The sequence below is a fragment of the Sycon ciliatum genome, chromosome 6 (assembly GCF_964019385.1).
Source record: "Sycon ciliatum chromosome 6, ocSycCili1.1, whole genome shotgun sequence".
Taxonomy (NCBI): domain Eukaryota; kingdom Metazoa; phylum Porifera; class Calcarea; order Leucosolenida; family Sycettidae; genus Sycon; species Sycon ciliatum.
Window position 1 is genome coordinate 25903492 of NC_088648.1, and position 72089 is coordinate 25975580.

The 72089-nt window shown below is 47.1% G+C and overlaps 4 protein-coding genes and 1 long non-coding RNA gene across 8 annotated transcripts in view; 3 read left to right on the top strand and 2 right to left on the bottom strand.

Moving 5' to 3' along the window:
* LOC135819795 (uncharacterized) overlaps positions 1–14524 on the top strand; it is a 15396-nt gene extending 872 nt beyond the window's left edge. Inside the window, exons 1-4 of one of the 4 annotated variants that reach the window (XM_065333063.1) lie at positions 6796–7034; positions 10032–10370; positions 11338–11412; positions 13909–14524. In XM_065333063.1, coding sequence (XP_065189135.1) covers positions 10064–10370; positions 11338–11412; positions 13909–14216 — 690 coding nt within the window. In that variant the 5' untranslated portion in view covers positions 6796–7034; positions 10032–10063 and the 3' untranslated portion in view covers positions 14217–14524. Of the gene's footprint in view, positions 1–1423; positions 1763–2484; positions 2542–3747; positions 4237–6795; positions 7035–10031; positions 10371–11334; positions 11413–13908 lie in introns of those variants that run through there. The other 3 variants (XM_065333061.1, XM_065333064.1, XM_065333062.1) reach the window with 3 other exon arrangements.
* Positions 14525–37127: 22603 nt separating this feature from the next.
* LOC135818920 (uncharacterized) lies at positions 37128–38374 on the bottom strand. The gene has a single exon (XM_065332104.1). The coding sequence runs from the start codon at positions 38201–38203 to the stop codon at positions 37346–37348; it is 858 nt and encodes a 285-aa protein (XP_065188176.1). The 5' UTR covers positions 38204–38374; the 3' UTR covers positions 37128–37345.
* Positions 38375–40969: 2595 nt separating this feature from the next.
* On the top strand, positions 40970–45226 carry LOC135820164 (uncharacterized protein K02A2.6-like). The gene has a single exon (XM_065333477.1). The coding sequence runs from the start codon at positions 40970–40972 to the stop codon at positions 45224–45226; it is 4257 nt and encodes a 1418-aa protein (XP_065189549.1).
* Positions 45227–53426: 8200 nt separating this feature from the next.
* Positions 53427–58001, bottom strand: LOC135819797 (uncharacterized). The gene is made up of 2 exons (XR_010553980.1): positions 57595–58001; positions 53427–54110 (listed from the first exon to the last, which is right to left on the bottom strand). It is a non-coding gene; the product is annotated as an uncharacterized LOC135819797 (long non-coding RNA).
* Positions 58002–68468: 10467 nt separating this feature from the next.
* Positions 68469–72089, top strand: part of LOC135819798 (uncharacterized) — an 8934-nt gene continuing 5313 nt past the window's right edge. Inside the window, exons 1-3 of the mRNA XM_065333066.1 lie at positions 68469–68874; positions 71507–71626; positions 71999–72089. The exon at positions 71999–72089 is cut by the window's right edge and continues 86 nt beyond it. Coding sequence (XP_065189138.1) covers positions 68598–68874; positions 71507–71626; positions 71999–72089 — 488 coding nt within the window. The 5' untranslated portion in view covers positions 68469–68597. The remainder of the gene's footprint in view (positions 68875–71506; positions 71627–71998) is intronic.

The window sequence follows — 72089 nt, forward strand, 5'->3', positions numbered from 1 at the left end:
TCCGTGCGACTTCGACGTCATTTTGAGAAAAGCAGACGCCTGTGAGTGCTGATAGGTGGCACCAGTGTTATGGAAAAGTATTATTGCAAGATCCGAATGTTACTGGAAGCCAGGTGTTGCTGTACAGTTCTCTTCCATGGAGGGCGCATGTGCAATTTACTTCCATGTACTGTCGTGGACATGGAAATCCAGTCGCACGTCTAGCGGCCCCAGGGCGCTGGCCAAGCAGCCGTGGGTAAACAGGACGAACGCGTACACACAATTATGCGCTGCAGTACGCTGGTCGCATTGGATGAACATGACTAGACTGTGCACTGCACGTCTGTGATTCTGTACGCGCTGAGGGCGCCGAGCCCCGGTCAATCGACTGGATTTCCATGTCTGCTACAGCACTAGGCACTGCATGCGCAGCGCTGCTCAATGAAATCCAGTCGCGTCACTCGCGTTTGCGCCTTGCACCTTTCTTCCCAGCCCGGTGTTCGCTGGTCTTGGGCTGCGCAACGCCCGGTGCATACTTGAGTTGGGTGACTGGATTCAATTGAGCAGCGCTGTACTTTGCCATGCATCAACATGTCGCAGGGACCAACAACGTACAAAACTTGTGAATCGTGGATCACAGTCGCTGATCATGCGCGTGCGCCGGTGCCCTTCAAGGGGGAGTCGTCCCCGGGAAAAATTTCAAAAAATGCAGCAAAATCCTGCATTTCGAGCCGAAAAAAGGGGGGGGGTTCCGGGCACCCAGGAACCCATACGGGGCACGCGCCTACTGATTGTCCCTAGTATTACCTGCCGCCCCTGCGCATGGCGTCGCAGAAAGTGATGTTGTTGATTGTGCCTGACGCACATGATGCTGACTAAACATAACTGCATGCATCCTGGCACAAAGAGATGAACACAAAAATAATAGTTACTGGAAAGATGATTTCCATGATAGAACTGTAGCGTATTAATTTTGATTGTATGTATTGGGTTTCGCGTAAAGGATCCCCTGGATAGGCTTGGGCAGAACGGGAGGGAATGGGGGGGGGGGGGGTCTTGGAGTTACCTACACAATGTGTACATAATATTGCCCCTCCCCTTGGGAAGGAGACGGAAAGGGGGAGGAGGGGGGGGGGGGAAGGGCTACATTGATACTATCTGCACACTGTTTACGTGTCAAATACTTGGGCAGAGAGTAGGGAGGGGGGGGGGGGGGTATAAATGTCTTGTTCACCAAACATCTTTCTCAGAGATGCATACCTACTTCCTTGCCAACCCCGACGACATTTCCTTGACATTCAAGGTGTGGCCGTGATAGACAGCCACTGCCGTTCGCCAAATGCGAGAGCTCCGAAAATATTCTTTCTTCCCACTGTTCGAATGAGTCATGTCATCATGGATTAATGGCTTGTTGTTTTTTATGTTCTGTTTGCATTTGCTACAGTTTAGTGAAGACTACTCTAAACGTGATTCAAGATGCCATCCGCTTGGGAAAGCAAAGTTTTCAAGGGACTTACCTCCACAATGATCAGAACGTTCACAGCGGATGATTTGCGAAGGGAGTGTGCGTCGCAAAGCCTGATCACTCAGAGCCAAAAGACGAAGTTCGCAGTTCTCATAGGTCCGGCTATGCAAAACGAGGCATTGTTGGACGCCGTACGATCGGGAGACGACAAATCGTTCCATCTCTTCTTGGAGTGCATTCGCGAAGTTGAGCCCGAGGCCAACGTAAGTGCGATCCTGGAGAAACTGGACCAGATTGACAAGTACCAAACAGCAGCAGGTGAGGTCACTTGGTTGTGCAACGAATTACACCTGTACAATGTTCTACTGTGTGAGCATTCACTTGTCACCGCGGTCCGTATAATATTACCTTTTACGACCTAAAAACGGAACTAGGAAAGGGGCGGTCGACTTACAATCGGGGTTCAACTGCCGTTAAACCGGGAAATTGAGGTTCCAAGTAGGGGGCTTCGACTTTTAACAGGGATCGACTTACAAACAGGAAAAACGGTATGCTCTGCGCTTGGGTCGCACAGTGCTGGGGCGGCCAGTTTTCAAATTTCCTTTTTACTAAATTCCCCAAGTTCAAAAGGAAAAACGAATACTGTTCTTTGGTGCAAACATAGCTCCATCCAGCTACGAACGTCTTCTTCCTTTGTCATGTCTACCAGTCAGAGGCACCAAAGAATATTAGCTCCTTATGTCTCCTTTCCTGAACGGATCGAGCTCAAGAGCTCAAACAAACCAACAAACAGCCTTCTTGTCGAGATTTGAATTTTACTCCTAGCCTGCCTGCTCTGAGCCTGACCCGCGACCTGATTTCTGCGATTGACGTTTTTCTAGTCGGCCGTGCGCTTCATAAATTTTTGTATGACGTAAAATATGCGTGAACACGCTGTGCACTGCGTTCGCTGTTATCCCTACTTTTTTGACCAATAGACCAACGCTGGAAATGCACTTGTTAACATAATCATGCTCTGGCCTCTTTTTCTGTATTTGCAGAATCTGCCACTCCCGTGTCCAAAACAACAGATCCTGGCAAACAAGATCAGGCAACACGTAAGAATTTAGATTTGATAGAACCATAATGCAATAACGACACTTGAAGATGGCATTCTGGAGTCAGAATCATGAGGCCACCAATGTCCATATGCAGCGAGTAAAAATGGAAAATGGCCACCAAGTGGGTCCCGCGCTACCACTTTTTGGCGCTGTGATATCAATCTTGGGAAAGTCACAGTAAAAGTAATGAAGCTTTGGGACGGGTACAGCCACCTTGTGCCAAAGCATTTTTTTTGCCGTACTGTAAATCTACTAATTTTCGGCCCATTCAAATTTAGGCCTCCCAGGGCTAAATAAAACCCATTTTGGCCACATCAAATTTTCGACCTGTACTACTTCCACCTGTATTCACTGTCACGCTGAACCTTGGAAAACAAAATTTCGGCCGCAGCAAATTTTCGGCCAAACATGACCAGGCCGAAAATAGCCGAAAATAAATATGCGCCGAATATTTTGTTGACTTACAGTAGCTTGATATCCATGATGAAATGATACGACAGGCCATACCACAGCTCCTTTACGAAAGGCGTGAAAGCTAATTCAGCTTGTGGCAGACATTTTGTTTTTACAACTTCTCATAGGATGGTCTAACACAGTGCTCCCGATGTTTGTTTTCTAGAGGTCTGTGTTAAATCATCTGATGATAGGATTTGTGAATGTTCGTACTGCGAACGGGGAAGTCAAAATGGAATACTGATACAATCCACCCTACTGCAACAAGGAATTATCATAAGGATCTGACTTACTTCTTATCCAATCGTGCTGTCCTAGAAAAAACGTAATGTCTGTAAAATGTCTGTAAATGCATGTCTAATCAGGGTACGTTCCACTGTGGTGAGTGGTTATCTTGGTTTGGATGATCCTGGGTTTACTTTATGTAGGATTTATAATTCTATAATATTATGATTGTGGATCTCCGAGAACGCATTCAAATCAATGCGACTATACATGTATCACTATTTTCATCTCATCATGGACTGGGATGGAGAGCCAAGGATAAATTTATAGTAAAGAAAAATAGGACCGAGAAACTACAAGTTACGCTAGAATGTCCACTAACACCACCAGTTACTAAACAATCAGCTCATGCGATAACATTGCACGACACTGACTGACGGTACTGACGTCTCATCATAATTTTAAATATTTTCTCATCGAGTGCTGTTGTCTTTCTCTCCTTTGCTTTTCTACATTCACGTATAGGGAAAGCAGTAGCAGAGGACCCGTTTCAGTCCACTGCGTACTGCCAGTTTATTCAGCCATGGCTCTGCACTCTGCCTGCAAGGGACTTCCGTATACGGCTGCACAGAAAATTGGGCTGCTAAACATAGGCCAGGTCGACCTTCTTGAAAGCATTGAAACCAAAGATGATGACCACCCGCACAATTCCAGGCTGCTGAAGATGATCAGGTCTGAGCTGATGGGCGGTTTCGTCAAGCTGTACAACGCTGTTAAGACATTTTCCAAAGCGGACGACATGCTACAGAAGATGGAGGATTTGATTCCTCGCGAGCTCCGATAGATTTAGCCCACAGTACTTAGTCTGATGATGAGCGCATCTGTATCTTTATGATTCGTACCGGTATACACTATTTTAGTATTTTTTTGTGTGCATGGACTTTAATAGCAGTTTTCTCTCTCTCCGTCTCTCTCTCTCTCTCTATCTCTCTATCTATCTATCTATCTATCTAACTCGGAGGGAGTTGTGGTTGCTCGTGAGAGTGCTCAATACACCAAGGTGCAGAGCCTAGTACACACACTTGAGAGAGACGAAAAGCGTTTCTTCTGTAACTCTGAGTTTCACGGTTTTAACCGATCATCAGACAGCAACTTGACTACAATTTTCAGAAGAAAAGATTGATATAGGCTGCAAGCTATCTATCTATCTATCTATCTATCTATCTATCTATCTATCTATCTATCTATCTATCTATCTATCTATCTCTCTCTATCTCTCTCTCTCTCTCTCTCTCTCTCTCTCTCTCTCTCTGTCTCTCTCTCTCTTTCTCTCTCTCTCTTTCTCTCTCTCTCTCTCTCTCTCTCTCTCTCTCTCTCTCCGTCTCTCTTTCTCCGTCTCTCTCTCTCTCTCTCTCTCTCTCTCTCTCCGTCTCTCTCTCTCTCTCCTTCTCTCTCTCTCTCTCTCTCTCTCTCTCTCTCTCTCTCTCTCTCTCTCTCTCTCTCTTTCTCTCTCCTCATCCCTCTCTCCCTCTGTATATGTTTGAAGAGAATAGATGTGATCAGCATAATATGCATTGTGACAACACTAAACGACATGTACATTGTATGAAACGAAAGAAGAAAAACTAGCGATATGCATCATGAGTGCATGAGTGACTGTGTGGAATTTGCTATAGCATTAAATAAACTCAGCCTAATGACTTCATGCCATAGGGAAACATATTAGTACACGAAAAAATGAAGTCAGTCGTAAATCTGATGAGCCCTTACGTACCATTGCTTCTCAAATCAGTACATGGTGATAATGATTGTGACGAAGCACTACGATGTCAATTGGTACAGTGTATTGGCGGAGATTTCTAGTAATGGTCCGAAAGGCCTCATCAGATTTACAACTGGCTTCGTCCCTTCGTGTGCTAATATGACATTGTTACTGAAGTATAATATTGCATGTACATGTATTGCAATGTGGATGCGAATCATCGCTTTACTCTGTTTGGGTGTTAGCCAACCACGGCAATAAAGATAAGGAGGGGTTTTATTAAAGAGGGAACCTTATGATCACCTATACATTGCCACAGAAGTAGCGACGAACTCCACCATTTAAAAATTTTTTTTTTAGTTAAGTTGAACTGTCCACCTCTCCACACTGCGCGCTTGGCCCACATTCACCACACCACACCATAGCGAGGAAGTATTAGTTTGTTCTTGGGTACTGAGATGTTCCATATCCTCCAGGCAGCTCTTTCGCTCATTGAGGGCTCCTCGGCGGGCGTCGATATCACTAGATAACGGAATCAACAGGAGATAAAGGAATGAGGAGGCGCGATTGCGCACATTCTGCATAGAAAAGTGGCATACCCAAGGAAGTCGACAGAGGACAGGATGAAGGATCCGGTTGTTCTTCTTCTACTTCATGTGCAGAATGAACGTAACAGTAGTGGTGCTAGATAGTGGTACCAAGAGTATAATTATAAAGTATTAGTGAATAAATTGAAATGTATAACCCATACTGTGGCCCCGTGACTGACAGTCTGTGGGCAGTACTGGTTTGATGTGTTGGACAGGTACATGTACATGTACATGTACATGACTAGATGTACATGTAGGCCATCATGTACAATGTACTACTACCGTAATACTATAGTAATACTTTGAGAACGGGGTTATTCGCAACACCAATACTGGCAATAGCGTGAAGCCTGACCGTGAAGTCAGAACCAAAGCAAAAAAGACTAGAGGTTTTGCAGAGCGAACGTTCGCGCGAATTTTCGTTTGACGTCACCTGGTCACGAAAAGCGAAACAACGTTACTTCGTACGAACGTTCGCAGCTACATGTACATGTACACGTGGCTTTGAACGCGAACGTAACGCAGGAAACGCGAACACGAGTACTAAAAAACAGTTCACACTTGGAGCGAGTCGTGATCTTGTACTGGCTCAAGAGAGTTCTCGATGCACAGCCTTCTTCACAGAAAGAGGAGAGCGAAGCGGTGGCCGTGGCGCAGAGTTTCATGAAGATGAATCACCAGAGAACGAACGCACACATCTTCGGCCTGCGCTTTTTTGTGTGAAGTACCGGTTAATTTCCCTACAAGGGACACCATGACGTAGAGATCAAGTGGGGGTCGGGAGTCAATCAAGGTATTTCCCCTTCTCGCCAAATTTTGGTTTCTACTGCTGAGGCAGAGTTCTGCATGCAGGATGGGATCAAAGACTAGCGTCAGCTAGGGCTAGGCCGATCGAGACTACACTGAGTCTGAGTCTACAGACTCAGTACAGACCAGTACACATGGTAGATGACTGTAGTCTTTACTTGTTGTGTCAGCTACATCATACATGTACTTGAGCTTGACTGTTCAGTGTTCTGCACTACGACTGTCGAGTGTCGACTGCAGCCACAGGCGTACAGGTTAGCGCTATGATAAGATGACCATGATGACTATGATCACGAATCGATGACAAAATCATTGTAGAACCACTATGAGAATGTCTTTGTCAAGTTTGTGACGGTCAGGACTGTCAGAAAGGCGAATCTAGCTGCAGATGTACACTGTACTACACTCAGTACACCTGGTACACGCATGTAACTGTGTAACTGTTTGTGGAACGGACTACATGTACTTTGATCTGCGTGCAGTGCTTCGTTGTGCTGAAGTCTTTCCGGATCTTCACTGCAGTGGCTCGAGTCTCTCGGTTCGTGCGTGTCCGCTTGCCCAAGCAGACCATACGCCTGCTGGAAAATCTGATTATTAGATGCTCCCTGTGGCTGCGATTGCTCGCTGCTTGACCCTCACCCCAACACATCACGGTAAGAACAATTCAGGGATCCCAGAGCAATGTTTCTTCTTATCTTTCCTGAACGAACTTTGCGCGCGATTTTCATTCAGCGATCGCAGTCTGCAAGCCTAGGATGCCTAGGATGTGAACAGGAGACTACGATGATACTAGTAATATAATTATTATCTCCACTAGGTCAGCATGGGGGCCTGCACCATCGCAGGAGATGGACAATGCATTTTCCGTGCACCATCGCACCCGGTGCTGGATGCACCTTTCCTGTGTCCTGCTAGCACTGGAAGGGAGCATAAGAAAAGGATACTTGAAGGACACCAGGCTGTGCTGACCTCCCCTACTCCCTAGATGCTCACGTCAAAAGCCGGTGAAACGGGGTGTGAACCGTGAGCGGCAATGGGCTACGTAGATCACCCCCGCCCCCCCCCCCCACCCCAAAGTGTAGGGCGCGCATGTACTAGTAAACGAACGCTGGAAAGTGATACAGTCATGTACAGTGGTAGTTACTAGAATATCAGTCATAGCGTGAGTTCACTCACACTTCACTGGAAAAGAGGGGCATGGAAAAAATTGTTTTGGATAATGTGCTCCGATGCAATTATTATTTTGCTCTTATCATGCGACAAAAGCGACATGGACACTGACTCGTTCTCAAAGCCATGAGTTGGCAAGGCCATCCGTGTGACTTCGACGTCATTTTGAGAAAAGCAGACGCCTGTGAGTGCTGATAGGTGGCACCAGTGTTATGGAAAAGTATTATTGCAAGATCCGAATGTTACTGGAAGCCAGGTGTTGCTGTGCAGTTCTTTTCCATGGAGGGCGCATGTGCAATTTACTTCCATGTACTGTCGTGGACATGGAAATCCGGTCGCACGTCCAGGGCGCTGGCCAAGCAGCTGTGGGTAAGCAGGACGAACGTGTACACACATTTATGCGCTGCAGCACGCTGGTTGCATTGGATCAGCATGACTAGACTGTGCACTGCAAGTCTGCATGCAACGTTCTGTACGCGCCGAGGGCGCCGGGCCCCGGTCAATCGACTGGATTTCCCGCTACAGTACTAGGCACTGCGCATTGCTCAATGAAATCCAGTCGCGTCACTCACGTTTGCGCCTTGCACCTTTCTTCCCAGCCCGGTGTTCGCTGGTCTTGGGGTGCGCAACGCCCGGCGCGTACTTGAGTGGCGCGACTGGATTTCATTGAGCAGCGCTGTACTTTGCCATGCATCAACATGTCGCAGGGACCAAAAACACATACAAAACTTGTGAATCGTGGATCACAGTCGCTGATCAGGCGCGTGCGCCGGTGCCCTTCAAGGGGGGGGGGGGGCGTCCCTGGGAAAATTTCAAAAAATGAAGCAAAATCCTGCATTTTTGAGCGGAAAAAAGGGGGGGTTCCGGGCACCCACTGACCCAGGAACCCATACGGGGCACGCGCCTGCTGATTGTCCCTAGTATTACCTGGCACCCCTGCGCATGGCGTCGGAGAAAGTGATGTTGTTGATTGTGCGTGACGCACATGATGCTGACTAAACATAACTGCATGCATCCGGGCACAAAGAGATGAACACAAAAATAATAGAGTGGCGCTACACTCTGCGTAAGGCCATTCACAGAGCACAATGCGCGCTACCTTCTGCTGCTTCTCCCCCGTGATGTGCTAGTTGTGCCTTTTCTCTCTCTCTGCCCCCCCCCCCCCCCCGCCTTCTGCATACTAGGTGACATAATTCGCATCTTTTTTGGCGCTACTCTCTGCGTATATACTGCTCTGGTGTGGCTTCCACGGTATTCATTGTTATTACCTGACGATGGCCAAGTGCCAAGTGCCGAAACGTTGTAAAAAATAACGGAACTGGTTCGGATGTGATGTGCAGCGCTATGGGAATGGGTGTGTCCACCCGAATTCTTTTCACAGATGAAGCTGCAGGAAGCCTCAGCCCTTCTTCAAACAAAAATAATAGTTACTGGAAAGATGATTTCCACGATAGAACTGTAGCGTATTAATTTTGATTGTATGGATTGGGTTTCGCGTAAAGGATCCCCTGGATAGGCTTGGGCAGAACGGGAGGGGATTGGGGGGGGGGGGGGGGTCTTGGAGTTACCTACACAATGTTTACATCATGTTGCCCCCCCCCCCCCCTTGGGCAGGAGAGGGAAGGGGGAAGGGGGGCTACATTGATGTTACCTGCACACTGTTTGCGTGTCAAATACTTGGGCAGAGAGTAGGGGGGGGGGGGGGGGGCGGGGGGTATACATGCAGAGAGTAGGGGGGGGGTATACATGCAGGGAGTAGGGGGGGGGGTATACATGCAGGGAGTAGGGGGGGGGGGTATACATGCAGAGAGTAGGGGGGGGGGGGGTATACATGCAGAGGGGGGGGGGGGGGAGGGAGTATGCATGCAGGGAGTAATTTACTTTCGGTTTTGCATATCAATTTTGCTTTGCAGAATCGAATTATATATATGAATAGCAATTCGAAAATGTCGCATAGCAATTGTTTTTAACACTTGACAACATTGACCTTCTGCAGAGCTGACCAGAGTGCCAGCTCAGACCACAAGTACATTGTAACACCTTAGTTGCAAACCTAATCTGGTGCCAGGATGCATAGCTCAACACTTTCGAAGCTCTGTGCATCAATTTCATCCCTAAGAGACACACCCGGCATGTACACTGTGCATCATAGAGTACAGTGAAAAACATGCATCGCAGTTTTCTGCGACATATTTCTGAAGTTGCTGCGCACCTCAGAGGAATTGCGTAGCAAACTGCGATGCGATACTGGTTAAATTATTCCCTGACATGTCTTGTTCACCAAACATCTTTCTCAGGGATGCATTCCTACTTCCTTGCCAAACCCGACGACCATTCATGGCGTGGCCGTGATAGACGGCCACTGCCGTTCGCCAAATGCAAGAGCTTCAAAAATATTCTTCCGTCCCGCTGTTCGAATGAGTCATGTCATCATGGATTAATTGCCTGCTGTTTTTATGTTCTGTTTCAATTTGCTACAGCTTAGTGAAGACTACTCTAAACGTGATTCAAGATGCCATCCGCTTGGGAAAGCAAAGTTTTCAAGGGACTTACCTCCACAATGATCAGCACGCTCACAGCGGATGATTTACGAAGGGAGTGTGCGTCGCAAAGCCTGATCACTCAGAGCCAAAAGACGAAGTTCGCAGCTCTCATGGGTCCGGCTTTGCAAAACGAGGCCCTGTTGGACGCCGTACAATCGGGAGACGACAGATCGTTCCATCTATTCTTGGAGTGCGTTCGCAAAGTTGGGCCCGAGGCCAACGTAAGAGCGATCCTGGAGAAACTGGACCAGATTGACAAGTACCGAACAGCAGCGGGTGAGGTCACTTGGCTTTGCAACGAATTACACCTGTACAATGTTCTACTGTGTGAGCATTCACTTGTCACCGCGCTTCGTATAATATTACCTTTTACGACCTAAAAACGGAACTAGGAAAGGGATGGTCGACTTACAAACGGGGTTCATCTGCCGTTAAACCGGGAAATTGAGGTTCCAAGTAGGGGGCTTCGACTTATAACAGGGATCGACTTAAAAACGGGAAAAACGGTATGCTCTGCGCTTGGGTCGCACAGTGCTTGGGCGGACAGTTTTCAAACTTCCTTTTTACTAAATCTACACGCTATACATGTACTGAAATTAATATAGAAAGAAAAAAGGGTTTGCCGGGGGGGGGGGGGGAGGTGGGAGAGGGGGCTTGTATACTAAATCGGCGGACGAAACTGTTTCGTTCTTTGTGGATGCATCAGCACAGTACAGAGAAAATGAGGCTGAACTGGATAGAACTGAAAAGGTCAATGTGTTCAATTTTTCAAAGCCAGATTTTAACCAGGCCCGAACCTACCTTGGCAAATTACTCGAACTAACAAGTCATTGAGCTCTGCGTTATGCAAACAGTGAATGCACTACCCCACGTGTCTACCACTGTGTGTGCGTGTGTGTGTGTGTGAGCACGTACGCGTGTGTAAACCTGTGTCTCATGACATCAGTTGTCATTGTGGCCGGGAGTTTCGCAGTCACCAGAACCTCACTCGCCGATCGAAGTTCTGTTCTCCGTGACTGAAACACTGTCAGTCCTTTCAGGACCTATCGTCATCTGCGGATGGGCATTATTGTGTTGTGTTTTAGTGTGTGTGAGAGACGGCAAAAACCTAGGGTGCATTTTTTAGATGAAGTAGACTGTGCATGACGTTAGGTATTTGTTGCCATACTAGGCAATTTGGGTATGCCCCGCTGCCTTGTTCTAGCAGGAATGTGTGCTTCTTTTTTTTCATATACTGCAGCAGCAGCACCCCAGGCCGCTGAGCCAGATGCATCTCCGATCAGTAAGCCCCCAGCAGCTCCGAGGAAGCCGTGTCCTGGTACGTTAACTTTACTTGTCCACCTCATATTCTTTACCTACAGTACTCCAGTAAACCCTGTGACTAACAACCACCCCTTGGGGCCAGAGAAAGCGGTCTTGAGTGACAGGTGGTCCTTATTTAGAGGTTTGCACCGCACAACCATAATATCAATGTGAGACCGTCCGTTCCTGGCGAAGTGGTCTGTAGTAGCAGGCTGGTCGCTAGCCACGGTGGTCTGTAGTTACAGGTTTTACTGTATTGGGCGATTCAGAACGGAGCGCCGAAGAAAGACCAGCCTAAAGGTTCACCAAGCACAGCATACCAATGTACACAAGGTGACTCGACTGGGCATAGACTTGAAATAGGAATGGTCTAGGCTAGGAGGCCCCCCCCCCCCCCCTCTCCCAGTTCTTCGGCGACCGACAGTACTGTTTGCTCTGAGAACCAGCACTGTGTTAAGGCATTACGTCATCATTCGGGGTGCTTGCATGCAGTGACGGGCCTCACTGCTAAGTCACTGCACTCATAGCATACTATACATGATGATTTTACATTCGCATGACGTCATAGGGAATGACGTCGATGCTGTGCTCAAATCTGCTTCTTACGTTTTGTTTGTGATCAGCTTTGGTCGTGCTTTCTCTGGTATGTTAACGTGGCCCATTATCATCATTATGGTGCACACTGGGGACAACATCAGTCATGGATTTATAGTCACGCCGAAGAGAGAGGGGGGGGGGGGGGCTTGAGTGTAGTGCTCCAGATACAGTAAAACTACAGACCACCGTGACTAGCGACCAGCCTGGTACTACAGACCACTTCGCCGGGCACGGACGGTTTCACATTGATATTATGGTTGTGCGGTGCAAACCTCTAACTAAGGACCATCTGTCACTAAAGACCGCTTTCTCTGGCCCCAAGGGATGGTTGTTAGTCACAGGTTTTACGATAGTAAGTTGCATGTACCGTTTGTTCCCCCCCCCCCCCCCCCCCCCTATTTGCGAACGCTGTAAGCATTGCTCGGTCTCAGGACTCGTACTAAAATAATTTGGTAAAATTCAATGGTCTCTTTGATGCAACAATCCGAACCTTTCCTCCAGCGCCACAATTCCGGGCATGACACGTCTCCGGACTGAACAATCACTCATGCCTCGAACTTTGGTGCATTTGAAAAGATTTTCTCTCCTCAAAAATGTAAAAATTTGGTATGTGCTGAGTTGCCACGCCTGCCGACATGTCAGTAGCATACTGATTTTTGAGGCATGTCTAGACCTGCCGACAATTGACCTTCTCCTGCCGACAACAGCCATGAAAGTGTTCAAGTTTGACCTTATGCTTGGTTTAGAAGTCACGATCCAGATTTTGGCTTTTACTGCGCATCACGAGTGTTTCCATAGCTCTCTCCTAAGGCGCTAAGCGAAATTATCATCCGTCTCGGGACAAATCGGTACACTCAGCCCGAGTCTCACGCAAGACCGTGATATGTTTTCTTCTTATCAGTGCCGCGCGCGCGTGTGTGTGTGTGTGTGTGTGTGTTTGTGTGTATGTGCGTGTGTGTGTGTGTGTGTGTGTGTGTGTGTGTGCGTGTGTGTGTGTCCCATATGGTGCAGTGGTATGTGCAGCGATTTCCAATCGATAGGTTGCGGGTTCAATTCCCGACGATTATGGTCACACACGTCTTTCTTCTCTTTCTCAGACTCTTCCTGACTTTTCTTTCATTCTCCTGGGTGGTTACCAACAGCCAGTGCATGCCGGAGTATGTGGTGTGATGTGTGTGCGGGGGAAAAAAAAATGAAAAGACCAAAAATAGGGATTCACTGGCCAGAAAAATCACTTCAAATAGCTGTATGGTGTAGACCAGGCTGAATAGTGACAGTCAATTCTTCAGCCTTGCAAGCTGTTGAATGGTGCAATCCCAGCACAAGTTGCTAGGGCTTCTGCCGTAGCATTGCTATCATCGCCTCCGGCGATGGGCGTCAAAGGTCAAGGTGTGTGTGTGTGTGTGTGTGTGTGTGTGTGTGTGTGTGTGTGTGTGTGTGTGTGTGTGTGTGTGTGTGTGTGTGTGTGTGTGTGTGTGTGTGTGTGTGTGTATTGGGCTACTGTGAAGTGAGGGGGGGGGGAACAAAGCCCCCGGATGATTCATTTCATTGTTCATCCTACTGATATTTCACTATAATGATGTGGCAACACTGTATGTGTGCTGGCACACAGTAATGCGTGAATGGCTATGTTGGATGAACTCGCAGAATTTTTAAAGACAGTATTGCATCAAAATTGTTATGAATTATCGTGTCCGTTCCCGAGGGAACTCACAATGGCCACTAACGTCCAGTAAATCCAGGGCAATTTATTTATTTATTTCATTCCAAGCTATACATGGCTGGGTTAGCCAATGACCACTTTGCGTGGAGATTGCAGGGTGTTTATCGCCAACCACGGTTAACAAGGAAAAGAGCACAACTGTATATTAATTAACTCAAAACGAAACTTTGATTTCTTTTGAATCCCATCCAGACCCGTTCGAATCAGACACGTATATTACCACGCTCCATCCATGGATTAAGAAGCTGGACGCAACTGGACTTGCAGGGAAAGTGCAGGGACTGGGAATGTTGACAGGGGATCAGGTGACTGAGCTCGACAGGATCAAGAAGAATGATGGAGGACCAGCTCATAATGCTAGGTTGCTGGAGATCATTCATGGCGAGGAAATCCACGGATTTGTGAAGCTGTACAAAGCAGTCCTGACCGTCACAAAGAACATTGACAAGCTAGACCAGATGAAGTCACTCATTCCCGATGAATATTTGTCTGAGAAATAGAGGTCATAATGTTATAGTTTTTCACCCAGAATATTAAATTTAAAGACGAGTTAGTCATAACTCGTAACATTTTGTCTTTCTTCTTTTCAGAATAGACACTTATCATATTTTTTAGTACATTTTTTTATTACAGTACCGCACCCGTCTTGGTATTAGACTGTTGACTAGCACAGAATGTACAAACCCACAGAACAATCAACGGGGCCCTGAGCATGACTGGACACTACAGGCTGCTGTACGGCTGACCAGTTGTAATATCCTTCTTTGCATGTGTATGCGGCTACAGAACCGCGCCGTCGGAAGCAGTTTTCGATTGGTCCGGTAGTATCATGGCCTTTTATACGTTGTGTATGATATGCTGGCCCTGGGTGCACATGCCCTCCAAAGTAGTAAACAAGACTTGTGTTGGTAGCCAAAAGGTGGGTCCGGTGATAACCTGACCAACCGGACCGATTCTGGCCTGCGCTTCGTTCTGCAGGGTTTTGAGCAATCTTCGGAGTTGCCACAACTGGCTTGACGCAAAGGCTGTTATTCTGTAAGCCCGTGGCCTGTTGAAGTGCGAGAAATGTTTTTATATCAGGCGTCCTTGTCAGTGAGGCAGGGTGGCCCAAGCCGTTCCTTCTTTAGGTTGTGCTTTTGACGGAATGGTTGCACTCCAATAGAGTGGGTTTGCATGATTGTCATTTGACTAAATACAGTACAGCTATGACTCGGATGGAGAGCCAAGAATGATTAGTGTTTTATTGGAAAGAAAAGGGCCGAGGCAGTACAGGTCATGTGCACTAGATTGTCCACGAACACCTCCAGTTACTGTACAATCAGCTCATGCGATTACACCTCCAGTTACTGGACAATCAGCTCATGCGATTACACCTCCAGTTACTGGACAATCAGCTCATGCGATTACACCTCCAGTTACTGGACAATCAGCTCATGCGATAACATTGCACTACGGTCGCGCTAGAGCTGATTGTCAGTAAGTTTAGTTGTACTTGAAGTAGAATGTCATGCGATAACATTGCACTACGGTCGTGCTAGAGCTGATTGCCAGTAAGTTTAGTTGTACTTGAAGTAGAATGTCAGCACTGTTGGGCAGTGGCGTGCAATGTTATCGCATCATCCATGAGCTGATTGTCCAGTGACTGGTTCTGTGGTGTTAGTGGACAGAGTTGTATAGGGTAACTTGTAGTTCCTTGGTCCTTTTTTCCTACAGTGTAATCAGATCCTGGAGAAAGTGATCATGGCGTGTGGACTGGGGAACCAACATGGACGACATCATGTGACCCATCGATGCTGGGACTTCAGTGATGTTGGGGAGGGGAGGGGAGGAAGTGCACAGTGAGTAGTATGTGTCGGGCCGGTTTTGGCCCGGGTCATCCCCAGCCCAAATGGGGTACTATTGACCGGGCGCCCGGTTTTTTACCCAAAAAAGGGGTACTATCAATAGTACCCCATTTGGGCTGGGGATGACCCCGGGCCAAAACCGGCCCGATACATACTACTACAGTGCATACATGTATGTACCACTACCCCTTAGGGCCCGGTCACACATGCACTCGAAAGTGACGTATACGCTGAAGCGAGGTCGCAGGAGCGAAAAATGGCATGGCAACGGCGAAAAGCGGAACTTCCGCTTCAGCGGAAACTCCAATCCGCTTCCTCCAAAATTTTCGAGTGGTAGGATGTAAGGTCCTCCGACACAGCACACACACACACAGCAAGGTCAAGTCTTTATATATAGTTATGATCCATTAATCTTACGCGTTTCTGCCTGTAAGGCTTCGTCAGAGACAAGGATGAAATGATATGAATAAAGACTAGTAGTTATATAGGGCTTGATTCTATGTGCCAGATGGGTGCTTGGGCGGTAAATGCGCTATCAAGCAAGTTTAAAGGCGCAATAACTTGAGTTGCAGACAAGTGTAACAAATGTCAAAAAAGTTGTACAAGTTGAACTAATGTACTAAACCGTAAGACTGGGGGTCAAAATATGCGGTCATAGTACCAGAATGTTTGTACAGAGTCAAGATCATGCAGAATCAAAAGAGAGCGGGAAAAAATGGGCGGGAAAGTTTAGGTGGGAACCAGAAATTTCTGGTTCCCACCTAAACGCAGAGCGCTGTGCTCTGCCAGTGTCAGTGATTTGTACAATAGAATGTAAGCTTAGTACTACATGTAGTAGAGGAATCTAAATTGTACAAGATTAATAGAACAATTGCTTAGTTCTCCTGAAAAAGATTTTCCCGTCTTTCATAAAGGATTGTTTAATGAGAGCTTTGTAATCATTAGTAATGAAATGTGGATGGTACTGAGTAGTAAATAAAATAGTATCAGATTTAGGCTTGGGAGTTTTGCTTTCTATAGCATGATTCATTACAGTAGGCAAAACATCAGTGAATGAGCTAGCCAGAAATTGCGGAGGATAACCTCTTCTGCGTAAACGTTTCCAGAACAAAGATCTTACATGTTGAATGTCAGCAAGTCTTGAGTTTGTTCTGTTGTAACGCAGCAGCTCAGCCTTGATGAAAGCACGCAGATTAGCTCTTGGGTGATCGGAGATAAATGGTATGTAAAGGTATGCGTTGCGAGGTTTCTGGAATGTACGAAACTCAAACACACAGTGATCATTGTTAGATGTTTTGAAAATGTCCAGATCCAGGAAGATGCAAGAGTCCGAGGGCAATGTCCAATTTAATTTGATACTTGGAAGCTCACTGTAGAGAGACGCTTGCAAAGCTGCTAAATTAGCAGATTCTTCGATCACTAAGATAAGATCATCAATGAATCTATTGAATAAATGCATGGATGACTTGAATGTGGTAATAGACTTCATTTCATGTACGAAAAGGAAAGCGTTGGCCACATTTACGGCCATTGGGGTACCCATGGCCATTCCGAACTCTTGGTGGTATAGAATGTTATCAAAAATGAAGTAGTTGTTTTCTAGAACAAACTTTAACAGATCTAACAAGAGATTTCGAAGTGGGTGGTTGACTAACAGGGAATCGACTGCAGCTATAGTGTCATGCCAGTTCATGTTAGTGTAAAGTGATTCCACATCTGCCGTGAGAATACGGACATTGTTTGGAAAGCTAGAGGTTTTTAAACGATTTGTAAGCATTGTTGTATCTTTAAGAATTGTTGTGTCTGCTAGGGAGAGCAAAACTATTCGTAAATGGTGGTCAACAAAACGGGAGGCAGGAGATGTGCAGTAATTAATACACGACACAATAGGCCGTCCCTTTAACCCACACGGACCTAGAGGCTTGTGTAGCTTAGGCAAAAGGTAAAACTTAGCGGGTTTAAACGGAAAAGCAGCAAACATACAAGAGCGGTCCTTAACATTGAGCAAGTCATCATGATCATTGCAAATGTCTAGAAGTTCGTCTTCCAGGAAATTAACTTCTGGTACAAAACGAGTAAAGGGTTCGTTTATACCTACTGGTACGTGGGTAACTAGACGGTAGAACTTAGTGTCATTCAGCTGACGGTGGCCTTCTGAAAGGTAATCAGACTTATTAAGAACAACAGTTCCCAGATTCTTATCTGCATCACAGATGATAATATCGTTATACTGGTTGAGTTGGATGATAGCATTACGTTCTGATGAGGAAACATTTGGCTTTCGTTTCAACCATCTGCTTTGTGAAACGTTGTTAAGGAGCTCAGTTTTAAATTCCGCTAATGCCGATTCAGACGCAGAGGATGCTTTGGGTGGCTGGATATTTGACGGCTGGTGGAATTTTGGGATGAATAGTTTAGATGAGAGTGGCTGTTCTGGTCGATTCATGAAGAAGTCGGACCAACGAATTCTTCTCTCAAAAATGGTGATGTCATTTAATAAAGTGTCAGTAGAAGGCAGTGATGAGGTAGGTCTAAACTTAGAACCGTAACCTAGTACTTGCTTCTCAACTGCAGTGAATGAGTGGTCAGAAAAGTTATGAAATCCAGAGTTGGTAACTAAAACGGCATGGTCAGAAAGTCTAAGGTGCCAAATATAGCGATATCTCAAGTCAGCTAATGTTTTCTGGCTCTTCGGCGGGCATTGGCGTTGCCTTTCCCCCCTGGCTTCGTCTTCCGAGCACCGTTCTTGTTTTTTGATTTCTTAACCTTCTTCACTGGATTCGTCTTTTTCTGTTTCACTTCCAGTTGTTTCACTTGTTTCACTTCCATTTTCACTTGTGTTCTCACTTCTTTCTTGATGAGGCTGCCAATTTCTTCTGTTGAAGGTGGTGCAGTTGACACATCAGTTGGAATAGCGGCAGCTGCACTGGCCTTCTTTTGCTTCTCAGCCAACAAAGCTTTTGCTGTACTCCCAGCTAGTCTGGATGCGAGTAATGTCCTGAATGCTTCTTTAACTGGCTCGACTGCTGGTCTAGTGTCGGCATTTTTGGACAAAGCTTTCAGTAGATCATCAAAGTCAGAGTAGGCAGTTTTCATAGTAGCTTCGGCTTTGGCTAGTTTCACATTGCAAGCGTTGATAGCAGTGTTGGTGAAGTGTTTACACTGGATGTTCATAGCTTCTGGGCACAGGTTCTTGTACTTATTCCTAACCCAAGTCGGAAATTCACAGGAAATGAGCTGTGCTTCTAATGAGGCTAATTTTGCAGATTGCTCACCGATAATCTTCTTGGATGTGAAGATACGTCCGACGCACCAGGAGTAGTATTTGGACGTGTCATTGTCGACAAGATTCGGTGGAGCAGAGGTGGCTGATGATGTAGCGGCGAACGAGGTAGCAGTGGCGGTTGGCGACGTCTGCATGGATCGTCGGCGCTTGGTGCTGGCTGGAGTGCTGAGGGAGGCCATGGTAGCGGTCAGAGTGGTAGGATGTAAGGTCCTCCGACACAGCACACACACACACAGCAAGGTCAAGTCTTTATATATAGTTATGATCCATTAATCTTACGCGTTTCTGCCTGTAAGGCTTCGTCAGAGACAAGGATGAAATGATATGAATAAAGACTAGTAGTTATATAGGGCTTGATTCTATGTGCCAGATGGGTGCTTGGGCGGTAAATGCGCTATCAAGCAAGTTTAAAGGCGCAATAACTTGAGTTGCAGACAAGTGTAACAAATGTCAAAAAAGTTGTACAAGTTGAACTAATGTACTAAACCGTAAGACTGGGGGTCAAAATATGCGGTCATAGTACCAGAATGTTTGTACAGAGTCAAGATCATGCAGAATCAAAAGAGAGCGGGAAAAAATGGGCGGGAAAGTTTAGGTGGGAACCAGAAATTTCTGGTTCCCACCTAAACGCAGAGCGCTGTGCTCTGCCAGTGTCAGTGATTTGTACAATAGAATGTAAGCTTAGTACTACATGTAGTAGAGGAATCTAAATTGTACAAGATTAATAGAACAATTGCTTAGTTCTCCTGAAAAAGATTTTCCCGTCTTTCATAAAGGATTGTTTAATGAGAGCTTTGTAATCATTAGTAATGAAATGTGGATGGTACTGAGTAGTAAATAAAATAGTATCAGATTTAGGCTTGGGAGTTTTGCTTTCTATAGCATGATTCATTACAGTAGGCAAAACATCAGTGAATGAGCTAGCCAGAAATTGCGGAGGATAACCTCTTCTGCGTAAACGTTTCCAGAACAAAGATCTTACATGTTGAATGTCAGCAAGTCTTGAGTTTGTTCTGTTGTAACGCAGCAGCTCAGCCTTGATGAAAGCACGCAGATTAGCTCTTGGGTGATCGGAGATAAATGGTATGTAAAGGTATGCGTTGCGAGGTTTCTGGAATGTACGAAACTCAAACACACAGTGATCATTGTTAGATGTTTTGAAAATGTCCAGATCCAGGAAGATGCAAGAGTCCGAGGGCAATGTCCAATTTAATTTGATACTTGGAAGCTCACTGTAGAGAGACGCTTGCAAAGCTGCTAAATTAGCAGATTCTTCGATCACTAAGATAAGATCATCAATGAATCTATTGAATAAATGCATGGATGACTTGAATGTGGTAATAGACTTCATTTCATGTACGAAAAGGAAAGCGTTGGCCACATTTACGGCCATTGGGGTACCCATGGCCATTCCGAACTCTTGGTGGTATAGAATGTTATCAAAAATGAAGTAGTTGTTTTCTAGAACAAACTTTAACAGATCTAACAAGAGATTTCGAAGTGGGTGGTTGACTAACAGGGAATCGACTGCAGCTATAGTGTCATGCCAGTTCATGTTAGTGTAAAGTGATTCCACATCTGCCGTGAGAATACGGACATTGTTTGGAAAGCTAGAGGTTTTTAAACGATTTGTAAGCATTGTTGTATCTTTAAGAATTGTTGTGTCTGCTAGGGAGAGCAAAACTATTCGTAAATGGTGGTCAACAAAACGGGAGGCAGGAGATGTGCAGTAATTAATACACGACACAATAGGCCGTCCCTTTAACCCACACGGACCTAGAGGCTTGTGTAGCTTAGGCAAAAGGTAAAACTTAGCGGGTTTAAACGGAAAAGCAGCAAACATACAAGAGCGGTCCTTAACATTGAGCAAGTCATCATGATCATTGCAAATGTCTAGAAGTTCGTCTTCCAGGAAATTAACTTCTGGTACAAAACGAGTAAAGGGTTCGTTTATACCTACTGGTACGTGGGTAACTAGACGGTAGAACTTAGTGTCATTCAGCTGACGGTGGCCTTCTGAAAGGTAATCAGACTTATTAAGAACAACAGTTCCCAGATTCTTATCTGCATCACAGATGATAATATCGTTATACTGGTTGAGTTGGATGATAGCATTACGTTCTGATGAGGAAACATTTGGCTTTCGTTTCAACCATCTGCTTTGTGAAACGTTGTTAAGGAGCTCAGTTTTAAATTCCGCTAATGCCGATTCAGACGCAGAGGATGCTTTGGGTGGCTGGATATTTGACGGCTGGTGGAATTTTGGGATGAATAGTTTAGATGAGAGTGGCTGTTCTGGTCGATTCATGAAGAAGTCGGACCAACGAATTCTTCTCTCAAAAATGGTGATGTCATTTAATAAAGTGTCAGTAGAAGGCAGTGATGAGGTAGGTCTAAACTTAGAACCGTAACCTAGTACTTGCTTCTCAACTGCAGTGAATGAGTGGTCAGAAAAGTTATGAAATCCAGAGTTGGTAACTAAAACGGCATGGTCAGAAAGTCTAAGGTGCCAAATATAGCGATATCTCAAGTCAGCTAATGTTTTCTGGCTCTTCGGCGGGCATTGGCGTTGCCTTTCCCCCCTGGCTTCGTCTTCCGAGCACCGTTCTTGTTTTTTGATTGAGTGGTAGGATGTAAGGTCCTCCGACACAGCACACACACACACAGCAAGGTCAAGTCTTTATATATAGTTATGATCCATTAATCTTACGCGTTTCTGCCTGTAAGGCTTCGTCAGAGACAAGGATGAAATGATATGAATAAAGACTAGTAGTTATATAGGGCTTGATTCTATGTGCCAGATGGGTGCTTGGGCGGTAAATGCGCTATCAAGCAAGTTTAAAGGCGCAATAACTTGAGTTGCAGACAAGTGTAACAAATGTCAAAAAAGTTGTACAAGTTGAACTAATGTACTAAACCGTAAGACTGGGGGTCAAAATATGCGGTCATAGTACCAGAATGTTTGTACAGAGTCAAGATCATGCAGAATCAAAAGAGAGCGGGAAAAAATGGGCGGGAAAGTTTAGGTGGGAACCAGAAATTTCTGGTTCCCACCTAAACGCAGAGCGCTGTGCTCTGCCAGTGTCAGTGATTTGTACAATAGAATGTAAGCTTAGTACTACATGTAGTAGAGGAATCTAAATTGTACAAGATTAATAGAACAATTGCTTAGTTCTCCTGAAAAAGATTTTCCCGTCTTTCATAAAGGATTGTTTAATGAGAGCTTTGTAATCATTAGTAATGAAATGCGGATGGTACTGAGTAGTAAATAAAATAGTATCAGATTTAGGCTTGGGAGTTTTGCTTTCTATAGCATGATTCATTACAGTAGGCAAAACATCAGTGAATGAGCTAGCCAGAAATTGCGGAGGATAACCTCTTCTGCGTAAACGTTTCCAGAACAAAGATCTTACATGTTGAATGTCAGCAAGTCTTGAGTTTGTTCTGTTGTAACGCAGCAGCTCAGCCTTGATGAAAGCACGCAGATTAGCTCTTGGGTGATCGGAGATAAATGGTATGTAAAGGTATGCGTTGCGAGGTTTCTGGAATGTACGAAACTCAAACACACAGTGATCATTGTTAGATGTTTTGAAAATGTCCAGATCCAGGAAGATGCAAGAGTCCGAGGGCAATGTCCAATTTAATTTGATACTTGGAAGCTCACTGTAGAGAGACGCTTGCAAAGCTGCTAAATTAGCAGATTCTTCGATCACTAAGATAAGATCATCAATGAATCTATTGAATAAATGCATGGATGACTTGAATGTGGTAATAGACTTCATTTCATGTACGAAAAGGAAAGCGTTGGCCACATTTACGGCCATTGGGGTACCCATGGCCATTCCGAACTCTTGGTGGTATAGAATGTTATCAAAAATGAAGTAGTTGTTTTCTAGAACAAACTTTAACAGATCTAACAAGAGATTTCGAAGTGGGTGGTTGACTAACAGGGAATCGACTGCAGCTATAGTGTCATGCCAGTTCATGTTAGTGTAAAGTGATTCCACATCTGCCGTGAGAATACGGACATTGTTTGGAAAGCTAGAGGTTTTTAAACGATTTGTAAGCATTGTTGTATCTTTAAGAATTGTTGTGTCTGCTAGGGAGAGCAAAACTATTCGTAAATGGTGGTCAACAAAACGGGAGGCAGGAGATGTGCAGTAATTAATACACGACACAATAGGCCGTCCCTTTAACCCACACGGACCTAGAGGCTTGTGTAGCTTAGGCAAAAGGTAAAACTTAGCGGGTTTAAACGGAAAAGCAGCAAACATACAAGAGCGGTCCTTAACATTGAGCAAGTCATCATGATCATTGCAAATGTCTAGAAGTTCGTCTTCCAGGAAATTAACTTCTGGTACAAAACGAGTAAAGGGTTCGTTTATACCTACTGGTACGTGGGTAACTAGACGGTAGAACTTAGTGTCATTCAGCTGACGGTGGCCTTCTGAAAGGTAATCAGACTTATTAAGAACAACAGTTCCCAGATTCTTATCTGCATCACAGATGATAATATCGTTATACTGGTTGAGTTGGATGATAGCATTACGTTCTGATGAGGAAACATTTGGCTTTCGTTTCAACCATCTGCTTTGTGAAACGTTGTTAAGGAGCTCAGTTTTAAATTCCGCTAATGCCGATTCAGACGCAGAGGATGCTTTGGGTGGCTGGATATTTGACGGCTGGTGGAATTTTGGGATGAATAGTTTAGATGAGAGTGGCTGTTTAGGTGGGAACCAGAAATTTCTGGTTCCCACCTAAACTTTCCCGCCCATTTTTTCCCGCTCTCTTTTGATTCTGCATGATCTTGACTCTGTACAAACATTCTGGTACTATGACCGCATATTTTGACCCCCAGTCTTACGGTTTAGTACATTAGTTCAACTTGTACAACTTTTTTGACATTTGTTACACTTGTCTGCAACTCAAGTTATTGCGCCTTTAAACTTGCTTGATAGCGCATTTACCGCCCAAGCACCCATCTGGCACATAGAATCAAGCCCTATATAACTACTAGTCTTTATTCATATCATTTCATCCTTGTCTCTGACGAAGCCTTACAGGCAGAAACGCGTAAGATTAATGGATCATAACTATATATAAAGACTTGACCTTGCTGTGTGTGTGTGTGCTGTGTCGGAGGACCTTACATCCTACCACTCTGACCGCTACCATGGCCTCCCTCAGCACTCCAGCCAGCACCAAGCGCCGACGATCCATGCAGACGTCGCCAACCGCCACTGCTACCTCGTTCGCCGCTACATCATCAGCCACCTCTGCTCCACCGAATCTTGTCGACAATGACACGTCCAAATACTACTCCTGGTGCGTCGGACGTATCTTCACATCCAAGAAGATTATCGGTGAGCAATCTGCAAAATTAGCCTCATTAGAAGCACAGCTCATTTCCTGTGAATTTCCGACTTGGGTTAGGAATAAGTACAAGAACCTGTGCCCAGAAGCTATGAACATCCAGTGTAAACACTTCACCAACACTGCTATCAACGCTTGCAATGTGAAACTAGCCAAAGCCGAAGCTACTATGAAAACTGCCTACTCTGACTTTGATGATCTACTGAAAGCTTTGTCCAAAAATGCCGACACTAGACCAGCAGTCGAGCCAGTTAAAGAAGCATTCAGGACATTACTCGCATCCAGACTAGCTGGGAGTACAGCAAAAGCTTTGTTGGCTGAGAAGCAAAAGAAGGCCAGTGCAGCTGCCGCTATTCCAACTGATGTGTCAACTGCACCACCTTCAACAGAAGAAATTGGCAGCCTCATCAAGAAAGAAGTGAGAACACAAGTGAAAATGGAAGTGAAACAAGTGAAACAACTGGAAGTGAAACAGAAAAAGACGAATCCAGTGAAGAAGGTTAAGAAATCAAAAAACAAGAACGGTGCTCGGAAGACGAAGCCAGGGGGGAAAGGCAACGCCAATGCCCGCCGAAGAGCCAGAAAACATTAGCTGACTTGAGATATCGCTATATTTGGCACCTTAGACTTTCTGACCATGCCGTTTTAGTTACCAACTCTGGATTTCATAACTTTTCTGACCACTCATTCACTGCAGTTGAGAAGCAAGTACTAGGTTACGGTTCTAAGTTTAGACCTACCTCATCACTGCCTTCTACTGACACTTTATTAAATGACATCACCATTTTTGAGAGAAGAATTCGTTGGTCCGACTTCTTCATGAATCGACCAGAACAGCCACTCTCATCTAAACTATTCATCCCAAAATTCCACCAGCCGTCAAATATCCAGCCACCCAAAGCATCCTCTGCGTCTGAATCGGCATTAGCGGAATTTAAAACTGAGCTCCTTAACAACGTTTCACAAAGCAGATGGTTGAAACGAAAGCCAAATGTTTCCTCATCAGAACGTAATGCTATCATCCAACTCAACCAGTATAACGATATTATCATCTGTGATGCAGATAAGAATCTGGGAACTGTTGTTCTTAATAAGTCTGATTACCTTTCAGAAGGCCACCGTCAGCTGAATGACACTAAGTTCTACCGTCTAGTTACCCACGTACCAGTAGGTATAAACGAACCCTTTACTCGTTTTGTACCAGAAGTTAATTTCCTGGAAGACGAACTTCTAGACATTTGCAATGATCATGATGACTTGCTCAATGTTAAGGACCGCTCTTGTATGTTTGCTGCTTTTCCGTTTAAACCCGCTAAGTTTTACCTTTTGCCTAAGCTACACAAGCCTCTAGGTCCGTGTGGGTTAAAGGGACGGCCTATTGTGTCGTGTATTAATTACTGCACATCTCCTGCCTCCCGTTTTGTTGACCACCATTTACGAATAGTTTTGCTCTCCCTAGCAGACACAACAATTCTTAAAGATACAACAATGCTTACAAATCGTTTAAAAACCTCTAGCTTTCCAAACAATGTCCGTATTCTCACGGCAGATGTGGAATCACTTTACACTAACATGAACTGGCATGACACTATAGCTGCAGTCGATTCCCTGTTAGTCAACCACCCACTTCGAAATCTCTTGTTAGATCTGTTAAAGTTTGTTCTAGAAAACAACTACTTCATTTTTGATAACATTCTATACCACCAAGAGTTCGGAATGGCCATGGGTACCCCAATGGCCGTAAATGTGGCCAACGCTTTCCTTTTCGTACATGAAATGAAGTCTATTACCACATTCAAGTCATCCATGCATTTATTCAATAGATTCATTGATGATCTTATCTTAGTGATCGAAGAATCTGCTAATTTAGCAGCTTTGCAAGCGTCTCTCTACAGTGAGCTTCCAAGTATCAAATTAAATTGGACATTGCCCTCGGACTCTTGCATCTTCCTGGATCTGGACATTTTCAAAACATCTAACAATGATCACTGTGTGTTTGAGTTTCGTACATTCCAGAAACCTCGCAACGCATACCTTTACATACCATTTATCTCCGATCACCCAAGAGCTAATCTGCGTGCTTTCATCAAGGCTGAGCTGCTGCGTTACAACAGAACAAACTCAAGACTTGCTGACATTCAACATGTAAGATCTTTGTTCTGGAAACGTTTACGCAGAAGAGGTTATCCTCCGCAATTTCTGGCTAGCTCATTCACTGATGTTTTGCCTACTGTAATGAATCATGCTATAGAAAGCAAAACTCCCAAGCCTAAATCTGATACTATTTTATTTACTACTCAGTACCATCCGCATTTCATTACTAATGATTACAAAGCTCTCATTAAACAATCCTTTATGAAAGACGGGAAAATCTTTTTCAGGAGAACTAAGCAATTGTTCTATTAATCTTGTACAATTTAGATTCCTCTACTACATGTAGTACTAAGCTTACATTCTATTGTACAAATCACTGACACTGGCAGAGCACAGCGCTCTGCGTTTAGGTGGGAACCAGAAATTTCTGGTTCCCACCTAAACTTTCCCGCCCATTTTTTCCCGCTCTCTTTTGATTCTGCATGATCTTGACTCTGTACAAACATTCTGGTACTATGACCGCATATTTTGACCCCCAGTCTTACGGTTTAGTACATTAGTTCAACTTGTACAACTTTTTTGACATTTGTTACACTTGTCTGCAACTCAAGTTATTGCGCCTTTAAACTTGCTTGATAGCGCATTTACCGCCCAAGCACCCATCTGGCACATAGAATCAAGCCCTATATAACTACTAGTCTTTATTCATATCATTTCATCCTTGTCTCTGACGAAGCCTTACAGGCAGAAACGCGTAAGATTAATGGATCATAACTATATATAAAGACTTGACCTTGCTGTGTGTGTGTGTGCTGTGTCGGAGGACCTTACATCCTACCACTCTTGAGCTGGAAATCATCGCCAGACGCTTGTTGATGCCAACGGGTAAGCTCTTCAACACCTGCGGTGGGTGGTTGGACTTTGTGCTTACGTAAAGCGGAGTGTCGTTTGGCTTACGGTATGGCTTGTACGTACCGGATTCCAGGCACATGGTTATATCCAGGTAGTTTACTGTGCGCAGGTTGCGTTGGCATCAACAAGCGTCTGGCGATGATTTCCAGCTCAAAGGAAGTCTTTGAGGAAGCCGTGCCTGAGTACGCCGACGCGCTAGCTGCCAGTGGCCACCCCAGAGTGCTTGTGTACGACGATGTGAACACCCAGTCAAGTCGCAAGAGGAAACGCGGGCGAGACATCATCTGGTTCAATCCTCCGTATAGCGCCAATGTCAGGACAAACATCGGAGGCCAGTTTCTCGCACTAGTAAGCAAGCATTTCCCCAAGAACGCCAAACTGCGAAAGCTCTTCAACAGAAACACCTTGAAAGTCGGCTATAGCTGCATGCCTAATATGGAAACGCGGATCAAAGGCCACAACAAGAAAATGATGCAACCAAAGCACGAGAGAGTCCCCTGCAACTGCCGAGTCGCCGCATCTTGTCCACTGAAAGGTGAATGCAAGTCGACCAATGTGGTGTATGAGGCCGACGTAACGTCGGACAGTGCCCTGAAGACATATACTGGAATGTCGGCACCGGATTTCAAGTCCAGGTATGGAAATCACATGACGTCGCTGCGCCACGAGCGATATGAAGCAAGTACGGAGCTGGCAAAGTATGTCTGGAGCCTAAAACGCCAGAACAAGGCCTATGAGATTGGCTGGTCCATCAAGGAACGTGCACGGGCTTACACCAATGTCACCAAGCGTTGCAACCTATGTATCGCAGAGAAATATCACATCAGCGTATCCGATCGCAGCACCTCCCTCAACAAGCGAACGGAGCTCGTATCAAAGTGCAGGCACTCTGCCAAGTTCCTGCTTGGTGGGTACGGAGTCACGTGACTTGCAGCTACATGACGCGCGACAGCCATTTGCAAACGTCTGCAGCCCTTCTAATTATGGGTGTGGAATCTTGCATATGGCCTCGCTTGACGTCGCGTCATCGTGGTCATTTCTTTTCATGTTCCTCGCCCATTCTAAGCACCTATAGCCATCACAGCGCGTGGAAATTTCCATCTTGCACCTGTTTTGTTGGTGCATTGAAGAGCAAGTATCTCCCCTCCTCCAACTTATTTTAAGCGCTTACCAAAGTGTGTGGCATCTTGCACCTGCATGATTGTGATTACAGGCAAGCCACATTATCATTATCATCCTTTCACACAGCCTTGCTTGCCTTCCTGCCATATCACATTTCTTTTCTCACTCACGGACCATGTGAGTTTGGCACATTTTCCATCCAGGACTTTTTGCACCCACCAGACCTCAAACCTTCACAGATTCTTCCTATGCTGCTGTATAAATACCATACTAGCTGTGCATCACCGTAATCAGTTGTCTGAAGATTGCTATATGGCATGAAACTTTAAGTTACGACAATCAAGACGCGTGGTTTTCCTGTGACTAGTGTAGTATCTAGTTACAGTGGTGGAGAGTTACTCTTAACTCGTTTCCATAATGTCCTTTTCCTTTCTACTTTTATTATTGGCTCAATACCCGAGTTTCAAATTCAAATTAGTAGTTGAAATTACAACTTCTTACGTAATGTTAGGTGCAAGAATCTAATTGCGGGATTCTCTTCGTTTTGCTGTACATGTACATGTATACAACGCGTATTGATGTGTTGTACATCTATCACGTGACCATACATGACAGCCATGTTGGTTCCAACAGTTACTCCACGCAACTCCTGCATCTACATGTACATGTACATGACATGTACGTGATGTCGGTAGCCCTTTCCCAAAGGTGTTCGCCCTTTTTGGCCTTTTTTTGGAAAAGCCCGTTTCTTTCGCCCTTTATTGCGTTTTTTTGTGAACATCACCCTTTTTGAGCTTTTTGAGCTGAAAAAGTGCTAAAATCCGTTTGCTCATGCATGCGATCACAGTTTCCGAGTGCTCGATGGGCCTTGGCAGTTGGCACGCCGCTTTTTGGGGGGCAACAAGTAAATTAGTTGGTGAAGCTTGTACCCGGTGAGCACAATGCTGTAAAAAGTGGGGGTTTTGAACTTGACTTCCTGTTTTGCCTTTCGTGGATCCATAAATGGAAGAGCGCGTATTCATTTCTCAGCTTGGGTTCATATCTGAACATGTATCATGGGTATTCATGGCTATGCTTCACTGAAAAAAAGAGCACTACATGTATTTCAGCATAATTATTTTGAGGGACGCGAAAAGCACTAAGTGCGAATTAAAAGAGCACCTTTGGGAAAGGGCTAGATGTCGGTCATGTTCGTTCCACTGCTCGGGGGGGGGGGGGGGGCGGTAATCAATTGCCATTCCCACTTGCTCAATGTTGTTGTTGTTGATGTGCACTTTATTAATTATTTTTAAAGTGGAGATCAAAACAGCCATCATGCACTTCGACGACACTACTCCCATACATGTCATGTACATGTACATGACATGTACGTGCCATGTGCCAGCCAGAAACTGAGGGCAAACCTTGGAAAAAATTGAAATGGCTGTTGATGCAGGACGGATTGGGATTTGGTGCAGTAAATGTGCATACAACATACAAAAAGAGAGAAACACAAAAAGAGTTGCACAATATTGCACTGATTAGTTATGGTCAATGTGGACAATTGGAATCAACGGCAGGGTGAACGAGTGATCTGAAACATCCTCTGGACCAGTCCGGTACGCCTTTTGAGCCACTCCAAGTGAAAGAGTCCTGGTCTTCTGTAATGCATCTCGCGTGTTCACAAGCCTTCCGATTCGTTCTTTAAAACTAAGAACGTGCAATTCGTTGTAGACGATCTATCCAAGTTGAGTTTTGCCAGCAGCAGCAGGACGCTCGGAACTGCGTCGACTGAGGTACTGCTTAAAGAAGTCCTTGTCGACCGTCTCACTCGTCCAGGGTTGATCAGCGGATTCACGAACAAGCCCGGTTTCACCAGCGTTGTCCTCCAGGACGGCCGATCTGAAGTCCTGTGAGCGGACATCCTTTTGGGAGCGGCGTCGGCGGCGGCGCCTGGCCTCTATTCCCCGATAGCCAAGGTAGATCCGGTGATCCTGGCTGGATCGATCGGTCACGAGACCACTGACGTGGCGATAGCCGAACCAGCCAGGCGGGACCCAGGTCACCACATCCTGGGAATGCGCCACCCGGATGCTGCGCGTGATCACCCTGGAGAAGTACTGTGCGAAGCAATCGGAGCCCACGCGCGGCGAGCCGAAGTTGATCATGATCGGATCCTCGTAGATTCCTTTCCCGTAGATATCAACTGTGGCCAGGGTGGCCAGACCCGCTCCCAGGGAATGGCCCGTGACGAAGAGCTTGGCGCCGGGATGAGCAGCTTTCAGTGTTCGCAGGTGAGACAGAACACGACCCTGCATGTTCTTGTAGCCGGCATACATACCGCTGTGCACTTTACCGGGTATTGGCCGGCTTCCTCCCAGGACTTTGGGCTTCACGAGGCCGATTCTGGCGTTCAGGATCCAGTTTCGTAAGAAGGCGGTGAAGTCGCCAGTGCTTTGCGTTCCTCGGAAGACCAGGACATTGGCGTTCAGGTCTTGCTCGTAACCCATATAGGCAAAGAGTTTATGCCTGGTCTCGTGCACCATAGCCGATGGCTGAAATCCGGCCAGGTGGTCATTGCACAGGGAGCAATTCCAGGTCTTGACCAGCTCGTTGTTATAAACGTAGGCAGAAGCACTGTACGCCATCAATCTCTTCGCCACTGTCAAGTTGTACGGGTAGTTGTTAGTCGGATTTTCGCCGCACCTCTCGCCGAAGAACCAAAACGCTTCGGCCAGGTAGGACCGGTCCACTAGGTGCACCACTGCAACGAACGCCACAAACAAGCGGAGCGGAGACGTTGCGTGAACCATGACGCCTCGTCCTACAATGCAGTCCGTAAGCAACAGGACTAGCGTTTGGGCCAAGAGTTGCTAGCTGTATCAGCTAGGAAAAACCCTGGTTCGAATCCTTGTGACGACAGTATATTTTGTGTGTATAATTTCACCTTTTCACCTCCCCGCAACTGACGCGTATATCCAAGTTTCTGCCACTTTTATAGCGTGGGGTGTTGCTGGCAGTGGTAGCTGCACTGCTCGAAAAGGCAGGCACGGACGATCTTGACAGTAGATACTCGTGCAAATAGGTCAGTCAGCCAACACGTAAGGACCCTCGTGGTTATCATAGGACAGGAGGAGGCAGCTGAACGGATCAACTTGTTCTTGCTGCACGTCCCAGTCTTGGTACAATCAACTTCGCGTATAACGACACTCGGTGGGGCATCAGAAATGTGTCCGTATTCGCGAAAGTGTCGTTATACCCGAAGTCCCATTATATGTATTACAGTGGGATGGGACTATGCTCTGGGCATGTACATTCTGTCGTTGTTCGCGAACTGTCGTTATATCCGCAGTCGAGTCGTTATTAGCGAAGTTGACTGTACCTCAGACTACTGTACGTGTACCTGCAGACCAACACTGCAACAGTACTGTCCAACTGCAGGAAACAGTCATACTGCTATGATACATAATAGTAAGAGTGCATAAGGGGGTATGAACAGCGCCGGTCGAGGCAGCTCGAAAGAGTGCTCCATGCCCAAAACGTGCAGAGTAATATACGCACGCCATAGGGGAAGATCTGTTCATCTGTGAATTCACCTTTCGCGCATCCTAGTGATCTTCAGACGTGTCTGATGCGTGAAACCAATTAGGCTCCTCCCAAATAACCGGATGGGCTTATAATTATGTGAACCGAATTTATTGGGTCCACTCGAACGGCAAAGAAATCAGCTAGAAATTGGGGCAGAGCATTGTCGACGGATCAAGCTTTAGTTTGTGGCCTCCCGCTTCGCTTCACTTGCAGCTAAGGTCGACGTCTTCATCAGAGCTTGAGGCAGACCCTTCAGCACTCAACACGCTGAACAAGACGCGCGTTCAAATTCAGGTCAAGAAACCTCGTTTTCAAGCGATCCATGCCTCCAGGTGGCAGGCGATGAAGGCAAGCTAGCATTTTTCAAGTACATTGTAACGACCTTCCAGCGGGGTAGGGTAAGCAGTTCCGCGCCTTCTTTCCTTGGCAAGCGCTTCGCTGATGTTGTTGCTGTTTTCAGACCTGCTACCTTCGCAGCAACATGCGCCACAAGTAGCGCATTATAGGAATTTGAGAACACTTTGTTCTTGCCATGGTCAACTTCAGCATTTTGTATTCAGGAGAGATACCAGGATCCATATACCCGAGCTTGCAGTTTTGATAAACGCCCAAGGAGCGATGTGGGACGGCACGAACTCCAGAAAAACGATATGCTCTCTGCGGCGGAATAGTGCGGAGCTCGATGAATTTGATTGGTGCGGAAGAGAGCTCCGACAAAGTCCGAGACCAATACAAGTAGACATTGCGCAGGAAGGGTCGCACCAATGTCCGAACACAGAAAACAGCAATGCATACTGCCCAATAACAATGGACCCACTGTGAATCAAATATTAAAGGATATTGTGGAAAAGTAGAGATTGGAAACAGAAAGAAAAGAAAACGGAAGGTTGATTGTAACGAACAGATATCAATCCAGTCACAGTGAGCTATGGAAACCCTACGTACATGTAGCTGCTCATTGCGGCATCGCACTATGTATGGCATAGTCAACCATGTACAAGTCACTAGTATCGGTACACTAGCAACTCAAGCGCATGCGCCTATGCAAGAGACAAGTCACTCATAAGGGCATGATGGACCTTTATGTGCGTCACAACGGTAAGGGGGCTATGAATAGAATACTCAGCTAGAAAAGTGAGATCATTATTTTGATCTCGATCCTGTTGAATGAGGGCTTCACACGTTGGTGACGCTGTATCCGTTTATTCATGATCCGGGATTCTCTTACTTGACGAGTAATGTGCGCATGCACCATACTGCGGAGACTGAAATCCGAACTCATGAATAATTATTTATTAGCATCGGGGGGGGGGGGGGGGCTAGCGGCCCTAGCCTCACACACTACTCTGCTCAGTTATGCGCGGGGCTGCGTTCGTAAAATTATAAAATTTAATGATTACGAGCGGTCGGATTTCTCTGGCCACAGCTGTAGTATCAACGAAGACTGACAAGAGTACGGTTGATCAGTAGAAATCTTGGCAACAGTGCGTTTCCGCGAGACCTCCGCACAGACCCTAGCGCCTGTCCACGGCACCACCATGCATGGTTCCAGTGTGATCGTGAGCGGTGTCCAAGACGTGAACGTGCACACCTCCCTGCAATCAGTGGTCCACAGAATAGTGACCATGTAACGTATCGGGAAGACGTAAAATATCAGTAGTTCTTAATACAGTACTGTAGTGTAGGGACCGGCGGATTCTGCTCGAAAAGGTGGAAGATTCTGCTCAAAAAGCAGTCAAATTGGCAGAACCATACAAACCTTATGGCGGGCGATTCCTCGAATTCTGTTCCATTTTTGTATCCACATACATACCAGACATGCATGAAACTTACCAGAAAAAGTACCGAATTCTGCCAATTTTCTGCCGGCAGAATCCGCCGGACCCTACTGTAGTGGTACTCGAAGGACTTTACTGACGACCACGCTCGCCTAGATATCGGTGGCAGTGGATTGTGGGTCAGCCGTCAATTATTGATGTACGGATACTAGTTAACCCACATGCGTTATCAAACCGTGCTGCACCTCTTTCCACTGTCTATCGATATCATGAGAATGAAAAGAAAAGGCGTTATGGAGAACGCGTGAGGAACGTCGAGCAGGCGTCATTTGTTCCGGCGGTGATGTCCGCATCCGGAGGCTTCAGTAGTGCGGCGGCGGTTCTGTACAAGCGTATTGCTAGCCTGCGCTCAGAAAAACAGTTCGAGCCTTACAGCCATGCCATGGCTTTCATTTGGTGCAGGATTTCGTTTGCTCTGCTGCGTTCTTGCATTGCTTGTTTATTATTATTCTTTTATTCCACGATGGCGTGACGCCAATAAGGATGATTGTTAAGTGCGTCAGAACTGATATTAGCCAGAAACAACTAGATGGAAATTAACCGGGAAGGCAAGAAGCAATGGATCATGAAAAACAAGCGGGGGTTGTTTCCGTGGCTCTCGTGTTAGGCATCGTGCTGCTGCTATTGAGGTATCCCACACTCTGGCAGTGTCGGAAGCCCACATCTCGCGAGATTAGTTGCCATTTCTTGCCTCCCTCCTTTGCATGCGTTTGTTGCTTATCGTATTCTTGCTTGGTTTATATTCAATTTGTCTTGTACGTTTCTTTAATGGTCTCGGGTGGGGTGGAGAGCCAAGAACCAATTTATACAAAAGATAATGAGCTGATTGTTTCGTAACTGGTGGTGTTAGTGGACAGTATAGCGTAACGTGTAGTTCCTTGGTCTTTCTCTTTTCTATACATCGAAGGATGTACCCAGAGTGCTGACAGTGCTCAACACCACAAAGGCAGAGCGTAATACACAACAGAACAACAAGGACAATCAAGGCTTGTTTGCTGCTACTTTAAGTTTCATGCTCACGCAATCACCAGGCAACATGAAGATCGAGTGCCGACCATGCCGGTATATATGCCAGGAGAGGGTGGTGCCCTGCCTAAAATGCCACCGCTAGCCCCCACAGCCTCACACAGCTTTTTATACCACCCTCTCCTGGCATATATACCGGCATGGTCGGCACCCGGTATTCGTGCTGCCTGATGATTGCGTGTAGCCCTTTCCCAAAGGTGCTCTTTTAATTCGCACTTAGTGCTTTTCGCGTCCCTCAAAATATGCTGAAAAAGTGTTCTTTTTTCAGTGAAAACAGGCAAAAAGTGCTCTTTTTTCAGTGAAGGATAGCCATGATACCTGTTCAGATATGAACCCAAGCTGAGAAATGAATACGCGCTCTTCCATTTATGGGTCCGCGAAAGGCAAAACAGGAAGTAAAGTTCAAAAAAAAACCTTTTTCCAGCATTCTGTACACTGGTACCGGGTACAAGCTTCACCAACTTGTTAAGTTGTTGCCCCCCCCCCGAAAATGCGGCGTGCCAAGGCCCATCAACATCGAGCACTCGGAAACTGTGACCGCATGCATGAGCAAACAGATTTTAGCACTTTTTTCAGCTAAAAAAGCTCAAAAATGGCGATAATCACCAAAACGCTATAAAGGGCGAAAGAAACGGGCTTTTCCAAAAAGGGCCAAAAAGTGCGAAAAAAGGGCGAGCACCTTTGGGAAAGGGCTAATTGCGTGAGCATGAAACTTAAAGTAGCAGCAAACAAGCCTTGATTGTCCTTGTTGTTCTGTTGTGTATACATTTTCTTTAAACCTTATTATTGGGAACACAGCCCTATGCTGTGTAATCAGTAGTAATGTGAGAAATATCCTCTTTGGACAAAATACGCTATTCACCAACCAGTGCCTTTCATTATCCGAGTGGAACCTTCACCCCGTTCTTGGCCCCTACACTTGTGCACCTGGTCACACCTACCCACCGTTCTTGGCCCCTACACTTGTGCAACTGGTCACACCTACCCACCATTCTTGGCGTCTAGTATTCTCTACAGTGGAACTGTGGACGTGATTCCACATTCACCCAGAACTTTGCTTATTTGTCTATTTGTTGTTTGTTTAGTCACCTCCACCATTACACTGCGCTTTTTAAATTTTAGCCGACTAGACCCTCCTGCACACAACCATCACCATTGCGAGGACACTTTCGTGGACGATATTGATAAACTCCTTCAGACAACTGTTTCGCTAATACATAGCTCATCAGTGAAGGTAGATGTTGAATGCTGTTTGTTTGTTATAATTATTTGAATTCGCATAACCTAACGAGCAGAGATGCTTTATAACAAGGTAGCAGATTATGAAGGGGAAGTATAAAACGGGGGGGGGGGGAACCCCTGGGTACATTGTACAATTATGAACAGTCATGGTTCCACCCACGGGAGTCGTCAAATACCGGTATTTGACGACTCCCTGGTCCCACCTTGGCTCCGTTCGTACTTGGCTGTGCTCAGTCAAGTTAACTCTGACTGGATTTCACACTTCATTTCGGTTTTCATATCACGCACGGTCAATGCCAACGATCAATGCATAAAATAAGAATTTTAAAACTGATTTCTTCTTCGACTGTGATCGCTTTGGTTCGGGACAGGGTGCATGCACATCTAGATCCGTATTGACCGAGACCGACGAGCAGACATTGCGGCAAGGGGAGCAGCGGACCTACCACCACCACCTGGAGGACTACTTGGCCTGTTTCAGGCCAGACATCCTGCGGCGGAGAGAGAAGCGAGCCTACTCCAGCCACCACCGCTTCCACCTAGAGGGGCTAGACGAGTCCCGTTTATACGACCACCGCTACCACCCAGACAACCTGGACAAGCTCCGGCACTACGACTACTGCTATCACCAAGACAACATGGACAACATGGACAAGTGCAGGCAGGAGAACCACTGCAATATTAGTATTATGCGATCATGACTCCGACTGACCAGCGATCGGATGAGTGCTACAAACCCCATCCACAATACTAAAAAAGCCCATTGTTGCCCTGCGTACCCTTGTTTATTGTATTGTGTCGACGTCACTGCCCCCCCCCCCACACCCCTCCTTTCCCGTTACAGTAAAACCTGTGACTAACGACCACCCCTTGGGGCGATAGAAAGCGGTCTTTAGTGGCAGGTGGTCCTTAGTTAGAGGTTAGCACCGCACAACCATAACATGAATGTGAGACCGTCCGTGCCTGGCGAAGTGATCTGTAGTACCAGGCTGGTCGCTAGTCACGGTGGTCTTTAGTGCAGGTTTTACTGTATATCTCTAGGAACTTGTACCATGCCCATGGCGTGTAAGTGTGTCTACAGAAACATCAGCACAGTGCCACGTCCAATGCAGTGACCGCGTGATTGCAATTTCTATTAGTAAAATTTCGCCTCTTGCACAGGAAAAATCCAGTAGGAATGGAAAGGGGTTAGTCATTGCAGCAGAAGTGCAAGAGATGAGTATGCATGGTTCAAATGATTCAGAATTTCGGTGCATCGGCCAGGAGCCGTTCCGGTTCCCCTTGCGGTCGCCGACCGTTGCTGCGGAGGGAGCGTGGTGTTACATCTATTTGCGGCGTCTGGCACTGATGCCGCGGTAGCCGAGATAGACCCGATGGTCCCAGGTGGTTTTGTCCTGGACTTCGCGACTCACGTGTTGGTAGCCCGTTATCTCGGGTGGCACGTGCGTGACGATGTCCTTGCTATGCACCACGCGAATACTGCGCGTGATTTTCTCCGAAAAGTACTTCGCAAAGCACTTGTCTCCGACGCGCGGCGAGCCGAAGTTGATCATGATCGGATTGGTGCTGACGCCTTTGGAGTAGAAGTCCATCGTTGCTATGGTAGCAAGGGCCGCGCCTAGGGAGTGTCCCGTTACGTAGAGGCCGGCGCGGGGGTGCTGGGCCTGCAAGTGCTGGAGCGCTGAGATGATTTGAGTCTGCATGCCCACGTAGCCGTTGTAGAACCCGTCGTGCACCTCGCCCGGCACGGACAAGCCCAGGCGCGTGGGCTTGACCTTCTTAAAGCTGGCGTTGAGGATCCAGTTCTTGACGAACGCGGTGAACCTGCCCGGGCCTACCGTCCCGCGGAACACAACCACGATCATACGGAGTGTGCTATCATAGCCCATATACGAGAGCAAATCATCCGTCTCAATGACACGGAATGGCTGGAAGCCTTTGAGCACAGATTTGCACAGCGTGCAGGTCCAGTCCTGGAGGATACGCGGGTGCTTCACATAGGCCGAGGCGCTATACGCCATCATTCGTTTAGCCAGACTTTCATCGTAGGCATAGTTGTTGCTGGGCACGGCGCCACAGGACTTTCTGTCGAAGACGAACGCGTCTGCAACTGGCCCGCCATTCAGCAACACAACCGCCACCAGTACTTGCACGACCAAGAACAACTTGATTGGAACTGCCATGTCCAAGCTCGGCCCTACTGCGGGAAACTGTGCACGTAGATGGTGGTAGCTGTGAAAATGTCGAGACGCGAGAAGAAGCTGCTAGTGCCTCTAGTCTTCAAGGGGCACCAAAATCTCTCGGACGATTAGGAGGCAGTGGCACCCGCTCCGACGCCGTGTGAATGTGGATAGAATCTAGGATTGGACTAAGCACTAGTGCTGTTTTCATGTTGCATGACCTACAGCACGGGATGCACATCTGTTTCCAGTACAGTTCCCGAGAGGAAAATAGGTTGCAGAGAAAGTACACAACCGGTTGTGCACTCTTGGGGGCTCCGAACCGAAAGACAGTGCTGGTTCCGGGAAAGGGAACGTGGCGGACTCCGTGGGGCCCAGCAGAATGATGCACTGAAATCGAGTTGGATTCCGATTGGAAACCCTGGCTTCCTGGGGTTACACGGTGCATTGTGCTGTGCGAAGCTATCTATCATAACTTACGTATACTTTTCGTACGTCAGTCATGATGCCGGACAGCTAGAAAGAGTGTTCAATGCACCAGGCTGCAGAACTGAATAGTACTATACACAAACTTGAAACTTGAAGCTAAAGCACAAGACGCCCTTTGTCTCCTGCATTTGTAAATGATGTACTGTATTATGATGTTTTTACAGTCAACCATAGTTAAGAGGCGAAAGCCCCCCCCAGCGGAAATTCTTATAAGACTGCATGCTTCACACTCTCATGTAATATTTCTTTCCTTTCTTCGTCTTTTTGTGAGAGCTTGGACAATCCACTTGTCCAGGCAAGAAGGCAGCAATGCCTGTTCATTTTATTATTATTATTATTATTATTATTGCAAATAACGCTGAGTAATTACACGAATGCATAAAAACCAGCATTTGCTTCCGGGAAGGATTCACAAACATAAGACAAAAACACCATCAATGTAACTGCACATACGAAAAGCAGCTTCTATTGTCAAGTTCCAGTGGCAATGTCAGAAAGACGGTAGACTGTTCGTGCACGATGTTCACCCTGCAGGGGATAAGTCAAGGACGCGGCTCGGCAGAGGAAGATGAGTGCCGCGGGGTGCCATTCCACCGTGACTTATCCCCTGCCAACTGCCGCAGCTGATTAAGGCCTCTAAGCGTGCCCAGGCGAATGCCGAGTCGGGCTAGGCAGTCCTGAGAAAGAGCTGAGAGGAGAGTTGTCCTGGGTCGGCCCAGTCGACCGCGCAGGCTCGCGGTGGCTGAAAACTCTAACACGCGCTGTGGGGGAGAGCTCTTCTGCATTCTCAGTACGTGACCAAGGAATTCCCAACGCCGTTGGTCAATCTCGAGCGAAATTGGTGCTGAGCCGCAGATGTCGTACAGATGCTTGTTGGTAATTGTGTTCGGGAACTTAACGCCAGCCATTGTTCTCAGATGCCTTCGATGAAAGGTGTCAATCCCTCTGGTGGTGGCATCTGTGAGACCCCATGTCGCACAGTTGTACAACAGCACTGGCTTCACATAGGTATTGTACAGCGCAACTCTAAGCAGTAGTGAGGTAGATTGATGCTTGAAGAGTGCGTACAACGAACAGAATGCCTGGGTTGCTAGGGCCTTTCTGGCTTGGACATCTTGCGCTGAGCCTAGCCGTGATCCTAGCGACTTCGCATTTCTCCATGCTTCGGAACCACGCTCCTCCAGATCATCAGCCAGGTATATCTTTGTTCGTTCAGTTTTGGAGGTATTAACGGTGAGGTTATGGCTTGGGAGGGTCTCTGCACATTGATCATGAACGTCCTCTAGCTCTTGCTCATCAGTTCCAATGAAGTCTAGATCATCCGCATACTGCAGTTCAGGTGGTAGGATGTCGTCAGGAGGGGAGTCAGATCTGATACCTCGCAGTGCACTCTCAAAGTAGCATGTAAACAGAATCGGACTAAGACTGTCACCCTGTGGTGTGCCAACGTTCGACCTAAAAGGGGGCGCTGTTTTTCCCTGCACACGTACCTGAAGGGTGGTATCTGACAGCAGAGTGTGGACTAGGGGTAGCACATCCGGCGTGGTAGGAGCAACGCTGACAATCGTGCTAAGGAGATCTGAGCGGTGTGGCGTGTCGAAGGCCTTCGAGAGATCTATGTCGAGCCTGTATAGAGACCATCGCTTCGTCTCAGCAATGCTGCTGAGGATCCGTAGTTCATTTTGGCGAAGTAAAATAAATATACCAACCAACCAAATTACAATGTAGCTACTACTCCCAGAGTCTGAGACGACAGCAGCTTGGCAAGAGATAGGGTCCAGCGGATAATGCCGGCATTATATTCGGCATTGTGAGACTATCAGAGCATCAGCGCATTATGGAGCATTAGAAAGGAGCAATACGAGCATTGTGTGAGGTTTGAGCGGCATAACGAGTTTCATAGTGGTGTATCCATATATGTTCTGCCTGTTGTACGCATTGCCCTTTTGCACTCGCGTGTGTACGCATACTAGTACACACATGCATCACGGTTTTCTGCCTGTCCTTTGCTATGGACAAGAAGTCTTTTCTCTTTGTCTTCTGAAAGATAAGTCACAAACCCTACCTCGTGTGTTTGCGTTTGTTGACACAACATGGCGCAGTGAACGTCTTACTTTACCTGTAGTCTTAGTATACTAGTAGTTCCATTGCAGTTGTAGAGTAGCCCACCTGTAGTGTTGCTCTCTGCCCGTTTTCGTTTCGCTTCGAAAATTGTCCGTTTCGAAGTTCTAGAATTTTTTCGTAGCCTTGTAGTACGATATCGATAGTTGTGATTTCGCCATGGCGGATGGTGCTAAGTCACAGCCGGACATCAACCAACTGGTGCAGCTGATCCAAGCTCAAGTGCAAGCATCTGCCCAGCGCGATGCGCAGCTCCAAACTCTGTTGCAGTCAATGTCGCAAGGATCATCAAGCAGCACGAGTGCACCTGCTTCGTCTGCTCCTGCTCCATCCACCAAGCTCGTCGCTGTGGATCGGCCCATATTGTTGTCGTCGGCGAATCTAGCTGAATTTGTATCGTGGAGCGAGGCCTGGGAGGACTACTCCCGGTGTCAGCTGTTGTCAGCGCAGCCCCGCGAGACAAGGATGGCCGCGTTTAGGCAGGCCTTGGATGAGGACCTGCGACGTTTCGTTCGTGAAGGTGTGATTGTGGTGCCAAACACCCATGATGTCCCGGAGGCCATGGTTGAACTACGCAAGTTCATCCGGCGCCAGCGCAACCCCCTGCTGGACAGGATTGAATTTTATCGCCGTGCCCAGCAACCTGGAGAGACGTTCGACGCGTGGTACACATCCCTGAGGGAGTTGTTTCATGCGTGCAACTTCTCCGGGTTGGATGTCTGTTCGACATGCTCAGGGCGTATGTGTCAAACATGCCAGCAGTCGCTCCAGGCTAACACGGATGAAATTCTGCGAGACCGCATTGTTACCGGCATCCTGCAGGATGACGTTCGACACAAGCTGCTGGCAATGAAAGATCTAACCCTGGCAACCTGCGTCGACCTATGCCGCGCCGAGGAGGCTGCCAGTCAAACCTCGTCACGTATCCCCAGTCAGGCCACTGGAGACGCGTCCGTGAGTGCCGTTCGTTCCAGCTATAAGAAGCAGAAAGGAATGGCATCCAAGCAAGCTCGAGCACCCGCAGCCAAGGATACCAAGTCTGGCAGCAAGCCCTCGCCGGACAAGTGTCCCAATTGTGGCCGCACCGCTCATAGCAAGCGACCCTGCCCTGCTGCGGATCGCAAATGCAATGGCTGCCAACGCACCGGTCACTTCTTATCCATGTGTCCGTCTGCTTCTAAGAGGACTGTTGGTCAGCTGAAGCTGCAACGTGCCGCGTCCTCCCGTGAAGGGGCTACCATAGCCGTCAACACGCAGCTCGTGTCTGCCGACAAGCCAACCAGTTTGCGCTGGCTTCCTGACACCGGCAGCGACATCAACGCTATTGGCCCTGCACACCTCGAGCTCCTCGGAGACTTTATTGAGAATCTGCCTACCGACAAGGATGTTGTGCGCACCGCTGATGGCGCACCCTTGACCAGTCTTGGCAAGATCCAGGCGACCTTGACGCTCGATTCCGTCACACACGACACCACACTGCACGTGTACAAAGGCCTGGATGAGGCACTGCTATCCCGCCAAAGCCTCTGTGCCTTGAATCTGTTGCCTGCTTCTTGGCCCTCCGTGTTTGTCCGTTCTGCCCGTACTGAACCCAACACTGCCCAGCAGCTCCAACAGCAGCTTCTGGAAGAGTTTGCCGACGTTTTCGACAGCTCACAGCTTCCACCAATGGATGGTCCGCCCATGGACATTCAGTTGGAACCAGGTGCAGAACCCAGCTGCGTCCGCACTGCTCGCACCATACCGTTTGCCTACCGGGATCAGATAAAGTCCCAACTGGACAGTATGGTCGATGATCGCATTATCGAGCCAGTCACAGAACCCTCTGCGTGGTGCCATCCGATCGTTCTCGTTGAGAAGAAGGGCACTACTGAGATGCGACTGACTGTGGACCTTCGAAAGCTGAATGATCAGGTACGCAGACCCACCCATCCTGCTCGTACACCACATGACGCAGTGGCAGCCATCGGCAAAGCCCGCTACTTCACGAAGCTCGACGCCCGACATGGCTATTGGCAAGTCCCGCTGTCCGACGATGCCAAGCCGCTCACCACCTTTATCACACCGTGGGGGCGGTACCAGTTTCTTCGCAACCCGCAGGGCCTTGTCTCGGCTGGTGATGTATTCAACTCCCGTACCGACGCAGCGTTTGATCGCCTCACCAACTTCGTAAAAGTGGTTGACGATGGTCTTGTGTACGATACGGAACTGACGACTCATTTCACCCACGTTCGTGACGCTCTGCTCCGCGCCCGTCAGCACGGCATTACCCTGAGCGCCAAGAAATTCGTCTTCGGCGTCCCAGAAGTCGACTACTGTGGCTACCACATCAACACGGATGGTTACACCGTTGACAGTGACAAGACGGCAGCCATCACTGATTTCCCAGTACCCGTTAATCGCACTGACGTCCGCTCATTCTTCGGGCTAATCAACCAGTGTAGTGATTTCTCGCCCCGTATCGCACAGCTCAGCGACCCGCTTCGCCCGTTGCTGAAGTCCACGAATGTGTTCCTGTGGGAGTCGGCACACACTGACGCGTTTAACGCCGTCAAAGCTGCCCTGGCTTCTCCCCCGATATTGTCGTTCTTTCAGCCTGGCCGACCGCTTCGGTTAGAAACTGATGCGTCCGTGAAGAACGGACTTGGTTATGTTTTGTGGCAGCAGCAGGGCGACACCTGGTGCATACTCCAATGTGGAAGCCGGTTCCTCTCTGATGCCGAGACGAGATACGCCGTCATTGAGCTTGAATGCCTTGCAGTTACCTGGGCAGTACGCAAGTGTTCGATCTATCTCTCCGGTGCTCGGTTTGAAGTTATTACCGACCACCGCCCGCTCATCCCTATTCTGAACTCCTACTACTTGGATCAGATAGAGAATCCCCGGCTGCAGCGGCTCGTCCTGAAACTTCGGCCCTATCAGCTACACGCAACCTGGCGGAAAGGCACGGATCATGCTTTCCCTGACGCTCTGTCCCGCCATCCAGTCAGCGACCCCTGCCCTGACGATGAACTGGGTGAGAGTACTGCCTCTCAGGGCGCTGCTATCCGTGTGTGCACGCTTGATACGTCTGGTGGCCTGAAGTACCACGCGCTCCGCTCCGCCGCCCAGGCCGACGCTGACTACCAGTGCCTAGTTCAGTTCATCGTGTCTGGTTTCCCTGCTAAGAGGTCCCTCATGCCTGAGTCACTCCAGCCGTACTGGAATGGTCACGAGCACCTCTCTATTGACAGTGGTTTAGTGATGAAAGGACCCCGTCTCTTGATTCCCGTCGCTCTCCGGCAGCGTGTCTTGTCTGATCTGCACGCATCCCATCAAGGATTGACGCGCACGAAGTCCCGTGCCCGGCAGATTGTATTCTGGCCACGATTGTCAGCCGACATCGAGCATGTTGTCCGCAGTTGTAACAAGTGCCGCCTGCACAGCGCCTCACAACCGAAGGAGCCACTCCGTGTGGACGATCGTGCTCCAGATCTGCCATTCCAGCATTGCAGCGCCGACCTGTTTGAGTGTGAAGGCCTGCAGTATCTAGTGTATGTGGACCGACTAACCAGCTGGCCCTGCGTTGCCAAGCTCGGACGCACTGCCTCCTCTGCAGACGTCATTCGGTCTCTTCGCCGCTGGTTTCCTGACATTGGTGTCCCCGAGGTACTTACCAGTGATGGTGGCCCTCAGTTCCAGTCCCATGTGTTCGCTAAGTTCTGTGATACCTGGCACATCCGTCATGCTAAATCCTCTCCCCATTATCCGCAGTCGAATGGGCTTGCCGAGAATGCCGTGAAAGCCATGAAGTCGCTAATTCACAAGACCACTAGTAATGGCGACCTCGACGTGGATTCCTTTCAACGTGCGTTGCTTGAGTGGAGGAATACCCCGAACGCCACTGGTCAGAGTCCAGCCCAAGCTCTCTACGGCCGGCCTCTGTCATCTTTTGTGTTTGCCCACCATTCCAGCTTTGCTCCTGCATGGCAAACACACGCTAATGAAGTTGACCAGCGCTCATCACACTACCTGGAGTCGACTCAGCAGCATTACAACCGCTCTGCTCGGTCCCTTCCTCGTCTGTCTCTTGGAGCACATGTCGACATCCAGCATCCCCGGACCAAGTTGTGGTCAGCTCATGGCTCAATCGTAGCCATTGGTCAGCACCGGGACTACTTGGTGAAACTTCCAAGCGGCCGCATCTATTGGCGCAACCGCCGTTTCCTCCGACCAAGAGTCTCTCCTACACCCCCGCCAGCTGCAGCCGTCCCTACTGTTTATGCTCCAGACGCTGCACAAGGCCAGACACCAGTTGCCTCTATTGCCCCTGGTGTACATGCCCCAGCACAGCCTGCACCACGCCGCAGTCATCGCCATCGGCAGCAGAATGTCCCGTTTAATGTGATATCCACACGCGGACAATCTTATGACTGATGACTTTGTCCTCATTCTGTTTCTGCTCTTCTGCCGGACCTATGACTGTTGCTGTTATTTATGCACTTCATTGCTGCTGTGTTTTTTTTGTTTTTGTTTGTTTTGATCAGATAAATATGTCTTTTATCTCAGAAGGGGCGTGGTGTATCCATATATGTTCTGCCTGTTGTACGCATTGCCCTTTTGCACTCGCGTGTGTACGCATACTAGTACACACATGCATCACGGTTTTCTGCCTGTCCTTTGCTATGGACAAGAAGTCTTTTCTCTTTGTCTTCTGAAAGATAAGTCACAAACCCTACCTCGTGTGTTTGCGTTTGTTGACACAACACATAGTGCATAATGTCGGGAAATCTCAGGTTTTTGGCAGCAATCGGCTATTAAAAGCCATGAGGTGCAACGCCATGTATTGTACCGGCACATGACTTTGTGATTTTGTAGACACGTAACACCTTTAGCACTAATGCTACATTTACCTGACTACATACATGTACATGTAATGCCATTGCTACATAAAGTCTTTAAGTAGCAATGCAGTCAGGTAAATGTACAGTTGATGTAGCATGCCCAACGTTGCAACTAGACTGTTACACAAAATCCGTAACGATGATTTACGAAGAGTTCCTTTTTAGAAATCATGGAGAGCCATGGAGGAGACTAGACGTACGCGAAGTGAATATCAAACAGACGAAGAGGAGTCTTCCTATTAAGCCATAGGCTCTGGCCATAGGCTCTGGCCATAGGCTCTGGCCATGGCATCTTTAGCGATACTGAAGTAAACACTGATCCATTGATAAATTTGGACCTGGATGAAGGAGCGGCTATAAACAGAAAGAGCTTGTTCCAAATAACTGCTTTTGACGAGTCCAGCTCAGCAGGCTCGAAAAGAACTAGAATTTCTCATGGACGCAGTACCAAGGCGATCTGAGTGCTCAGCAGCGAGTGTCTTACTTTCCTGGTGAAGCACGTACAGTTCGTCGTGGACGATTATAATGCAAGGCCTACAGTCAAATGCTATTAGAAAAGAAGAGTATTGTGGCCAACCATTTGTCTCCACGCAACCTCAGGAGAAGAAGACAGTGCGAGCAGAGGATGGAAACTGTGGAGAATCCATAAATACAAATACAAAATACAAATACAAATAGAGCGGCAAAATAACTTCTGATCACGTGTTAACAGGATTTCCGCGATTGGGAGGAATCTCGATCTGAGATCGTCTCGGTCGAACTGGTCTTACGTGAGCTGTTTCAGATGAAGACATTTTTCACAGAGTGGAAGCAGTGACAGCTTGTCTACAGGCAGAAATACCAATTCCCATGATAAGCTTCCAGCATCCAAATGATCACCAGCAATAATTGTTTCACCTCTAACTACATGGATAAGCAAGGGAATATATTTGATACACCCGCTATTTAGCCACAGCCCTGCATCAAAGTTGGAATGGAGAGCAGCCAATGGAGATGAATAATAATTATTAGGTTAAGGAAGAGGGATTCCCGCAGTATGAAAAGCATATTTTGCAAGTGTTTGCGAAGAGTTTGACGGGACAGAGGAAGAGACGTGAGTGAAGTTATAGCGGGTGGGAGACAGTTCCACAGTATGCATATTTTATACAGGAAGAGTTTAGAACTATGTCTTCCATGTGAATTAAGGTTGATCTTGTTGGGACGTCTTGGGCTGCTGCTGAGCGTTAAGTTAAACTGGGTTAGGGGCCGTTCGGGGTTACCGATTGTTTTTACAAAACGAAAAGTTTTAGTATTTTTCATCCCCCGCCCACCCACCCACCTTTTCTGCAGGTAAAACGAATCCCAATAAAATATTGATGTCAATTTTCGACACCCAGAAGTAACTGGGCATTCTCCATCAGCATTCAATAATTATTTTCAAAACGAAACTCCATCAAACCCACCCACCCACAAACGAAAACATTTCGTTTTGAAAATATGATTGGTAACCTTGGACGGCCCCTTAGATATTCGGGATACTTAATTAATGTACTTAAACAAAGTGATGAAGCCCATGAATTGTCACCGAAAGTGTAGCGATTCCAGCATTGCCATGGCATTTAATTGTGATTTGTGTTCAGTCCGGGGAAAAGATATTCTTTTCTTCTGTAGATATCTTCTAACGACTCCGGCTTGGAGCACATCAAGGTCGGAGAGCTGGTCTTTCGTTAGGGTGTAGCTTCATACGGAACTAGCGTACTCAATGGTCGGTCTTACGTATCCCTTGTAGAGGGTCATGATGGTTGATGCAGTGAGGTGTTTGCTCATCAAGCATAGCAGGTTGATCCTTTGCTGGTACTGCGTGTGAATGCGTTTGTAGTGTGTTGTGAAGTTCAGGTCAGTGGTGAGGGTCACGCCGAGGTGCTTGTGTGTGGATAATGGCGTTAGTGCCTGCTTGTCAAAGATGACAGGTGGGCCATCACAATTGCTGAGCATTTGTGTTTTCTCTTGAGCAAATGAAAGAACTGAAAGCTTTCCATGCAGCAACGTTCCTTTCTGGGCAAGAACAAATAAAAAGGAAACGATCAAAAAAGGAACAACACCAGGGATGTGTCCATAGCTACCGGTAGGTGATAAGAGAAAGCATGGTCGTCCGAAGATGTCTCTGCATGAGAATTGCCAGTTGGCATCTGACAGAGATGCCTGGCAGTCACACCGTGCATCTACTGCTAACACAGCTGCATAAAGCCGTTTATTATTTTTATTTTTTTATTTTACTATTACAGTGGATATCGGTTATAAAGTCATCGGACATAGTGATAAACCGGCTATATTGATACAAAATGAAAATATCAAAAGCAAAACCAGAAAAAGCCAGTCAAATTATCATTATAACCAATATATCGGATATAGCGATAAATCGGCTATAAGGATACAGAATCACAATTCAAAACACCTCTTTGTACAGAAAAAATATCATCTATAATGATAGCAGCACACGAGTGTGAGGCATTTGTGTCTCAACTTGGAGCCACATGTGTGTTTTCATAGTGTATTCTGGTCTGATGCTTCCTGGATGATGCCTTTGGGCCAAGAAGTTCTACACTCTAGACTGGGGAAGGTGCAGCAGCATGCATCATGTATCAGTACGCTTGTACATTAGCGCGATCGAGTACCCACACGTGTATAATGTGTATGTATGATGCGCGCAGTTGAAAATCGCCTGTAGTGATATACCGGTTATAGTGATAAAATGTGAAAAATCAGAAGGGCACGTTATAACCAATATCTACTGTATTATTTTGTCGGCAAGGCAGATGATGATGATGATGATGACCGGTAGGTGTGCCTAGCACTGCCAGCCCCTGGCAAGGCTCTCCCACAGGCACAGGTTCCAGTGCAGACTGCAGAGGCCACGGCCAAGTGTCTCCCTGATTTGCGGTTTCGACTTGCGACCTCGCTCGCCCGGACCGCTGCGCGACGCGGACACCTACGAAGCCTGCATACACCAGGGATCCCTACACATACCATGGTATCAAGAGTACAATCATAACATAGTTATGTACTCTTGATACCATGGTATGTGTAGGCGCGATCAGAAAATCGTTGAATGTCACAAATCGACCTTTTTCTTGAAAAAATTACGAAACCTCTAAGGGCATGTTCGATTGGTAAGGATCGGGATCGGGATCCAGATCTCAGATCCCTCGGATCCTTCAGATTCAACTGAACACTTTATCTTGGACCTTGACTGTTGCCATGTTGAAAATGGCGCTCACAAGGCACCCAAAAGGGTGAACGTCGTACTCATCGCGTGCGTCGTACAAAAAGTCAACAAGCTCTATCTCCATCCACGTGTGCGTACCACAATGTGTACAAAAATGATTTTTACCCGCCATATACGCACAAAGGTCACATTTGGATCCGTTGGATCCGGTCAACCCTGCTCCCCGAGGTGGGTTGACCGGATCCAAATCCGAAGGATCTGGATCCGGATTCGACCAATAGAAAGGGTGCGAATCCAGTGGATCCGGTGGATCGGGATCCCGATCCTACCAATCGAACATGCCCCTAAGGGTCGTTTTCGCTGATTGCGGCTCACATAACATAGTTATGTACTCTTGATACCATGGTGTGTGTAGGGCTCCCTGGTGTATATGTTGTGCGCCATCTATGGATCTGCCACATCGATCGATTTTGCTGCGCGATCTGTCGATCGACAGATCGCGCAACGATCGATCGATCGCGCAAAATCGATCGATCGCGCAACAAAAAAAAGAAACCAAATCGATCGATTGTGAGCTGGGCGCGGAGTAGGTATTTTACTACTCCCTTGTGAACGGCATCATCGTAATCAGTACTCGCACTGGTACGAGCACTTGGCGACTGGCATGGCCGCACACCACTCAGTAAACAGTAGATGACGATTCTTTGAAGAAGTAATGGTTGACGTTGTCGAACATTCAGACCCACTGGAGGCGTTCCACAGCCTGGAGCCCGCTGATAAGGATTTTGATGTGACTTGAGTAAGTACTAAAGTGATGTCAACACTAGTTCTACGTACTCTCAGTCTCTCTCTCTCTTTTTTCGGCGTCAGACATTGAGTGGGAGATATAGATGACTGGATTTCGTTTGTAAAATAATGAGTAATTTCTACAATTTGTGATCGAATCAGCATGCTGTCAGCTGTACCAGTCCACATCCCATCGTAATCAGCGACCAGGCCAAGCGTGATATTTGCCTTGGTATTTCACTATGTGTGGTGAGAAGACGTCCATTCACGTCTGAGAAATTCATTTGCAAATGGGAAATCAACAGGCCTGTATTAGTATGGGCAGAATTCATCACCCGGGCCGCTATTGAAGCTTTGCACAGTTGTCAATGTCCAACGGCCTATTTATACGAAGACCTGTGGTGGCTACGTGATTCTCTTAAACCTGTGATCATGTTTTCCAAGATCATTTCAGTAGCAGACATATGAAACGCTACGCCGGGCCTGAGCCTGAGGCAATGTACGGACGTGGCCGTGCTGCACTGAACCGCGTGGCATCATCGTCACGTATGATGGAGTCAACATGACTGCGCCCTGCATATGCATCATACATCTGATAGTACGTTTATTGCCCTATCCTTGGAGAGTGGGCCACCAGGGAAGGCTGGGTTTCCGACTTGGCTTCACCTATAATGCTCATGATTGAACACGCTCTTGGAGAATAAATGTAGAATCCGGCTGAACATTGAAACCAGATAGCATCGCGTTTCTGCGCTGCACCTCACAACACCATTGACATACAACCAGGAAGAGCTGGGAACTTGAGGGAAGTGACGGAAAAGTCAAAGAGGAAGTGAAGAAGATTGAAGAAGAGGATCAGTAATCATCAAGGAGGCCAAAAAGAGGTCACCTACGAGCCAAATGGCTCTTGATGTGATGATGTGCAGGCAGGTATGCTGGAATTGGATAGACTCTTTTGGTCAATTTTTGGCCTATCCCACATCTTTCTACCGCAGCTCTGGCAGATTGATTGGTACTATACCCCTGAATTTATACATTTCTGAGCTCTGTGACACGTTACCTAGCTCGTGAATGTCGTCTTTCAGCCATTCATCATTGCTTATTTTGACATTTGATGAGGAGCCGATCATGACTATTTTTGAGGATGCGCATGTCAGAACGCTTTGTTGTGACATGCTCATCTAAAGGATTTTGCAACTGTTTCTATTGAATACCTATAATAGTAGTACGAAATAATTAGGGCTCAAACGGTCACGGTTTTACCCCGAACGGTTAACTGCTAAGCTAACGGTCGGTTTAACGGTTATAACCTATAAGCCATGGCAATCCTGCGGACTCTTTTTTAACCGTTTATTTGACTATACTCATTCAAAAAATGTACCCTATTCAGTACAACGCACACATGTACATTCTCTTGCATGCTCATTCATACCTACTCTCACACGAAGAGACCAGATATGACCGAGTTGACAGCCCAGAAATTGCGTACGCGTGCGACAGGCTGCGAAAGTGCATACTTTGCAACGACCTGATACAGTCGTCCCTCTCTAATCCGGCACTTTATAATCCAGCACCCTCGATAAACCAGCACAATTTTCAGTAGCCAAATGTCCTCTTCATGCACATTGCAGCAGTAGATCAGATTTGTTAATCCAGCACCCTCCCTAATCCAGCAGATTTCCGTGGCACAAATGGTGCCGGATTATAGAGGGACCACTGTACATGAAAAATTGACTGAAAAGTTACTGCGTAACCGTTATCTTTATCGGTTAACCGTTAATTCTTCGTAACCGGTCTGCAACCAGTTAATCGGACTAACCGTTTGAGCCCTAGAAATAATGGTTGCGACTTTGGCGATAATTATTACGAAAGGGTTTGCTCCCCACACTGGAGCTCACGCTATTCCGTCGACTTGACAAAAATACCCGAGCCCGCTACCCGACCAAACCCCTACCCGTTGCAGCCCTGATTTTTTTTCGTCGGACTGGCCCCTTTCCATTCCCTCAACAAACAAAGGAATTATATAATGAACACTGGATCACTTATTATTCTGCTCGGTGCATGGACCAGTACAGGAACCGACACTCAATACAGTCAACTTCGCTTATAACGACACTCGGCAGGGCATCAAAAAGGTGTCCTTATTCGTGAAGTGTCGTTACTAGTATACCCGAAGTCTCATTATATGTATTACACTGGGATGGGACTTTGCTCTGGGCATGGAAATTCTGTCGTTATTCGCGAATTGTCGTTATATCCGCAGTCGTTATTAGCGAAGGTGACTGTACTTACTGTTATGTTGATGGATGGATGTGGTTTATAGGATCGCTCTTCCGAACGAGAACACTATTTCTGGTTCATTGAAGTAGGGATACTGTGCATGTATTATAATGTGCATGCTTAGCTACAAGATGAAATGGATCCAGCCATTGAGTAAGAGAAGAGTTTCAATATTTTAATTCTATTAAAGTATACACCCGGTTCCAAAATAACGTACGTGCCCTTGCATACGCCCAGGAAATCGAGCCTGCTATTATATACACCCGGGACCTATACACGGGCTTTTACGGTAACGTTATAATTATCTCAATGTTCCGGGTACGGCTATTTACCATGATGTGGGTATAATACTGGACATACATGTAGTCTGTTTTCTATTTTGCTGCTCCTTGTTCTTTGGTGCGATTGGTGGCTCGGAACAGGCAGACATTATTTACCGATATAATCGCACAGGTCACATTGTAGAGTGCAGACCACCTAGTGCTTTGAAGATTCACTGCGATATTCCCATAATGTTATAATACATGTATGAAAATCAGCATCATTTTCTGTATGTTAAATGCCACAAATTGTTAGGCTTCACCGTAATATCAAGAGTACATAACCCCTCTTGGTAATATCCATGTTCAGTGTTCCGTTCACATCGGTTCATGCTGATCACCCGAAAGTGTCGTCTAAACAGGATATAGGGGTGTGCGGATAATGCTCGAAAAGGTGGGAGATTCTGCTCGAAAAGCTGTGAAATTGGCAGAACCATACAAACCTTATGGCGGGCAATTCCTCGAATTCTGCTCCATTTCTTTATCCACATACCAAACATGCATGAAACTTACCAGAAAAAGTACTGAATTCTGCCAATTTTTCTGCCCGCATATGCCTAACAGGATATGTCCGCGCCGCGGGGATTATTTTTCAAATAATCTCCTCAATGTCATGTACATAATTGTCGCCGGTCGCAGCGGCTTCACAAAACGTAGACTTTCCCAGCCCCCCCCCCCCAAAGTACACACAAAATACAATTGAAGCATATGCAATGAAACGTATGCATTGGGAAATTGGATTGCAGTAAAACCCGTGTTTGCCGGACCCTGTACCAAGCGGAATCCTGTATTTACCGGACAAAATTTCATGCACCAAAGTGCTATGGATCGAAAGTGCATTCCTGGATCAAGCGGGGTCCTGTCACATCAGGACAGTTTCCGCTGCACCAAGGGCGTCTTGTATGGGCAGGCTTTACTATAGTGAAGTTTATAGTGAATTGTACTGCAAGTAACTCGTGAGTCCACACACAATGGTCATGCAGTACAAAGCCGAAAAGTCCCTTTCAAGACAGAGTGACAGACAGGAGTCGTCACTAGAAGGGCTGATCAACCAACACAGAATACTACAGTGGTGCTCAATGAAGTCCAATGAAGCGAGTGAATGCCGTGCTGAACGTTGTGCAGCTGTGAACACTGGGCTGTCAACTGGCACAGGGCGCACACTTGACTCACACAATATTAACATTGAGCATCAACGTAGCATAATAATAGCAGTGAAAAAGAGTAGAGTCAAATACGCGATGAGCGATAGTGTAGAGTCTAATACTAAAGGCAGAAATAGAGTAATGCCATCAAGTGCGAGATAACATGTTAGGAGCATTAATGTGTGATTGTGAAGCTTACTTTAAAGCGGGATGTTGAGTCTACAGTGCACCATGGGCACAGCGAGATCATGTTATGTGTGAATGGTATACCGTAAAGTACCGCCAGAGCGCCCCGTCTCGCGAGAGCGCCCCACCTTGATTTTACAGCCAGGGTCCAGGGAAAGGAAAATCGTACGGCAGAATGCAACGAAGTGTGTATGGTGTACTAACGTCAGAGGAAGGTTTTTGTGTGGAGCTCGTGTCCGCTCGAAGGTACGGATTGTCTGCACAGCGTGCAATATGTGTACGAAGTTCGTGTCGTATGACCTACAGACGGGAGACCACCTACACAATACGACCACGAAAGGACGAGATAGTGGGGCGCTCTGGCGGTACTTTACGGTACTAGTAATCAAATGGATGCAAAACATATAGATGTCGTGATACACCATGCCTGATTCGTGGCTGGAAGCCGTGAGCTCAGTGCTTGGGGCTAGTGGGATTCCTCTAGCTTTCAGAATCCTGCATGAAAAAAGGTAAAAGAAAGTGAAGGTACAATAATAGTAAGGTGATGTAAGCCTCTTGGTTTCGCGAACGAATTTCATCATTAAATTCATGGCATGGGAACGACGCTACAGAAGTATACAAAAGCTGAGCCATCCTCTAAAGAAAGTCCACTTTAGTGAATCTCATCTTGTCAGCAGCACCATGCTGTTTGTATGGGAGAATTGCCTTCGTACAGTGCTGCCCAATGAAATCCTGAAATCAAGTCGCGTCACTCAAGTACCGGGCGTTGCGCAGCCCTAGACCTGCGAACACTGGGCTGCGAAATGGTGCAAGGCGCAAACTTGAGTGACACGACTGGATTTCATTGACCAGGACTGTACATTCAAGGCACCTGCACTTCCTATTACAGTGTAATGTTCTTATTTTACAGGAACATTCCCAACTGGGCCTAATGTCTTCTGAGGCTGCGTTTACACGACAACGCACGGCCATTTTCCGTTTTCAGTCCCGCATTTCTTTTTTCATTTTCGTGCGTTTACACGATCAAAGCTGATCCGAGGTGGTCTCGGTTTGTATCGTTTTCTCGCGTCTACACGGGAGCAAAGGATCCGCAAAAGTTCGTCATGTGCCGAGTGTTGTCGTGGAAGCACCAATCACACTCAAGGAATAATCGAAAACAGGCCACACACCAGCACTCGTCACATGACGAAAATTGTAAAAAAAAGAGTTTTATTGTCGGATCCGTGTGAACGGCCGAAAACGGAACAAACGTGACGGAAACGAGGCCAGCAGACCGTTTCGACTGTTTACACACCCAAATTTATCTGGCAGAACATTTCCGTTTTCAAATTCTTCCACCTTGGCCAGCGTTTTGGTTCTCTTCCGCTTTGGTGTACAACTATTACGTTTTGCTCCGCGTACCGTGTAAATGAACCATGCATCCGAAAGGATTTAGTTGCGCTTTCACCCCCAGCGTTGTCGTGTATACGCAGCCTTAGATGGTGCCCAAGGTATTCATTGAGTTCCTGCAACTTCATTTGAAATGAACTGGAAAAGTGCGAAGGGATTCGAGGAGGACACTAAAGCAGTCAGCTCCAAGAAATGAAATTGATTCGTGAATTCAATTATAATGATGTTCACACCTACATGTACATGTATGCAATAACTAGGTATCACACTTCATCTTACAGGCGAGACCTCACTATATATTCTCTGGGGTATGGCAAGTGTTATGCTTTAGAGAGGTCCATGTTATAGCGAGTTGGGCACATAATATAAACCATATATGTCAAAGTTAGGGCTGCGGTTAACCAAAAGGTTATAGGCTAGAACCAAGAGTAGATAAACAAGAGTGTGCAACTCCGGGATGGGTTGGCCCCGTGGCGGAATTTTTTGTTGACGTGATCTTTTCTATGACGCATGCGCTGCGGGTCTTTTGGAAAGTTTGCATCGTGCACTTGGCCGGGCTTTACATTACAAGGTCGGTGCCCAGTACGTGCTCTCACACTGTTCTGCGTCAAAATGCGCGTTTTTCTGAAAAAAGGTGACGTCTACAAAAAATGCTGCCACAGGCAGGGGTATGTGCAGATTGTGCAGAAGAGATCCAGAGTTGCACACTCTTGTTTATCTACTCTTGCTACAACCTATAAGAGATAAACTGTACATGTAGCCTGTATTCATGTACCATTGCTGTACATGACTGTAAATCCATGTATCCATGGTACCATGACCTCACGCACTGCCAAAACAATCACTACAATATGTATAATACTCATAAAAGGACACATTTCAGGCTCATTACAAACGTCTTGAAAGTTTTTGTCTTCACAAGTATACTTTATGAGTATTATGAGTATTATCGCATTTTTGTCTCAGACAAAACTGTTTACAATATGTATAGTGGATGCATATTATATTTTGCTCAGTTTTCCAGAGCAGGTTCAACAAAGAGTGAATAACAACTAAATAGAGCGGTTGCCAGTTGACAAACCCCCTTTATATTTACAATGCAGTTGCGTGAATGTGACTGTCCACTACTTTCTGAACGAAAGGTTCAACATATTTTAATATTTTGTATGCTCCATTGGGCTTCGGATTGCACCATCACCTTGTCATTTAATCAACTCAACCTCATCATGAGCATACGCAAGCATCACTAATATGGGGAGCAACCCCAGAGATGAGGGAGATACACGCCGTACATCCATTGTGCACAGTACTGACAGGGTACGCACATGCTGTCACGTATATTATGTACAGCGGACATTGAAAGAAAATAACCGATTAACCCATATGCATATGGTTAACTGTTCGTGTATTCTTAACGGGTACATAACCGGTTAACCTATCTAACCATTTCACCCTAGTCAAAATGGCGCTGTTTGCTTACAGACTACAACTGTATTGCCATCGATCCACACTGATCAATCCAGGAAATGTGCGCATGTTGTACATTTTTAGTGTATTTTATAGTAGTGTGTCTACTGCATGTGTTTCAGGACTGTAACAGTCACACTACAACAAAAGTCCGACACTCCAGAACAACCCCACACAAAATCCTGTGGTCGACCAGCCAACAAACACAGCTCTGGGTTGAATGACGAATTAGTGAAAAACTATAAAGAGAAAAGAGAGGTGAAAGAGAAAACCGCCAACACATCTCCAGAACGACAGAGCCTCACTCTCTCCCTCCCTCCCTCTCTCTCTCTCTCTCTCTCTCTCTCTCTCTCTCTCTCTCTCTCTCTCTCTCTCTGTCTGTCTTTGTCTCTCTCTCTCTCTGTCTCTCTCTCTCTCTGTCTCTCCCTCTCACGGCAACTAAAAAAACAACCATATCTCAAACCACACCTCACTCATTTTACGCTGTAGGATGAAGATGAAGGGGAGGTTGGCGATGAGAAGAAGAACACGGCAGGGTTTAAGCATTTATTGTTCAGTGACCCGTGTCGTTTGGCGTATAATGATTCTCGGTTTACAATTGTAGTATTGTTTGTTTTGCAAAGAATTTCAATCAGTTAAAAGTCATAGATGCTGTTTACATTCACAAGCGTAAGCCAGACCGATGCATTCAGAAAGAACATGTCACGGCATCCACATTCTTTCCTTAGCACCGTAACTGTATTTTGCACATATGTTTGTTTTATTCACCCTCTCTCTTTCTCTTTTCTTACAGTTACACTTGTGTTTTATCACACTATAGAATGACTGCGCATGTATTTTATAGATTGCGATTATTATCACTGTCGGGAAGGAAAACACCAATTTTACAGGGCCCTAAAAGTCTGAACGATACCTATGAAATGCACTGTCAAAGCAAACACAAAATATGAATATGCAAGCTCATGCCTGAGGGGAAGATGAGAAGTTGAAACGTGGAGATTTTTCGGACAGGACGAGAATCCGAAGAACCTGGGTGATTCCCTTACTTCCACAATGGGCTAGTGGCTGCATCACAAAAATTATACCTTGCAGTGGGTGCAGAGACAGATCAATAAACACTAACCTGAGCATGAGAGCTGCTCGTATTCATTGCGATCGTCAGGAAAATGGCAGGACGAACGGACCAGAAGAATGTTGGCTATGACAAACAACTGCATATCCAGACGACACACGGCTTGACTATTTGCTTATGACGTTCAGCTTCGAGGTCCAGCACGATGGAATTTTCGGAAGGACCTGATTTTTGAATTATTTGGGGAAGAAGATTGCACTCAGAAAAGGTACCGTAACTGGTTTCTTTCATTTGAAAAGCTGTTCACCAAAGTCCTAAACATACACTGTACGACGTTTCGGAGCTGCTCCAAATCGATCGATTTGTTTTGAATGGTTTCGCCACCGCTTTCCGATCGATCGATCCTTGCGCGATCTGTCGATCGACAGATCGCGCAAGAAAATCGATCGATTTTCCAAATCGACAGAACGCGCACAACATATACACACACGACATGTACTGGGACGCCTCCTTTTTATGACAGAAAATATGCAAAAATGAAACGCTTTTCTTACATCATGACACATGATCGTTGCCGGAGCTCCGGAGCCGGACTAGCCATGGCCGATAGGCGGTCTTCCCGCCGTACCTCGTGGGCATATTATGATCATATAATTATGCATAATCAGGACCGTTTGACGTAATCATTTGGGGAATCTGAGGACCGAGTCGAGCGACCCATATGCATATGCCCACTGCCCAGCTAGCTACTCACGCAACAACTCAGGCGGGAAGTTCAGGGGCTCCAACAACCGGAAATCTGTGTACACCCTCTCGTACAGGAAGCACAGCAAAATTTGGCAATGTCCGGCGGGAAGTTGTACAGCACCGCCGTAGGAGACTTGAATCCCCCACGTGCACGCACCCATATTTCCTCTGGTCCTATGCAGTACACACAGGGTAGTACGGGTTCTAGTACTCACCATATGACCCCCGCTCACACCACCTCCAGCCATTTGTCGCAGCCTGTTTTGTCAATGCATGGCACCAGACCACACCCACCTGAGCAATCCAACCCAGGGTCGAGTGCTGCAGGTGCAGAGTGGTCGGAAGTCACACGCCGTAGGGTTACGTCACGCTACGTGAAACCTCAGCCCCGGGCAGCCGACCCGCGTGTGCTAACAGGGCCTGAACGTACAAAGAAGCTTGTTCTGTACGTTGGAAATGTCAGTCCGGGTTGCAGGGCAGAGTCAATAACAGCGTGGTGCAAGGCCCGCCAAGTTGACGTACTGAACTGTTCGATTTCAGAAAACACGTACCTGGGTACTTGCCATGCTCGCGTAACCGTGGCAGCATCGGACGAGGACAAAGTTCTCGACTCCAAATTCTGGCCGGCCACCATCCAGCACACAGTGCGAAAGTGGCGCTTTGCTGATGCCCAAGGTAACAAGTCGTCTTCTACTTCGCGGCGAGGCAGTGATGATCAATCCTGAACTGTCATGCTAACAAACCAACATACACAACGATGCAGCAACAACGACTAAATCCCAACGCCCCTGTATTCACCCCACGATCGAAACTAGCCCACCGGCTCTACCCCGCTCAGCCCTCCTCTGGCCGACCCGCACACATTGCATGTCCAGCGCTAAATTCATCAGCGTTCCCTTTTTTCCCTAAATCCCAGCGTGATTTAACCCTAGTATCTCTGAATTGTCGCTCTGTTGTCAACAAGTTGTCTGAGCTCTGCGTTATTGCCGAATGTGCTAAGCCTGACATAATCTGCCTAACAGAGACGTGGCTCTGTCCCTCGAACCCGCTCTCACTGTCAGGCTATATCTGCATCCGCAGAGATCGACCTCCGGAAGACAATCGGTCAGCGCATTGTAGCCGTGGGTATGGGGGTGTTGCCGTACTTGTCCGTTCGGACTCCTTTCCGTACGTCTCCCCTCGTGCCGACCTTCAACGCCCTGGCTGCGAGTCTGTGTGGCTTGAACTTGGCTCCCCCTCTACTCAATCTCAGAATCCCATCTTACTATGCTGCATGTATCGACCACCCTCACAGAGCACAATGCAATTGTCGTACTTTTGTGACATGTTTGTTGAGGCATTACAGTCAGTCTGTTTAGATTCTTATGATCTGTTAGTGACTGGCGATTTCAACGCCCACAACTCAAGCTGGTGTCCCACCGATTCTACCTCGAAGGCTGGTGATCTCCTTAGCACAGTATTTTCTGCTCTTGGGCTCCACCAGATGGTTGACTTCCCCACTCATTCCTCGCCTAATGGCTCTGTTTCGTGTCTGGACTTGGTGATCACCAACCGACCACGCCTCGTGCGCTCAATTGATCAAGCACCTCCCTTGGGTATGTCTGACCATATACAGATTGTTTGCACTTTATGTTACGCCCCTATTTCGAACTACTTCCCCGACTCTTCCACTGGTCCTCCCTCTTCACTGTATCGCTTCAAACAAGTACCTTCGCACCTTTGGCAATTAATCAACGCTGATTTAGCTGGCTACAACTGGTCCTCTCTGAACTCGTACACTGATGTTAATGACGCACTTCATCACTTTGATTGTGAGCTCCAGTTCGCCTTCCGTCGTCACCTCACCTCATTCGGAGCCACCCACACTGTGACATCTCCACGACCCCGCATGCAATCTCCACCATGGGTTACTGCTGAGCTCAGGTCTGCTGTAAAACGCAAGCGTGATCTATACAGTGTGTACAAAAAATATCCGACAGCAGTAAATCATGCAGCTTATAACCGACAAAGGAATGCTGTAAAGCACCTGTCTCGGCAAGCACATCGTCAATATATACGCTCCATCCAAGCATCACTAACGTCACCGAATCGACCTACACTCTTTCAGTTTGTGCGAGCACAGCGGCACACTTCCGGCCGTGTCATGCCCCAAACGATGATAGCATCCGACGGTACGGTCGCCACGTCCCCCAAGAGCATAGCTGATGTTCTGAATACTCAGTTCACCTCATTTGGGCTACCTGATGATCCTTCGTGGCGCATTCCCCCTTTGTCCCAGTCGCCTTTCATATCTGTTCCGTTCCGTACAATCACTGTCACTACGTTTCAAGTTCGGAAATATCTGAAGCGCCTGAAATGTGGAAAGTCTCCCGGCTCAGATGGGATCCCGAATGAAGTGCTGCAGTCTCTTGCACCATCAATAGCCTATCCTCTCGCCATTATTTTTAATATGTCATTTCGAACTGGTACATTCCCACAGGATTGGAAATCCGCCATCGTGACACCGCTTTACAAGAATAAAGGCTCCCGTGCTTGCCCGGCAAACTACCGCCCCATCTCTCTGCTGCGCACAGTTTCCAAACTTTGTGAGCGTATTGTATTCGATTCCCTCTACCTGCACATCGCGCCGGCTCTCTCACCAGCTCAGTCGGGATTCTGCCGTGGTGACTCAACTCAATACCAGGTGACTCGACTTGTCCAAGACATAGCGACAAAGAGGAACTGTGGGGAGCATGTGGGAATGGTGTTTTTCGACTTGGCTAAGGCATTCGACACCGTTTGGCATCGTGGCTTACTTGCCAAGTTGGAGGTCACCTTCCGGGTGGAGGATGCTGCCTTGCGTTGGATATCCTCGTATCTGTCTGCTCGTTCTCAGGCTGTTCGCTTGTCTTATTTCTTGTCTGATCCCCTCCCTGTAACGTCTGGAGTGCCCCAAGGTTCCATTCTGGGTCCTTTGTTATTCTTGCTTTACGTTAATGACCTACCTTCAGTTGTCCCCGATGTTAGTTTGTATGCGGATGACACTGGCCTTATCTGTTCTGATTCCTCCCCTGCACAATTACTCCTTACCATGCAGCATCGCATCAACAGCACTGTCATGTGGATGCAAACGTGGAAACTCCAGCCCAATTTAGACAAGACAGAAGCCATGTATATTTCTTCATCCCCTCCTGATCAACCATTATACTTCCCTGACTCGACTATGCCTATCCGTGTTGTTACTCAGCACAAACATCTCGGTGTGATGTTTGACTGCAAACTCTCTTGGGCTGCACATGTCAACTGTGTATGCAAGCGAACCAGTTCAGCATTAGGGGTACTACAACCACATTGCACTCATTTGCCCATCCAGTGTAAACTATTATTTTATCAGTGCTATATTCTCCCTATATTCGACTATTGCGATACCGCTTGGTGTGGCCTTTCTGACATAACTCTGAACCAATTAGAAGTCCACCATAGATTTATACTTAAAATTCTTTACAACAAGGATCGATGTTTTCCTTCGGATGCCCTTTATCGACTTGCACACACTTCTCCTCTCTCCGTTCGTCATAAGCACCATCTCTGTACACTGGTTCATAAAATATTTCTTCATAAAACCCCTTCACACATGATGAAGTACAATTGGTTTTCGACAAGCTCAACCCGTAACGCGCTCATCCTGCCTCTTGTTAAGTCAGCCCAGTATCTAAAGTCCCCTTTGTTTTCCGGCTACTCTCATTGGTTATCATTACCATACGGTCTGAAAACTTGTTCTTCTATTGGTCAGTTTAAAGATTTACTATCACAACTGAACTAGACGCAATAATTATCATCGAAGAACATTCTCGAATACCTGGGTGATGCACGAATTTTGATAGTGCTCACTGCCGTTAATCGTTTTTCTTTGTAATTTTCCATTCATTTTCTGCTCTAATTCATATTTGCTTTGTTTTCCTAGCTTACTATTGCCGTGGCTGGCTCAACGCCCTTGTCTCAGGGGATTCTGTCCCTGCATTAGCTATGCTTGTCACATGCTATGAGATTGTGTCTAATAATAATAATAATAACGTAACTCAGGACCGTTTGACGTCATTTCGGGAATAATTCGACCTTTGACGAGGGAGTCTCCCTGCCTTTACCTTCCCACATGCCCATGAATGCTCCTCTCACGTGATCTGCAGCCGTGGTCGCTGCGGAGGCATCGTGGCTGACTGAATATACTGTCATGTAGATCTACTAGTAGACTGTCGGCAGAAAAACCGCGAGCTTCTCTTCTTCGTTTAGCGGTGTTTCCCGGCATCCTTCCCGCTCCATTAACGAGCCTTAAAAGTAGGCCCCGGCGGATAATGTCTAGCATATTTAGCACTTTCTGGAAACTAGCATTGCACTAGCATAATCAGCAGGCTTTGCAGAAAACTGGCATATTCTTGGGAAAACTAGCATATTGTTGCAAAACATGGGATTTTTGTTGTTATTGTATCAAAAGTGGCTTGCTATGTTGTTGCCATGTGGTGATCATGAAGTATAATGTATTCTACCTGCACTATGCTGGCCTATAACGTTAGTGTTGCATGGAGAACAATGTGTACCAGGTAAACAGAGCACCAAGTTTTGAAATTAATATTACATCCCATAAGTATTTTTTGTGGAGTTGTGTGAGGATCCATCCGTGACACTTTTTTGGCCCCATATAAAGTGGCATTAAATTGAGCATAACGAGCATTAAGGAAAGCTCGTCGCAAGAGGAACACATTGAGCCCACACTTGCCACCACGAAGGTCAAAACTCCAGCGCTACAGCCCAGCGTCTTAGTTGCAATGCCAATATTCCGACAGAAGTCGTCTTGTATCAGCCATTTCGCTCTCCTTGCTTGTAACAACTAATTTTTACTTCCAAAAACATTTCACAATCTGCCACGAGTCCGTTTGCCATTTTGAATGTGTTTCTACGTCACTGGATGCCCAGAAAGATGGGAAAATCCCTTATTCAAATCTGCGCACGCGGCTATTGAGCGACAATTGCCGCGATTTGACTTTCGAGCTTCGTAACTCTGGAACCGCACATCGGAGTGTTTCTGCGATTGTTTCAATGGACAGCTGGGAGTTTTCTCTTCCACCTACATAATTTAGGTTTTGGAAATAACCCAGAAATGACTGAGTTACGATCGATTGAAAATTTGAAAAGTTTCGATCCCAGGGGATCGAAAGTTGTACAGTCCGTACACAAAGGGTTAAAACTAGCGTAATGTGTCACTTTTACTAGCAGTGCTGGTAGCATAATTGCCGAAAATAACTAGCATTATCCGCCGGCGCCTACCTACAAGTAAGATCCCTTGCGCTACACAGTTTTAGAGGTCATTCCTGTTGCCCCACCAGTTATTATTATTATTATTAATAAATTTTGAATAATGCAGTCCCACAGGCCTAGGGCCTTTTTACAGGGTACCCTATGAATTGTTGAATAGATGAACGGAAGTTTCTGAGCAAGGGGATTGTGCGAATATCAGCAGGAAGTGCGTTCCAACGATCAGAACCAAGAAAGCTAAGCGAGTATAAACCATAGCGGCGAGAAACTTAAGGAAGACTAAGTGACAAAGTGGACTGAGAGCGAGTATGGGCTGAGGTTTGTGAAGTGGCAGTGCGAGGGAGGCAGCAGGTCGAGAGCAGTGGACTGCATAACTTATGGAGGGCTCGAAACACCAGTACAAACAGGCGAAATTGATATCTAAGGGAAATAGCAGCGAGATAGTTCCTAGCTACAACAAGAGAAGCATCGTAGTACTTCGGGTAGCCAAAGACAATCCGAACAGCACGGTTAGATATACGAGTAATGCGGTCCATTTGCGAGACTTGGAGGCTGTGTACAAATGCATTAGAGCCGTATTCAAGTTGGGCCTGAATGAAGGAACAGTAGAAGACTCGTTTGGCAGCAGGTGTTAGATTGTGTTTGATTTTCCTGAACACAGCAAGTTTAGTGCCTATCTTGCGTTCCAGGAGCGTGATGTGATCTCGGTACGTAAGATGCTCGTCGAACAGGAAGCCGAGGTATTTGATCGTGGCTGAAGGCGGTATGCTAGTGCTATCAATTGACAATTGGAGATTAGCTGGGACAGCCTTGGACTTTGAGCGGAATATGATGAACTGTGTCTTTTCCGCGTTGAGTTTAAGGCCGTGGTCCCGGAGGAAGTTGCGGATTGACAGAACGTCTCTGGCCAAGTCTGCAGTGAGCTTCTGTGGATCCCTTCCGGATTTGTAGACAAAAACATCGTCAGCAAACTGACGGACCTTGGTATTAGCAACACACTCTGGCAGTTTGCGGACAGCAAGATTGAACAAGACGGGTCCAAGGATAGATCCTTGAGGTACACCTCTGGAGGCAGAATAACAGGCACCTCTGCTAGACTTGGTGACAACTCTCTGCTGGCGGTCAGTAAGGTATGATGCAAACCAACGCAGTGCAACCCCTCCCACACCAATCTCGAACAGTTCTTGGAGGAGCAAACTGTGGTTGACAGTGTCGAAGGCTTTGGACATGTCGAGGAAAGCCGCAGCCACATACTCGTTCTAGTCTAGACTTTTACTCCAATAATTTGCCACCAGAGCGAGAAGATCGTCGCAGGAGTGGTTTTTGCGGTACGCAAACTGAACTGAAGGGAGGGATTCCATGTGACTGGCGCTGTCCATGTATTGCGTAAGTTGCTCTAGCGCACACCTCTCGAGAAGTTTGGACATGAGAGGAAGGAGGGAGATGGGTCTGTAGTTGCGAGGGTCGGAAACGTCCCCACGTTTGTGGATCGGATGGATGTGTGCTAGCTTGTAGGGCGTTGGGAATTCACCAGTTCCAAGGGATATCGACAAGAGAGAGAGGCGTTGGTGCAATTTGGTCAGACACAAGTTTGTAGACGAGCGGGGGGATGGCGTCAGGACCACTTGCTTTGCGACTGTCCACAGCACGGAGATGGAACTTAACGTCCCCCGCTGTGATTCGGGTAAAAGAAACTAGAGTGCCGTCTGACTGGGGGCCACACGGCAGAGCAGGCGGAATGTTGGATGGATGATCAGGCACGGATGCCAGCGTCAGGGCGTCAGAAGTCTCTGTTGGCGGCAAAGGCCCAACTATTTCTGAGAATACAGATTGTAATGTCTGCAATACTAGCTCCAGGCTCACGGCTGACTTTCGTTCTGCCAAGTAGGCTGTTCATAGCGCTCCACTGACGTCTAGGGTTCCGTCTGTTGTTAATGAACTCGGCCTGAAAGCAATTGGCTTTCTTAGGGCGCATGGTGATTTTGCACTCTCGCCGAAGCGCTCGGAACGACTGGATTCGTTGCTGGTCACCCGGCTGTTTCAGCAGGAGTCTATTAGCTCGTTTTCTGCGGTAGAGCAGTTTACGTAGCTCGTCGTCGACCCGTGGTGCGGGTTTATACTTGGTGGAAAAGGTAACTATCCTCACGGGGCAATGATGATCAAGTGCTTCGGTGATGGAGCCCTGAAAAAGTTCAATATTTGCATTGAGGTCAGTTGGTTGGTTCTCGACGATTGACATCTTCGAAGTGATCTCTGTCTGGAATGCCTGTGCGTTTATGGTTCTTATTGGAGGCTTCCGGGTTCTGACCGGTGGATTCTGCGGCGCAGAGTGCAATGTAGCCAACAGCTCTAAAACTACTAGTTGGTGATCGGAAGCGTCGCATGGCTTAACGGAACAGCCGTGGTAGATGATGCTCTGTCTCCCTGAGGAATAGGAGACACGTGCTGGTGGATAAATTGTACGGGGTAGTAAGATTAAGTCTAGCACCGATTGGCTCGGAAATCTGGTTGGGTACGTAACTATGTTCTGTAAGTTGGTAGCGTGGCAGAAGCTTAGGAAGTGCCTGTACTGCTGGTGTTCGTGGTCTGCGATGTTGACGTTGAGGTCGCCTAGCACAATGGTATGAGCTTCTCTCGTGTGTGATTCGATGTCATCAACGGTGTTGAGCAACTCCTCCCAAAATGTGACGGGGGATGAAGGGGGTCTGTCCGTGCATACTATGTTCAGGGGATTGTACGGCAATAATAACTGGATGGAAACGGCTTCGATATCTTGGAGGATATGTAATTGTTTGTGCTTAAGTTTGTCATTGATGCAGATACATACACCGCCTCCTGTCTTTAGCTTGCGGTCTCTTCTGTGTACTTCATAGCCAGGCAGTTTGATTGAGCCGTCAGGGATTGCTGTTTTCAGCCATGTCTCCGAAATTACTAGGACGTCAATCTTATGTTTGAATAGAATGTATTCAACTTCATGCAGTTTATTTAAGAGGCTACAGATATTTATGTGGGCAATTAACAAAGGAGAATCTATTTTAGAAATGCATGCACGGGTGATACTTAGCTTTCTGTCGTTGGTGTCAGTGGGTGGTTGTATCACTGCGGTGTTTCTTATTGCGTGTGATGGAGGGACTGCCCGGGCTGATTCCTATTGATCGAGCAGATCCTCGATGTCTGCGTCAGTCAAAGGCTTGCCATTCATGACGATGACATCCTTAGGCAGGTGGCATGGGTTTCCCTTAGCTCTCAGGGCCTTGAACTTCGCCACCAACGGGCGCCTCCTCTGCTGCTGCTGGCGCGTCAGATCGTGAACGTAGACCGGCTGCCCGTTAATCTTTGCGCGAGTTTTGTTGCGCATCAGGTGCGATTTCTCACTTGCCGTGAGGACAGCTCGTACAGGGCGTGGTGGGTCTGGTGGCTGAGTGCTAGCGCTAGCACTGGCGGAAGCAGAGGAATCTGCCACACTCTGCTTTCTCCCTTCGAGTCGCGAAACTTGGATAATGTCGTCCCAATTGAAGTCGGGAACAAGTGCTGCACTGACGAGTGCGGGCAGGTCTTCGCGCGAGTTTTCCTTTAGGCCGCGAAGTATCACATTGTTGTCACGGGTGCGCTGATCCGCGATGTCGTCGATCATGTCCCGGATGTCATTGCCATTTATGGGCGCAGTGCTGCATGAACCGAAACCAGTCCATGACCCACGGGGTCCCGATTTGGACGCACGGTCGGCTCCAGCATGCAGACATGATGGCGCCAAGCTTCTTCTCCATGTCTGATGTCTCCCATGGCGGAAATTACAGTCGCGTCCGTTTTTGCGGCAATCTGCTCCACCGTCTTGCGTACCTTCTTGTTTTCCGCGCTGCGCTGATGCGGCTGATGTCTTCGCGCTGGTGCTAGCTGGGCGTGGTCCTCGAGATCACTGATGCGTGACGCAATAGGCGCGAGCAGACTGTCCGCGAGTGTTTGCATTTCGCGTTTCACGCCGTGACATGTTTCAATTCTTGTTTGAGGTCTCCCAGCAGCACTGACTGTAGTAGGGTAGATAGATACTTGCTGTTGGGATTCGCACGCGCACGTACAGTGGTCACTAAGAGTACTCGGTCCTGGGTCTTGGGTAGCAGCATCTCTGCCTGGCTTGCAGGCTGCTTTACGTGTCCCCGACACGGGCCGGTCATCACTTTCAGTGCTCGGGCACAGGCTCTCGCTCGGGCTCTCGGGCTTCCTTTTTGTGACCTTTGCCCTCGGTATGGAGTCAGTGCTACGTATACATGTACTTTGTAACAAGTCTGGGGACTGTCTCCCACCATGACCAGCATGGGTGGGAGAAGTAATGCGACGGACAAAACTCTGAACTGTCTTCGACATGTTCAAACATCAAGTTGCTCGCCACTTAGGTCCATTCTTCCCCCTACGCTGTTTCTTGTCCTGCTTTCTAATTACCCTCTCTTCATACTTCTCTCTGCTCTACGTTCTCACCCTATAAAAGCTGCTGCATTCTTAGTTTCCCACAGATTAGTTTCCTACGGATAAGTTTCGGATTCCTACCGATTTCCTGCATCTTAGTTTCATGCTAGATTCTACTTACCGTCTACATATACCTGAAACCCCTCTTGCTCTATCGACTGAGTAAAACCAGCAGTAAACACCAGGGAGTAGTACAATACCATATTGTACTACTCCCTGGTAAACACATGTAGGAAGCAACACACTCTTCCCCTACTACCAAGAGTACATAACCCCTTGGGTTATGTACTCTTGCTAGTACTGTACTAGTACGGTACTATCGCCGAAGTCGCACCAACCTCTTCTTCACTGTTTTCACACAGCCATAATAAAAGGACCTTCCCATATTGACAGCCCCCCCCCCAGCCCAGGTACGCTCGAAGATCTACGGTACCGCGGGCCGCGGGTCCGGGTACGTAGGCCCTCTTTCGCGGCCTGCCGAGCATAATATACCTCGTTTCCCGGCAAAATGATCCGTGCAAAGACGAGTGCAAAATTTGTTGTTGTTGTACGCCTCGATGGAAATGATCTCGACTCCAGCCCAAGCTCTGAGTTGTGGTTTGATTCGACGAATATTTGCCGTAGTTGTTGAAGGATCGCGGAGCTCCGGAGCCACAATGACGGATACCCAGAAGATGATGTCGGAGGCACGGCGAGTGTCGGAAGATCAGCCACCTGCATACATCGACACCTTGCATCGCGGCGACTCCTCAGCCAACATGCCCAACTCCAAGACAGCATACCCAACTCAGCCCGGCGTGGCGTCCACACCCGCTCCGGAGCTCATATTTCTCGGTGAGTGCCTGGAACTGTGTGATGTGGGATTTTCACAGATGTGTGATTGCCGTCCCGGCCATAGCTTGTGTCCTGTAAACCGTCCCGGCCATAGCTTGTGTCCTGTAAACGTAATTGAGGAAATCATTACGAACACTGAAGGGTCACTCAATCATGTTGTTTCCCAATCATTCTGTTGACGATTGTACACGACCGGAAGTTGTTCTGGTCGACAGTAAAATGTACTCTTATCGCCCATGTTATGTTATGTTGCCTTTATTTTACTTCACCATAGGTACAGGCATTGCTGCCTTCTTGCTGTGGATCATAAAATGATGCCACAGCTCCAAGGCTATGATGCCCATGCATGTGCATTCGATCCAGTGCTTTTGCCGCTGCGGAAATGCTACTCTTGTCCCGAGTCTTGAAGTCAACGAAAATGACAAGAGCCGCATCTCCGCTTGCATGATGCCCACACTACAGCTTAGAGGTAGAGCATCGCTGACTTGAAACGAAGATCCCTTGTTCGAGTCCTGCTGGGGACAATCAATAATTTGTTTGAGACTTTTCCTTTTTCACTCACTCAAACTGATGAACAAGGGTATTTTTTCGCAAATTTGAAATTTCACTTGCAACTGGGAGATCGCAACCAAGATAAAAGCAGAAGAAAACTGAGTGACTGTGGTAAACATAGAAAGGAGTACGGACAAGGAACTAGTAGAGGCTTGCTGAGAGCCTGCGTCCGCAAAGCAAGACTAACAATGTCGCCATGTCGACATAAGGTCTCGGCTTCAGCGCTAGCCCGGCACCGCAAGTGAGAAAATGAAGAGCCTAGAGGACTTGACTGACATCTGCCCGTCATCCATTGTCAGCTCGAGACGCGAACGATATTGCTCTCCCTGGAAAATGTACATGCATGTACCCACAGAAGGCACACCCAGTGTCCTGAGATTGTAGAGTACGTGCACATGTACCTAATCCCATCTCTATACAGTAAAGCCTGTCACTAACGACAAGAGTACATAACCCTCCAGAGTGTGCAACACTGATCCAGCTCTGCACAGGGTCTTGGTCGAGCGGAATCGGATCTTCTGATGTCATGCGTACACTCCAAACCAGCGCAAGGCCGGTCTCGAGGCAGGGCACCATTGTTTTTGATCCGAGAGTACCCGCGACTCCCCGAGTTCCCCTCAGATGTGTACGGTATTATGACGCAAAGATCCGATTACGCTCGACCAAGACCCTATGCAGAGCTGGATCAGGGGTTGCACACTCTGGGGGGTTATGTACTCTTGCTAACGACCACCCCTTGGAGCCAGAGAAAGCGGTCTTTAGTGACAGGTGGTCCTTAGTTCGAGGTTTGCACCGCACAACCATTATGCGAATGTGAGACCGTCCGTGCCTGGCGTACCAGGCTGGTCGCCAGTCACGGCGGTCTTTAGTTACAGGTTTTACTGCAGTACCAGGCTGGTCGCCAGTCACGGCGGTCTTTAGTTACAGGTTTTACTGCAGTACCAGGCTGGTCGCCAGTCACGGCGGTCTTTAGTTACAGGTTTTACTGTATCTGTAGAGCGCTGCATAATGCAGTCTGATCAAGCGTATCAATGCCATGCTGTGCAGCTCTAGCTAGACCTGCAAATACTAGGATGTGAATTGGTGCGGGGCGCAAAACAGACTCACGTGATCGGATTTCATAGAGCAGCACTGTAGTATAATGTGAAGCTCGTATCACATTGATGCCCCCCCCCCCCCCTGTACAGAAGCCAAGCCTCATACAGCAATAACTGTTACACCAGGCCCAGGAAAAGGGAATGGAAAAGAGGCGTTGTTGTTTGCTGCAAGAGCTACCACTCATTTGCGCACCCAGACACAGATGTTACTATTCAGTGGTGAGCCACTTGTGACACGATCACCAATAGATGACAGTCGCCTCTTGATAATTGTAACGAACACCATTGTGCAGGAGAATTAGTTCTTTATAGCCGAAGTTTGTTTTAACAGAAATGCGCTTGCACTATGCAAGCAGCAAGTCCTGAGTCGGATTGACTGATATGTGGCCCATGACAGTGTGTGTGTGCACTTGATGCACATGCAAACCAAGAAGATTTGGTTCGCTATGAACGAAAACTGTTCGCTATAAAGGCTTAATTTTGTATGGGTTCAAACTTGGACACTGAGAATGGTTCACTATATCACGAAATTCGGTGCATGCAAGTTCGTTATAAGTGGAGTCGACTCTAGTTACTGTATTTCCCCGATTATAAGTCACACTTGATTATAATTCACATCCCCACTTTCAGGTCTGAGCCATATTGTGTAAATATAATATTTACATCTTTTAAAGGTAGGTTGTCACACTCGATTGTAAGTCGCATCCCCTTCTTTGCCCGCGACGTTTATCACCAAAAAAAAAGGAGCGACTTATATTCGGGAAGATTCGGTACTTTACTGGTTTGAAGAGACTGCAGTGGCAGACCGCAGAACAGAAACTTCTGGGTCTGTGTGCGCGGATGAGAGTTGTACGGGCCTGTTCATTCAGTGCCTTGCTCTGTTCTGCTTATCCACTGGGCACCACTGAGATAAACCGCTGTTTATCTCTGTCGGTGTTTTCACACCCTGCTGTTGTGTGCCCATTGTTCATTGTCTTCTGCAGCGCGGCAGGAGGAGATGAAGTACTCCAAGACGAATTTAACATACACTCGATGGGTTCTGGTGTTTCCACTTTGGCTGAACATATTCTTCTGCGGTATCAACGCCATCATTCCCGGTCTCGGTATGTGATACGCACTGTGTTACTACGGTGTTGCTGTGCATTGCAACATGCTGACTGTACCAGTGTGGGTGGGTATTGTGTGTTGTGTGTGTGTGGGGGGGGGGGTGCATGTGGATGGCAAGTGTGTGTGTGTGTGGGGGGGGGGGGGGGGGTTGCATGCATGTGGCAAGTGTATGTGTGTGTATGCCAGACAAGTACGGTGGTTTCAGACCAACCTCACACGGGACCCGACACCCTCTTCCTCGGTCCGGAATCTGATTTACAGCTGCAATGTGCATGAAAAGCGCATTTTGGTTGTTGAAAGTTATGCTAGTTTATAAAGTGCTGGATTAAAGAGGGATGACTGTAACTTATGCGCTCTTTTCCTTGCAGGAATGTTGGTGGCGTGTTTTTTCACCTGCCTTGGCCACACCGTTGTACGCGGTGACAGCAGACTGAAGATTATGCTGGTGAACTTCGCTCT

Coding starts and splice junctions, on each gene's coding strand:
- LOC135820164 (XM_065333477.1), top strand. CDS start 40,970: ATGGCGGATGGTGCTAAGTCACAGCCGGACATCAACCAACTGGTGCAG.
- LOC135818920 (XM_065332104.1), bottom strand. CDS start 38,203: ATGGCAGTTCCAATCAAGTTGTTCTTGGTCGTGCAAGTACTGGTGGCG.